A 72,089-nucleotide genomic window follows, 5' to 3' on the forward strand; every position below is an offset into this window, starting at 1 on the left:
TTGTAAATCTTAAACAAAACATGCTCACAAATTGTATTTGCTCATATAACAATCAATACAACATAAATATAATTCTAAGACACCCCCTACCTCAATTTGAGATGAAAATCTCAAAAGCTATCAAAACGAAACGGCTCCGAATCCGACGAAACTCCTAAGTTTTGTCGGGGACAACACGATCTATATGAATCTCCAAGAAGCCCCATGAAAATCCAAACTTGGCCTAAATCCCAAACTCAAAATTTGGTCAGAAATGGTTTCTAATAAGGGGTAATGGTAGAGCACGACGAGGCGAGCAACAAATGCAAAGGCCGAAGGATTTTCACTTAGGAAAAGTAGGTTAAAGGAGGAGAGAGAAGATGGCAGCTCCATGGGAATCCATGGCTGCCTTTGGTCGTGCAAGGAGAGGAGGAAGAAGAAGAAAATCTGATTTTTCTTCTTTAAGGCACCTATTTATAGTAAATCACAAAAAGTGCACCGAAAGGACCCCGCCAAGTCCGAAAAAGGAGATTTTGAGCAAACACACTCAAACGGAAAAACTCTGTGAACAAAAAAGATTTAAAATGAGAAAATATGAATAATGGAAGAAACAGCATTGAAAACTGAGTCCCGAACAGAAAGTTATGCCCCGAACAAGTTCGACGGCAACCGGGTCCAGAAACTCTGAGACTGGAGAAAAACGACCAAAACGGAATTCTATGAATTTACAAGTCAACAAAAAGTGAAAATGAATCATGTACGAGGATCCAAGCTCCAGATGAGACATTTTGCAATAACTTTCATTAATTGCACAATGGCCCCTACAAAAAGGGTTAACTGCGAAACTGCCCCAGAATAAAAATACCTTCCAAAAGATATTTTCTTAGATGGCCCTGAAATAAAATATCTTCAAAAGATATTTATGAAAAACACCCCAAGAAATGAAATTAATTCCAAAGATTTATGCATCCATGCCCCTATGGGCACCGGGAGCAACCAGAGTACTTTCTTGCTAAAGTAAAGATACGTATTTCGTGGAAACCACTCACGATAAGGATACGTGAAGTCAAAAACAAACTCCGAGCACAAGAAGTGAGGTTGTCCCAAAAACTGACAAACGGAGATAAGACGAAATAGGGAAAATGACATAATAGGAAAAAGACGAAATAGCGCATAGTGTCCAAAAACGAAAACTGCGAAAATGACTCGGTCCTCAAAAGAAGTTGTCAATTCACATGAAAGAGTCTCAGAAACCAATTATGAGTACTCGAGATGACACTAAGCGGCGAAAAACCATCCACAGAAAAGAAAAGACAACGGAAAAAATTTATCCGCAAAATTTGAGGAAAAAAGGAAAAGGAAGAAAATGACCGGGTCATTACAACTTGTATCTTTGGTTGTGTACCTAAACCCTAGTTAGTATACTTACGCATTGTATGTTTGGTTTGTGCAATCGGACTTCATTATGTATACTTGTATCGTATATGCTTGTCTTATGCGTAATTCATTTAGCTTAGTATACTTATGTCTATATACTTGATTTATGAGTTTTCCATGTTAATTGTACGTTTGTATATACATGCTTAGACAATGCATAACTTGTTTACCATGATTTAGGGTACTTGAGCATGTATGCTTATATGTCGTGTATCATGTTTTAATACAGTTTTATGTACTTGAGCATGTATACTTGTATGTCGTTGTTCATTCCAATTGCATGAGTAACTTAGGATGCTCCCTGAGTCTCACTCTGATATAGACGTTAGGTGGCATGAGCCCCTTTAACATGTCTCACCTTAGGGTAATATAATTGTAAAATGCTAGGTCAATGCATGCTCATCTCCTACGAGTAGATTTATGTTACTCACCCACGTAGTGGAGACATTTTTCAGGTACAAGGACCTTGATTCAGGATGCACACTATGCCATGGAAGTTTCATAGACTTGAAGTATCATTTTCATGAAAATGTTGGCATGAAATCTAAATTGTAGCTTTGTATATCAAAAGTTGTATTCTTTGATTCCATCTATGTAATGTGTACATAAGTACACTCTTTTCAATGTATCTAACGTGTATAAGATGAGGCCGGAGGCTAATGACATGTATCATGTAATCTATGCACTTTTGCTTTTATGGTTCATTATGGAAATATTGGAAAATGCTAAGTCATTGTCTCATAACTTTTGCATTGGGTGTGGGAATTTCATTCTGTTTCTTTCGTAGGGTTTCTATGATCATGTATGAGGTGTAGCTAAGGGCCAAACACCATTTTGTTCTAGGTTTTGCATTTTAGTTCCATTTATTGCATTTTTAGGCATTTTTGGCCGTTGAGAGGTCATATTTTGCATTAGGGTCATTTTGAGGCCGCGGACCATTGGAACGCATCCTAAATGTCTTTTATGTTTACGTGCATATCCACATTGCATAAGACTCTTGAGTTTTAACTTTGGAATTATTTTTGAGCGATTTTATAAGTTTTTATGCAAAAAATATGCATTGGGGTATCATTTGAGGTTCCTTTTCGTTTAGACTCGTTTTGGATGCTTGTTTGAGTCCATAGGATGTTTTAAAACTTATTCAGATCATGTAGAATGCTTGTAGAACCCTAGGATTGGCCCAAGCACCATTTCCACACATTGTAGCAGTTTTTCATAGCTGCAATAGATGTGTCGGTCGGCTGGTAAAGCTCCATCAGCTGACTGACAAAGCCCTCGAGACATTCCAGTAGCCTTTTTAGGATTTTTGGTGTTTCGGTCGACTGACCATGGGGGTTCAGCCTACTGACAATGGGGTTTCGGCCGGCTGATGATGCACTTTCGGTCGACCGACCCTCTCTGGGACTTTCCCTTTCCAGTTTCTCTTGGTTCATTTCTTTTCGAGTTAGCATTCTTGCTTCACTTGTTGGCTCAACTGTGTTCCGTGGCTTCATGGGGAGTCACTTTGGTGCCTTAGGGATGACGTATATCTCTTGAGGCCATTTTGCTTCTTTTGCTTCCACATTTCGGATCCGTTATCGGGTTATCTTTTGATTCATCACAGAACACACTAGGTTTAAAAATCCAGGGTCGTCACAATACTAGGGATGGATTAGTTCTGATACTAAGTCCTACCTAAAATGGATTAAGGTGTGGAATAACCATAGAGGTTAATTCCAACTCCTATTAGTGTCAGGTCAGTAAATAACTGAATGGCATAACTTAGTTTTCTGGGATGGATCGTAATACATATATCAAGCCACTACAACAGTTGGATGATATTTTGTATTTGAATGGACATGGACTTTATATACTTATTATATGGCGCCATGGTATGAGCTTGAGTCTCAGGATCATGGTTAGAGCGTGTATATCGCCTAGGATGGATAACTGGACATAGGTGTTGTTCCCTGGTAGGTCTAGGTACACATGACCACGTAATGTGCGATTTGCATGGTATCTCTACTCAGGCTGAGACAGACCTATTGGACTAGTGAGCGTCCTATAGTGTGTAATATATACATATATGGACTACTCTAGATATTGTTGAGTCTATCTAGGATGTATCTGCGTATCAGATTCCTGTTTGGATCGTAGTAGATCAGGACTTGCATGTGGGCCTGACCCACTCTTTTATTTTTTAGGTGCTCGTCAATTCCAGGATTAGAGCTTGGTCATGCAGAGCAGATACAGACTTCTATTCCACCGACTACGTAGGACTGCTTACTTTTTAGCTTTGGATCGTATTTCAGTTATTTCATTTACAGCTGGGATTTTTATTAGGGGTCTACTAGATGGATTACCGAGTTGTTAATTAATTGGAGGTTTTAGAGTTTGGATTTTAATAATTATATTTTGAGGATTTTCATTAGAATTTAATTCAGATATTTTTATTTATTTCTTATTATTTCATCTTGTATTCTGTGTTCATTAAAATATTAATTGTTTGATATTTCCCTCGGGTTTGGGCCTGGGCCTAATCAACCCGTGTCTCGGATCCGAGGGGTATCACAATCTCCACCCTCCACATGTCATCATCTGTAATACCCCTAGTTTTAAAAAGGATAAAATTGGAATTTAATTATTTTCATTTCATTTTTATGTGACTAGTTGCTTAGGTGTTTAATTGTTTTCTTTCATTATTTGATTTAATTGTGTAATTTAATTGGTTATTTGATTTAATTGAATTGGTTTATTTGGTAAGTTGATTTAAATGATGTAGTTTTAATTCTTTGATTTATTATTTTAATTTAATTATTTGTTTTCTTTTCTTTATTTAAGATTAGGGTTTTATTGGGACGTCATATAGGTATCTGTTATATATGTATATGATTATGATTTTATCGGCTGACTCTAGTTTGATTAGGGTTTCTGTCTTAGCTCTAGTTTAATTAGGGTTTTCTAAGTGCCTATATATATACGTGTATGAGTTTTTACTGAGGGTTGGGAGAACCTTATTCACGGCACAGTGGAAATAAAACAGAACAAAAAGAGAGTTGAGAGAACAGAGGAAATCATAAGAGCTACCAAGGAGAAGAATAGAGAGGATCAAGGGAGGGTTGTGGTGGATTAAGTCAAACCCATAGGAGGCTTGAAGGAAGTTAGCAGTTGCCGGAAACTTAGAGACGACGCCGAGATTTCATTACTGAAATCACAGGCAAGTTCTTCTCTTCCTCCTTCCCTCTGGCTTGTGTTCTGTGCACCTAGATAATCTCTAGGGTTTAATTAATTTTTAAATCGAAACTTACATGCTTGCTATATAATATATTGATGATATTTACGTGTTAAATTTGATTATGGTATAATGCGTGCAAGCTTGTTTCAAGCCTTGATCAGTTTTCTATTTTAAGCATGTTATGTTGTTAAGCAATTTTAGTCTCTGTAATTGCCTTTAACCTCTGTAAATAAATCATGGGGATGTTACTATGATGATATAAGATCTTTAGGTTCAGGGGTAAAGAGGAACAGAGGGGTTAGAATGGAATGGACGTTACAAGTTAGCTTAAGTTTCGTACTGTAAACATGCTGGTTTAATGGCTAAATCTAACCTCTGTAATTGGTCCCAGTTATTGTAAACAACCTTGGGGGATGCTTCTAGACTCAATTAAGACTCCTAAGATTAGTTTTAGAACCCAGCAGAGTGGTAGGAATTGATCAGAGAGGGAGCAAACGGACTAAAACGGAGCAGAACGGGGACGAAGGCTCTCAAAGGAGGTGAGAGCCGGCTCCATGGATGTGGGAGCCGGCTCCCACAACAAGTAGAGCCGGCTCTAAGGACTCCTAGAGCTGGCTCTCCCACAACAAGTAGAGCCGGCTCTAAGGACTCCTAGAGCTGGCTCTAGGCTAAAAGAGCCTGCTCCCAAAATTTAGAGCAGGCTCCATCTTCAATTTTTGTTTTTTTTTGTTATTTTTTTTTAGTTTTCTGCGTACTGTTAACACTGTTGGAGCATGGAGACTATTTGAGTGAATCTGGAACTTTACAGAGGGATTAAGGAATGAATTTTGAGTGTTATTAAGACCCTAAATTGATTAAAGTTTAATTCTAAATTAACGGAACAAATCGTATAAAATTTATGCACATTGCATACGGTTAATGGATGGATGATGATTTAAATGCTTAAGCTTATTTTTTGGATTTTCCAGTGGGATCTATTATGTTGGAAAATTGTTCTAAATGCATTATAGGGTCATTGAAGTATTGTAGTTGATCTATACATGCTTTGGAGGCTAATTGTTGAAGTATTAAATCCTTTATGCAACTATATGGATTAATGCTTGGTTTAAAATTGCTAAAGCATTAATCAATCTTCTGCAGTTATTTTAGCAATGTATCGGACTATGATATGATTATAGAATTTATTTAAATACATGGTAGAGTCATTGATATATTAAATTGGATCTATACATGCTCTGGATATTAGTTGTTGATTTATTAAAGCATTTCTGACAACTATATGGTTAAGTGCTCGGATATAAATTGCTGAAATTTTAAACATATTTCTGCAATGATTTGGATATTGGTTTTAGACTGTAAATTACTAGTCCATTATTTATGTTTTGTAATTTACATGGATATGGAGGATTGTATGCACCGGTATGGGACGGTGACATACTGGGGACGGTTTAGCTCAAAACGCATAAACCTAACCTAATGGATTAATGGAATGGATTGAAAGATATTGAATCCTAATTGTGACTAAGTCAGATCAACTATAACTAAGTTGGATGACTTCCTGGATTAATGGATGGTAGTTAAGTCATATCAACCGAATAAGTTGAGTGACTAACTAGTTGGTTTATTGTAGTCAGTTTAATAAATATTTGAACTACATACCCTGGATATGGACGGACTTTATATATATGATTATGGTACCACGAGATGAGCTTGAGCCTCAGACTCGTTGGTTAGGGTGCGTATATGCAGTGGATGCGTAGCTGGCTATAGTAGGTTGAGGTGTACCCTGTTAGGTCTAGGTACTCATGCCCACCTTTGGGTGCGTTTTCGCATGTTGCTTTCTATTCAGGTTGAGACCCCTACTGTAGTCCAGTGAATGTCCCTTAGTGTGGATATATATATATGTATGGACTAGATAGCTATTGTTGAGATATCTAGGGTGTATCTGCGTATCGAGTCACTGTTTGGATTGTAGTTAGAGAAGAATTTGCATGTGGGCCTGACCCACTCTTATTTTTACAGGTGTTTGTTAGTTCCAGACTTGGAGTTGGATCATGCTGAGCAGATACAGTTATTCACTCCACCGATGACCAGGGTTTTATTTCATATTTTAGACTTGGGTTTGGTTTCCAATCTTTTGAGTTCAGTGAGATATATTAGGGGTCCACTAGATGGATTCCCGAGTTGTAATAGAAATGGAGAAGTAGGATGTATCAGAATCATTCTTTGTTAATTAAATTTTATTCTGAGGTTTTTGGATTATTATTCTAGTTTCTTTTCAGCAATTTATTTATTCTTGTTTTCTTATTTGTATTCTGTGTTCGACTATTGCTAATTGATTTGATATCCTCGGGTTATCGAGCGTGGGCCTGGCTAACCCGCATCCGGAAATTCGGGGGTATCACATCATCCAAGGCATCAAAGTGTTTTCACACAAATGTCAACAAGTGGACCAATAAGAGTGTGACACTTGTCACACTTTTTTAAAAATTACAAAAAGGTCCTTTTTGAAAATATCTTCCAAATTAAATTACAAAATGATTCCTAAGATGAAAAATAATTACTTAAAGTAATTACACAAATGACCCCAAAAGAAAAAAAAAATTCCAAAGAAGTGTGCATCCACACCCCTAAGGAAGAAAGTACACAACTAGCATACTTTTCTACAAAAGTAAAAATACACATAGTATGGAATTTAAATATCATGGGTGCATGCAAAACCGGAATCAAATCCGAACACGAAAAGTGAGGTTGCGCCAACAAAGTGGCAAACGGGAAAAAGAGGAAAAGTGAATAATGTCACAAAAGTGAAAATGTAAAAATGACTCGGTCCTTAAAGGAAGTCGTCAATCCAAAGAAAAGAGTCTCAGAAATCATCCCCGAGCACTCAAGATGACACTGAGTGATGAGAAACCGAACTCAGAAAAGAAAAGATTGACGGAAAAAAATATACGTAAAAATCTGAGAAAAGAAAAGGAAGGGAAATGACCGAGTCATTACAACAAGTCTTTCCCAAGACTAGCTCAAACCTAACGTGGAATCTTAATGCCGCATAAAACAAACAATGATGTAATGGATAGTTCCAACATTAGCCATTACAAGACATCAACAAGAGTATACCTCTTAAGACGCCGATGAGTTCGATAGGAACCCTACAAGATCCTATCGAAACCCAAACACGAAATCCCAAGTCTTCCATGACAAGGGAGAGTTATTAATTACACCAATGCAATTAATTACACAAAACCACACACACCCCAACCTTAGCTCGTAAGAGCTGTCCAAGGCAAGACAATAAGAATCCTAGGTCAACGCACCTATCAAATCCCTAACCATCGCTCTAAGAAAAGGAGACACGATGACCTCGACGTTGAGGCTCACGAAAACAAACCCACCAATCCCCAAGGAAGGATTCGAGTCAATCCTGACTCGTCATCCCATGACACTAGAAACAAGACCCCAATGATGTCATCACATCAAGGTCACCACGAAACCCTAAGAGAAAGGATACCAACACCTCAGACACTCCCCGACCACGTTGTGAAACCCTGAAGGAAAGGAAATAAAATGGTGCCTCCCTGTCCCACGTCTCATTCCACCTGACAAAGACCGCGACTCTACGCTACATGAGCCTTACTCGCATCAACCGTCAGACTAAGGTCTCAAAACACCCAAACCAACAAAACAGATAAGAAGGTTCTCGTCGTGGGTTACAGAATGAATTTCTCCTACCCAAGGAAAAAACTCAGCAAAAAAAAAATACGTCCAAGGGATACGACAGACCCTAAGAGACAATGCCTTAGCATCAGTCTCAACCAACCAAGCTACAACAACATACAATGCCAAAACAAGACATAAAAATAGCATGCAACGTAGTAACGGACTACATACTTACACAAGTAGTAAAAATCACATAAGGTATGTCAGTGTATGCAGAGAAGGACATAAAGCATGATGATATGCTGCATACAATCATGTTAAGATGAACAAGTACATATAGCACGCTAAAGTAGACAAACATATACAACATGCTAAGCAAACAAGCGTAAATAACATGCTAAGACAGACAAGCATATACAGTATGCTAAGGAAGACAAGTACATACAACATGCTAAAACAAACAAGTATATACAATGTACTCAGGTAAACAAGCACATACAACATGTTAGGGCAGTTAAAGTAAGCTTCTAAACATACGTCCACATAAGCACGTAAATATGCGATCACATCCAACATGTTATCAAGAAACAAATAAACACATAGAGCATGTCAACATAAGCATGATATGCACCCAAAACCCGTCGTCCTTAGGTTTTCGAACCTAGGAGCTCTGATACCACCTGTGACGACCTTAGATTTTACAAACCCAGTGCGTCCTGTGATGACCCGAAACAGATCCAAAATGCAGAAGCAAAATATAAACAAGTCTCTAGAGATGTACGTCATCCCTAAGACATAAGAATGGTCTTCCGATAAGTCTCGTGACTCAGTGGAAGTAAGACCGGAGTTAAGGTTTCAAAACCCTCCAAAGAATGGACCAAGAACAAAATGGTCATTCCAAACTAAAATGTGTGCCACCGTGCATACCATTGGATAGACAACGAAAAATTAACAAAGTTAGACTCAAGTATCACTTGATTAGGAGTCCAAATGACAAATATATCGAATTTCAAAATTTTGAAACAAAAACCAAAAAAAAAATGGAAAGGGGTGCGATTGGTCGCCCGTTTGGGTGACCGGTTGCCCAGCACCCTAGGAGCACTCCCACGAGCACCCCATGACAAGTGGCGACTGATCACCAAGTGGGCGACCAGTCGCTCAAAAGCTAACTTGCTGGTGAATAGTATTTTCAGCCCAATGCACCAGAAATACCATCTTGAAATGCAATTTTGAGGCCTTAAATGACATTTTTTTGTAAAAACACAAAGAAGAAACCCCCCTTAAAATCATGATTTCTAGCTAACTATGTCAAGACCGAAATTTATTTTTTAAATTAAAATTTCCAAAATGCCCCTAAACCAGATTTTGTAAATAAAATGTAAAATGAGTCCAAATGAGGCTCATTTCACCAAAGATGAGGTTTTGCCCAAAAACGATCATGCACGCACATGTAATATACCTATTAGGACCCGTTATAATGATCCACAGCTTCAAACCCTCAAACAAATTGCCTTAATCTCTGACCCAACATCTCTCTGTTTGCATTCCACTCACCAAATCGTGCACCTTGTGATACCCCCTAATTTTGGAACAAGGGTTGATCAAATCTGCACACAAAATTAAGGAATATCAAAATAATTAAAGTATTTTAAACAAGAATAGAGTACAAAAAGAAAATAAAAATAATAAATAACTCGCTGAAGGAAAATCTATTAAATAATAAATCCATTAATAATTTTTCAATAGTTATAACTTGGGAATCCCGTAATTCAAGGACCCTAAAAACATTATCCAGTAATCCAATCAACTATAAAAAATAAGTCTATCATCCTACTTTGAAATAAACTGAAAGAATAGATAAGTCCTCCAGCTGCGGATCCTCAACCTTGAGACTTAGACCTTTAGTAACCTAAAAGATAAAAATAAGTGGGTCAAACCCACGAGCAAGTTCTCTCTACCAGACCTCTAAAAACCAATAAAAAGATCATCTCTGACCAAAATCAATCCTAATAAAGTCTTTTATCTTTAGTATATAATGATACACATATATATAAATAATTATATATAATACAATAGTCACATCTATTACGAGGTTCATAAATTCTAAAACCATTAACAATAATTAAATAATAAACATACCTAGACCAATCCACCATTTCTTTTAGAGAAATATTCATTAACCTCAATCACATCCTAGACAGTTAATTAATCATTTAAACAATAGAATACAATTAAATAAATATTATATTTAATCCAAAACCCAATAATAATTTAATTATTTAAATCATATAGCCAATATCTAGGCTTTGACAAATCATCCATGTCTCCACCAATATTATTTTATTAATATACATAAAATAATACACTAACCTGTAAATACTAGATTATTCTAATTTAAGAATATCTAATCCTAATCCAACCTATACATACAATAACCTTAGATGAAATTTTAATCATCTAACACATAACAATTTAATTACGCTTTGGCAAATCAACATTGCCATTATAAATAAATTTATTTATATGTTGGCAATTCAACCATGCCACCTTTAAGTATATTTATTTTATACATTGGCAATTCAACCATGCCTCCACAAGTGTATATATATATATATATATATATTTATACTTTTAAACTAGCAACTCATTCATACTTCTTATGTATGTATTTTATTCATACAAATACTTAAGCAATATATTTACACCTATGGCAACTCATCCATGCCTACAATTCAACCACATACCAAATCTTAAAAGTTAATTTATTAACCAAACAATTCTTATATAGGCAAATTAACTTATCAACAAAACAACTCATCCATGCATATCATATGCATATAATTAATTTAATAACCAACCCATCCAGATATTCCAAATAAGACTAATAATATTAATCATCTTAAATAATATATACATATAAACATATATTATTTAATATGTATATATATGTGTGTATGTGGGTGTGTGTGTGTGTAACACCTTCCTTAATAATCCTTGATTATTTAAAATCATATATACATATATATCAATAATTTTATATATATATATATATATATATATATACGTCCATTCATACAACTCATAAATTAATTAAAACAGATACACATATATAAATAAATATGCATATATATATATACCTCCTTCCATCACTAATATATTAATTTAATTTTTCTTTTATGCAAATTAAATGCTACCAAATATTGTCATAAATGGTTTCCCATAAATACTCCATCTCGATTTAAATAATTTTCCGACACCGTCTTACTAAAACGTAAATATTTCCTAGCAGGATGGGACTCTGATAATGAAATTGGTACCATTGGAAAGAGAACGAAAAATCCTTAAATTTGAGGTCAAGAATGACCCAATTTCGATTTAACATGATTGAGTTATGACCGTTTAAATTTCAAGTAACAAAACAGGCAGAATAATATGCTGAGCTTAATCGCTACTGTAAGCGCAACTGCACCGGATTAATGTGATATTCCCGAATTTCCGAATGCGGGTTGGCCAGACCCACGCTGAATACCTGAGGATATCAAAAACAATTCGGTAATAAACGAACACAGAGAACAAATATGATAAAACAAATTAAAAATAAAATGCTGAAAGGAAACTAAAATAATAATCCAATAATTAATCCTCTTGTGGACTTGAAGGATTTAATTTTTGTAAATGTTGGCTTGAAATGCCACTTGTAGCCTTACTTGTCAAAATGTGTATTTTTTTATTCTAAACATGTAATGTGTACATGAGTACACTCTTTACTATGTATTTGACATGTATATTGATTTAACTTCATAGTTTGTTTACGGAATATATGAAATTTCAAGGATTGAACACAACTTGTAAATGGCATGCCATGAGGCCTTAAAGCCATCCTTCTCTTAATCTTTTTTGTTGATTAAAATCACTCTTAAGTAGGTTGCACACCCTTAAAAATGATTAATTAGGTTCATCCATGCTTTCCTTGCCTTGTTTCCGCATTTTGAGGTTTCCAGTCCACGCCACTGCTGCATTTAGCAGGCCCCCATAGAATTTTGGCGGGCGCCCACGGTAATCTGCCACATTTGGCGGGCCCCTGCAGCTTTTTGGTGGGCGCCCACCGTGATCTGCTCTTGCTCCAGTTACTTTCCTTCAAAGGGTCATATCTCACTCGTTATAACTCCGAATTGATCTGTTCTTGAGTCTAAACTGACCGCGTCGAAATAAGCTTTCCAATGGTATCAATTAGAGCTTCAGATTCCATTTGTAACTCAAGTTATTCAAGTTTTAGTGAGATAGGGTCAGGGTATCTCTAAACCAGAGAATACCATTTGTTCTTATTTTCATTTCTTTTCCGTCCGGACTCCGAATCAGGTGATTCTTGAGTCTAAATTTATTAATTTTTCGTTGACTTTCCAATGGTACTAGTTTCAGTTTCAGATTCATCTCCTAGGTCAAAATATCCTTGTTTTATTGAGAGGGTGTCGGATTTGGTTTGAACCGGGATAGGGTTCATCTGGGATTTTTCTTCCTTTGGCCTTGGGACTTCATGTGAAGTTACCAAAGGATGTTTTAGGATGTTTTAGATCTAATTTGACTTGTTGAAAGTTAAATTCCTTCCTCTTAGGGTAAAATGACCATTTTACCCCTGGCTCTTCTCTTGTGGGGTTTTGATGTCTTTCTCTTCATTTTGTTTCCGTTGAGCCTCGAAACTCTTTAAGAGTCCATTATTGTGCCCTAGGGATGACGTACATCTCTAAGGACTTGTCTTTGTTTTGTTTCCACACTTTATTCACTCGAATTCCGTGGCTTCATAGGGAGTCATCGTGGTCCCTTAGGGATGGCATACATCTCTTGAGGCCATTTTGCTTCTTTTGCTTCCGCATCTTAGATTCGGTTTGGGTCATCACTGGACATACTGGGTTGAAAAATCCAGGGTCGTCACAATTATTGTTATTGACGAGAAAAACTCATTATTTCCATATCTCTTTAGACAATGCCTTATTTATATATGAAAAAATTTCCGATTTTGTTTAGCCTTTCTAAAATCACCTAGTATAGACCACTCCGTTGGGGAACTAATATTATTGATTTTATATTGAGTGTATAACGTTATTAATGCTCCAACAAAAAAACAAATACTAAATATATTAACATTATAAGCTTAGACTCTTTAAATCATGCGTGGGGCCTTATTTTTAAAGATCTAACTATAATGAACATTTAATAAATATATTTTTATGAGATAAACATTCTTGTAATCTAGACTCTTTAAATCATGCATGGGGCCTTATTTTTAAAGATCTAATCACAATGGTTATAATAACGAAGGCCATGGGGTAATGTATAAAAATCCTCTCTCCTAATCAATTTTTAATTATTTATAATTAGGGTTTTCAATTCATGATATAGTACATGCAAAACGTCTTGATTTTAATCCAATTAAATTTAGAAAATATCTGAACTTTTAAATGAGTCACTAATATTTAATTTGAGGCACACTTTAAAAATAATTTACAAAAATAATTTTTCGTTTCCCAATAAGTGCCCTCTAATTAATTATTAATCAAATCCAATTAATTTTCACAATTTAATTAATATAAATCAAGTTATTTAGATAAAAATCATGGATACGATGCATGAACAATAATAATTAGCAATTAATTATTCCATGCATTTCATACATCAATAATAACAAACAAAAGCAAATAAAATGGCCAATGGAATCAAATTTTGACATTTAAATACTCTTCTTATTGTACAGGCGTCCGCCAACGGCTTGTAAACACCTATAGGAAGCTAGTACGCGCCTGGAGAAGCAAAACAGTGCTTTGGACACGCCCGAAGGGACTTGCACGCCCTGGTACGGGCCTGGAGAAGCTGCAGCACTTCCCCACGCGCTGGCACTCCCTCGGGGAGCGTGTAGCGCGTCCCCACGCTCTAGGGGGGTCTTCATACGCGTGGCACGCGCCGCCATGCGCTGGTCAACCTTGGGTCAAAGCCTGGCGCATGCTCCTCACGCGCCAGTTGGAAAAGGCACATCTTTTTGTGCTGCACTGGATCGTCGGCCCTGATCCAACGGTTCTAGATCCGGGCGCACATTATTAAGGTGTACTGTACTGCACCACACCGGATCCGGTAGCCCTCCTCCGGCGCCACCCTCACCGCCGGCGATGCTCCGACCACCGGAATTCTGTCGGAAATTGCAAAAAATTTTGAAAAAATTAAATAAAGCCCAAAAAATTCTAAAAAATTCCATAAAATTCCAGGGACCTTATTTAATTCTCTTGGACCTTCTTGAAGCTTCATAGTACCCATTGATGAAGATTACATGACTTTGAAATTATTTATACATATAAAATACAATGAAAAATAATTAAATTACATCATTGAACTTTCTAATGGCTAAATCAAAGCCTTAATTACATTCATCCAAAGATAAAATTACATTAAACCTATAAGCTTCATCCATAGCCCAAAAATACATCATCATCCATTCACAATTATACATACATCAACATCATGTATCAATATATATCAACATACATCAATAAATATATATATATATATATATATATATATATATATATAAATTTGGATCCATGAATGATGATTTTCATAAAAGCATGATCTCTAGTAATGAATTAAATCATGCTCTGATACCATTGTTGGGAAACGTGCAAGTTTTAAAAACTTTTTTTGAGGGATTTTCATACATAGATCATGATTCATAATATAAAAACAAGTTTTATGCAAAAATAAAATATGATGAATCATTCAATTAATAAATTGAATACTTATATCAAAGGTTTGAGCAAACATTTAAATCTTTCATCTAAAGTGAATGTTCTCACTTATTGTAGATCACTTAGTAAGATCATTTCTCCTTCTTCTTGATAGTAATCTTCCATTTAGGAATCACCAATATACCTTGATGAATGACCTTAGAGGCAAGGCTTGTAGTAACCTCCTTTAGAAGAGAAAGCAAACCCTAAAACTAAAGAGAGAAAATATATTTCTTTGTCTCTCAAAAGTTTCACCTAAAATATACATGGACCCATGTATATATAGGCAAAATAAAGATAAGAAAAGTAAACAATAAATCATTCTCAATCTCTAATTCACATATCTCAATTCTAATGGGACTCCAATATCAATTTGGGCTATGGGTAAGAATCCTTTGGGCTTACTATTTTCTTGACTACTATAAATTAATAATTTGTCTGGTCCATTAAACCATAGACCCAATTCAATTAATTCATAAATTAATTTCTACTTCACTAAAAGAAATTAATTGCACTCCAATTAAATAGTAATAACCTTTAAGTCAATGTTGTACTTTGACCCCTCTATGTATAATTATTTATCGGATTATAAAGTCATCAATCCGATAACATAATTAATATAATTATTTTGTTACCTTTGATTATTTCCGGTTTGATCACAATAAAATATTTGTTTAACAAAAATAATAATTTACTAAATAAATATATAGAAAACATTTTGTCTAAAACATACGAAGACCTTTGAATTTAATTTGTGATCAACCATAATCAATGCAAAATAAATACAAATAGCACTGATACAAATATTGAGAATATAACCCTCTAACTATTAATTACATAACTACCCAAAGTGCCGATCTATGGATCCCAAAGTATCCGCCAAACAAATCAAAGTAATTATTAATTAATAAAAGAGTCTATACTTCTCTCATGCTTGAGAATCAAATGCCATGACAGTGATAGGGAGCAATTGCATACGACGACTCTCGCAATATATCTCAACGTAATGCGGATCCAGTTCAAGTCTTAGTTAATAATGGGTCCATCCATAATTACCGACTATGAATAATTTATGATTACTATTTATATTCATGTATTGATCGTCATCACATACATATATAAATATCTCTTGTAATCAAGTAGATACTATCAATTCCATAATGAATCGATACATAATACATTGAATTCACCAATTATATAAATCATAAATATTTCAGATATGTCAGGAACATATGTCACTATAATCTAAATAGGAATTTGCTATGTCAGGGCATATAAATCCCAACACATTCGTCATTGGGTGAGTAAGATAAACGATTTTAGCAAAGGAGGATGATTTCTTAAGTATGAAGTAAAGATGGTCGTCAAGTACGAAACGGGCCACCGTGGAGTTGCCACGGAATGAATTGTGTTATCGAGGTTGGTGTGGGATGAGTTCGTGTGTGTGTTTGGGTTGGAAGTAGGAAGGGACATTGCATTGAATCATTTGTATAATTCTAAAGTATATGTATGTTTCATTATTGTAATATTTCCCTTAATGAGTATGATCCCTGTAATCACCCGGTCATTTCCTTCCTTTCCTTTTTCCTCAGAATTTTACGGATGAATTTTTTTCGTTGAAATTTCTTTTCTTAGTTCAGTTTCTCGTCATTTAGTGTTGTCTCAAGTGCTCAGAAATGGTTTCTGAGACTCTTTCCTTTGAATTGACAACTTTCTTTAAGGACCGAGTCATTTTCACATTTTTCGTTTTTCGACACAATTCACTTTTCATCATTTTCCCTATTTTGTCTTTTCCCCATTTGTCACTTTGTTGGCATAACCTCACTTTTTGTATTCAGAGTTGGTTTTTGACTTCATGAATCTTCATTCTAAGTCCTTTTCATGAAATACGTATCTTTATTTTTGTAGGAAAGTACTCTGGTTGCTCCCGATGTTCATAGGGGCATGGATGCATAGTTCTTTAGAAATATTTTTGTTTCTTGAGGCATTTTTTGTAAATATCTTTTGAAGATATTTTATTTCAGGAGTTTTTAAGAAAATATTTTTGGAAGATATTTTCATTTTGGGTCTTTAGTGTAGTTTTCACTTTTTGGAGGGGCCATTGTGCAATTAATGAAAGTTATTGCAAAAATGCCTCGTTTTGAACCTGGATCCTCGCATGAGATTCATTTTCACTTTTCGTCGAGTCTTGTACTCTTAGAATTGCCTTCTGGTCATTTTTCCCCAATTTCAGGGTTTCTGGCCTCGGTTACCGCCGAATTTGTTCGGGGCATATCTTCCTGTTCGGGACTCAGTTTTTGACGTCGTTTCTTCCGTTATTCATATTTTCTCATCTTGGTTCTTTTTCATTCATGAAATTTTGTCGTTTGAGCGTGTTTGCTCAAATTTCACTTTTCCGGACCTGGCGAGGCCCTTTAGGGGCACTTTTAGGGTTTTCCTATAAATAGAATGTCTTAAAGTGAAAAGTCACTTTTCCCATCATCTTCCTCCCTCTTTGGCCGGTAGCCATGGGAGCTCCTTGGGCTGCCACCTTTTCTTCTTCTCCTCCACTTAATTTCCTTGGTAGAAAGTCTTCGGCCATAACGTTTATCGTAGGCCTTGTCATGCTCTACCTTTTCCCCTTATTAGAACCCATTTTTGGCCAAATTTTGAGTTCGGGTTTGAAGTCAAGTTGTGATTTTGATAGGGCTTCCTTGAGATTCTTGTTCATCGTGTTGTCCCCGACAAAACCCCGAAGTATCATAGAATTCGGAGCACTTTTCTTTTAGTGGGGATTTGAGATTTTCATCTCAAATTGAGGTAGGGGATGTCTTAGATTTATATTTATGTTATATTGGTTGTTATATAATTATTTACAACTTGTAAGCATGCCTTTGTTCAAGTTTTAGAATTTAATTTAATTAATTTATATATTTAAGATTTAATTCATATGGTTGTATATAACTTGGAATTAAATTGTGGCATGCTAGTAAATAGGCCTTGATATGTTTATCAACATATATTAAATTGGGAGCATTTGAATAAGAATTGCAAATTTTATTTTATATTTATCTTTTGTAAAAGATTAATTCACATAGTTAAAACAAGGATGAAATCAACTTATAATGTGATATTAAAGTAGGCCTTGGTGAGTTCTTTAACATATGTTAATTTGAGGATATTTGGAGCTGTTTAAAAATCTAGAGAAAATTAATTAATTAGCTTAATTAATTTTTTTTTAAGTGTTGTAGTCACTTAAATTGATTTTGGGTAGAATATATGTGAAAACCATGTTATGTCCTTTTATATATATTAATTTGAGCTTTTTTGGAATTTATTTGAAATATAGAGACTTTTCATGTTAGGGTGATGATCTCATGAAATGTAGTGCAATAAATTACCTTGTGAGTATATTACTAATTAGATGTAGAATTAGTACTTGGGGTATCGTAAAATGGTAATTGGACTTAGCATGGTATGTGATATCATTGTCTTGAATAGCTTGTTTAAATATATCTTGTGTAGATATATAGCTTGTTAGAATATCACAATTATTTACCTTGAAAGCTTGTTGCTAAATTGAAGCTTATTTAGTACTTGTGGCTTAGGAGGGTAATGTGGTTCAATTGTTGTAAAATATTCTTACTTTGTGTATAAATTGCATATTGAGGACATGGCATGTCATATGCTATATAGACTTGAATTCTAGGACATGGTTTGCATGGATTCAACCTTACTTGTACATGGAATGTGGTAACTTGCATTTGATTTTGTATAAGTTTTGAACTTATTGATTTTGGAAAGTTTGTGAGTACATAATTTATGTGATGGCTAGGGTTTGGCTCTAGTACATGGACAAGTGTCATCTAAGTCAGGTGGTACCTTGTGGGTCGTAATTACCCGAAAATACTTGTTTGGTCTAGCGACCACATGTCCTAGTCTTTCCACTATTTGATTTCGTATTTAATTTTAAGTTATTAATCATGGATTACTTGTAATTTGAGAATTGATGCTTGCTTTGGATATTTGAATCCTATATAGCATATTTGAACTTGTATACTTGCTCTGTGAGTTTAAATTTCATTTAGTATACTTGTGCCGTGTATACTTGTCTTATGTGTATTTTGTTTAGCTTAGTATACTTGTGTTTGTATACTTGATTTATGAGTACTCTATATATGTTGAACACTTATGTATGTGTGTTAGATATTGCTTATCTTGTTTAACATGATTTAAGGTACTTTAACATGTATGTTTGTATGTCGTGTATTATGTTTTAATACGGTTTAATGTACTTGAGCATGTGTACTTGTATGCCGTAACTCATTTCGATTGCATGAGTAGCTTAGGATGATTCCCGAGTCTCACTTGACATAGACGTTAGGTGGCATGAGCCCCTTTAACATGTTTCACCTTAAGGTGATAGAGTTGTAAAATGCTAGGTCGATGCATTCTCATCTCCTACGAGTAGCTTTATGTTACTCACCCACGTAGTAGGGACATTTTTCAAGTACAGGGACCTTGATTTGGGATGCATACTATGCCATGGAAGTTTCGTAGACTTAAAGTATCATTTTCATGAAAATGTTGGCATGAAATCCTATTTGTAGCTTTGTATGTCAAAACTTGTATATTTTATTCTAATCATGTAATATGTACATAAGTACACTCTTTTCAATATATTTGACATGTATAAGATGAGGTCATAGGCCAATGACATCTAATTTGTATCCTATGTCACTTTTGACGTCACGAAATATTATGAAAATATTGAAAAATGGCAAGTCATTGACTCACCATGTTTGCATCGGGTGTGGGAATTCCATTTTTATTCTTTCATAGGGTCTCATTAATCATGCATGAAGTGTGGCCAAAGGCCAAACGGTAATTTGAAACCATTTTATAATTTTAAGTTTTAAAATTCCCTTTTCATGTGCATTTTCGCCTTTTTTGGCCGTCGGGGGGTTGAATTTTGTATCGGCCATTTTTGAAAGCCATGGACCATTCCCGCGCGCTTAAAAACACTAAATACGTTTGCGTGCATAATCGTGTTAGCCTAGAATTGCATTTAGGGTCAAATGAACACTTGGTGCAAAGTTACATTTTCCTTGTTTTTGGCCTAGACTGATCAGGGGTGTTCTGGGCATTTCACAGTGTAGTTTTTTCATTTTCTTCTGCGCTACCGGGTAGAAAATGTGATTTCAGGGAGGGTTTCTTCTTCATGTTTTTCTAGAAAATGTCGTTAAAGGCCCCGTTTTCGCTCTCTGTTCTGGCAAATTTCAAAAGAAAAACATGTATAAGCTTTTTGTTTTAACCCTCTTGCTCTAAACTGATCTAGGGGCATTTCGGGAATTTTATTTGAAAAATAAATTCCGGTCTTAACATGGTCACATAGAAAATGAGATTTTAGGAGGGGTTTCTTCACAACATTTTTCCAGAAAATGTCGTCTCGGACCCGAAAACCCCGCGTCAAATCTGATTTCCTGTACGCACCTGCACTATTTGAAAAAGTCTATTGTAAGGGCATTTTGGGGATTTCATGTCAAAAATAAATGTTTCTTTCGACTTGGTCAGCTTGAAAAAATTATTTTGAGCAGGGTTTCTTCTTCGTGTTTTTCCAGCAAAAGTCGTTTAGTGCCTCAAAACGGTACACGATTTCAGCATTTTGCCCATGTTACTATTCATTGTTGTCAAAACACTATTCACGGCCGCGGCGACGTCAAAACTTTGTTTTGACTTTTCTCTTCCATCCGGACTCCGAATCAAGTGATTCTTGAGTCTAACTTGATTAATTTTTCGCTGTCGTCCTAGTGGTGTGATCGGTAGCACCCGATTTTATATTTTCAGAAATGACTATTTTGCCCCTGGGGCTTATTTGTTATATTTCCAATCTTTTGTTTCTGCGTCAGTTCTCATTAAATTCTACGACTTCATGGAAGGTCATCAAAGTGTCTTAGAGATGTGTTGTGCATTGAGAGACCGTTGTCTTATTTTCTTGCTTCCGCATCTAGATCCGTTATCGGGTCAATCTTCAATTCATCACAGGACACACTGGCTTGAAAAACCAGGGCCGTCACAATCCCGTTTTCTTGATTCCCTTCATTGGGGTGTGGCTTACGGAATTATAAGAAGTGTACTTTAAGTTTTCTTTACTAAGCCGTCGTGCTCATCCCATTATTAACATTTTTTCAGGAATTGATAAAGAAGTAAAGGAGGATCCACAAACTCGCCTTTAGACCATGTATTTGTGCATATTTTGATGTATATGATGAATTGTATTTCAATGATCTAATTTGAACTTATTTTGAAGTATACAATGATATAATTGAATTCATTAGGTAGTATGAAGGATGTTTTGTCATGTATTCACATGAATAAAGGCTTAATTCGTTAATTTCCTTTAATTGAACACGTTTAAATTGTGTGATGTAAATTATTGACCTAGGCACCTCCATGTAGTCATTATTCATGTATTTGGGGAAGTTATAACATAAGATTTAACCTTATGAAGGTCCATTTAGCTCATTCGAAGTTTCAAGTAGTCAAATCGACTATTTCCGAGTTATTCGCATTCATTTGGGTGCATTTGGACACCCCACTATCATCCCTAACCATAGGAACTAACTTTAGGGAGCTAATTTTACGGTTCACCAGAGAGCCGAGCGCTCGCACCTCTATTTTTCTATTGGTCTTTTTTGGAACCCGATTTTGTAACAGTAATAACTTACTCATTTTAAATTCAAATAAGGTCATTCTTGAGCCCAAATTGAAGCATTTTTCACCAGCTTTTCAATAGTACCAATCTCATTCTCAGATTCCAATCCTACCAAGAGATATTCATTTTTTAGAGAGACAATATCGAGAAATCGTTCAAACCAAGAATGCGTATTTGTGGGAAACCAAGTCTATAGCCCTTAGAATCTCTTGGAAGGTTATATAATGATTAAAATGAATTGAACTACTTCATTAGACTTGTTCAAAGTCAATTTATCCTTCTCCCTTACATGAGATGACCATTTTACCCCTAATATGGCCTCGGGTCCGGACAAAGACCCGGATTCGTTTTCTTTGCCCATTCATGATTCGAATCCTCCGGATTCAAGTCGTTACAACTCAAGAGCTTGAAGTGCAAGTGATCCACATCTATTATTGGAAAAATCACACGGTTATGTTCTATTGCATAGAATTGAAGGCTCGGAATGGAAGTTGGAAAAAATTTTGGTTCAATTTTCTATGACTTTGAACTAAAACTTTTCTCAAATTCCACCTATTCCAATTCTAAGGCTCCAATTTCATCCAATTTCATGCAGTGGAACATAGGTCAACAATTTTTCGTCAATTATTTCATTTTTTATTATTCTTTTAGTAATGTTTTAATCTCAAAGATGCTTTAGTAATATTATATTCTAGATTTTTATATTTGCAGGTAGGGTTTTAGTAGGGCTTTTTATGATTATTGAATATTGAATTGTGCTGATTAGAGATACATCTTTCCATTTTTTCTTCTCCTCTTCCCCTACTTCTTGCTCTTCTCTTCTCCTCTTCTCATTCTCTCTATCAAATCAGAATCAAAGCAGCCCTAACCATCCCGCATCACTTTGTTCTAAAATTCACTCATCAACCACAAAACAAATGGATTAGGTTAAAAGAAATGCCACATTCATCAACAGACCTTCAAAATTACCACGAGAGAAAGATATAGACAAATAAAGTTTAGAATTTTATTCAACCCAATTAATGTCCAAATCCTTTAATTTCATGAGCCACTTCTGTGTATCTTGAGAGACATAAGGTTTCAATGGTGTTTTCTCTTCATCACCAGATGCCACATAATCATTTTTCTTATCATTGGCAAACTTTGCCTGCCTGTTAGGGTGCCTCACCTTAAGCGATAGAAGGCGAGAAACTTCATGTAGGCCCCCCCATTTCTCCAATGCACGTGCAATGTCGTAGCGACCTGTAAAGAGGAAAATGAAAAAGAAAAGGAATAATGTCAAACCATTCACTTTGTACCTCCAATTGTACTTCTTCAAGTTTATCAGAGGACACACACCAAAAGCTCCATTTTGCTTTTGAGCTCATATGGATTTTTAATATTATTACTCCAGGAAGGCCAAATATGAGGTTAAGGACATTGCCTACAACTTCGTTTAAATTTACTCTACACTTTGGTTTTTAATTCCCAATCGACTTGCACAAAATTCTGCAGACCTGCTTTTGAGTGGTTAGCAAAAAGTGTTGACATAAAAGCATGGTTTAGATTTTTGTGTTTTGCTAATGGAAGATTGCAAATCATTCGGTATAGTGACATAATAGTTTGGAGGATCCCCCAGCTGTTAATTTAATAAGCAAGAAAAAGCCAATGCAAATGATGCTGCCTAAAGTGAATATACAGAAAGCATTACTACAATAAAAATAGATGGAAAATTATTTTATGCACCTGCACGCTCAAAAGATTTTCGACTGGGCATATACGAAGGGTCCATTCCCCAGCTCCTTTGGAACCTACTTATCTGCAACATAGAGAGGACCACTTATAAAAACATCACCATAGTTAAGTTCAGAATAAATTATAATCACAAAATAGCACTTCTTTGGATATTAACTAGACTTTTAATTAAAGGCGTATGCACTTGGATTTCCTTTTATCATTAGGCCACAAGCAATTTATTCTTGACAAATGGTTGTTTTGAAATGTATGATGAAATGAAGAGTTCATACATAAACTAGAATGATGTACTTCAGCTTACCTCTTCTTGCAAATTTTCAAGATTATCCCAATAACCCTTTGGTTTGCGGTGTTTATAAGCAAGGGAAAGATTCATCAATGACGCGATTCTTCTAAATCCGCCCATGCGTGTGATTGCCTTCTCAATATCTACTCTTCCATGGTTTCGAAGTTGCTTTCTCATGGGCATAAACCCTTCCTGCCCATATTCTGAAATAAAGGTCAGGAGTTCAGCTTTAAGAATTTCAATATCTCTCCGCAAGCCTGGCACCCTGGGTCTTCGTTTGGATGAATGTGGACCATTGCAATCAGAAATCTTCACAGCTGGCCAACTACAATCAGCATATCTGTCATTATTAGTCAAAGCATTTTTCTCCTCCGAATATAACCCAAGATCGCTTGTTTCCATACACTTTTCTGCTTCTCTTTTTTCAATATAATCCCGAATTGCACATAAGTTTGATGGGAGATCTTCATATATGACCTAAGGAACAAAGAGTTCAGCATTAACAAAGTAATTCAAAGCCTGCCAAAAAAAAAAAGAAAAAAAGAAAAAAAAAAAAAAAAAAAAACAGAGTTAGAATCTACAGCTAATCTATGCACAAGTGACAAATATTTTCTTAGTGGGCATACTGTCATTCTGCTCTCTTTAGCAATGAATAAACAAAATGAAAGTAAGGAGAGAGCAAGAGAGGGAAATTTAAATGAAAAATCCTCATAAGAGAGTAAAAAATCATGGAACCTTGCCAGACCAAGAACAATCCACTATACACAAAGAGATGTAGAACCAGGTCACAATTCAGTGGTCGGACTCTTATCTAATCTCTAACTAAGTAGAATACCAAATCTTCAGCCTTCAAAGATCTCTACATCATTCTTTTGATCTGTCTACAACTTTCGATTCCATGAACATGCTCCTCAATTGATTGTTCTTCTTCTCTGTACTCTGTTGTATCAGTTGATTGTAGCAAAATTGATTTCTTAGCATCCTTGATGTGTATTAAATCACCCAAGTATAAAGTACGTGGTTGCTAGATAGAATATATGAAGAACATAGCCGACCGTAGAAATATATAAAAACCCCAAAACTTACTCTTGATGTTTTTGGGTTCAAGTGTCTCAATCAATCGAGCCTCTCTAAATAATCCTCCAGCGATCGATGAGCATATTGAAATTCTGCCAATCAATCAACAGTATTCTCAATCAATTGAATCTTTCTGGATTCTGGTTCTAAGTCTAATTTCCATAAAAACTCATTTCTGTCTTAGTTTTGGAAACCCAATTTACTTTAAAATATTTTCAAAGCATGTTTAGCCCTAACCCATTATTAAAATAGGCTACCCTAAGGTCAATCTAAGTTCATTACCTATAACCTATCCAACTTCCAAGTGATTGAACATCCATCTTCCTTTTATTCTGTGTTTGACTTGTCTTCAACTGATGTTCGTTGATCAACTCAACGGCACTCTGACACTCAATACAAGTATGTTTCGATGAGTATTATGCCAAGACATGACTATATATCCTAACATAGTGAATAAATATACCTTCGATAACCAGACACTTTACTCTATAGAGCCATTAAGAGAGATCCTCCAACGGTACAGCCTTTAAATTTATTAACAATTTAACATATTCTCCAAATATCAACATAAAAAATAGACTACCACATAGAGTGCAAATCTCAAAGTGTAGGTCTACAATATAAAAAATGCTACGAACCTCTTCCATGATAGCTTCAGAAAGGAAGGAATTCTTGTGCATTCTTGATTCTACTGTGTACTTCAATAGTGTATGATGATTCCCAAGTTGCTCCAGAAGCCATTTTCCCTGAAATGAGTCAAAGTCCCCTTCAACTTGTTTGAAACTAATCTCCTGTTCAACATGTTCACACAAATCTAGGACAACTCGTGCATGGAGCACCATATACAATAGGCCCTTGCATCCTTCCTGAAAATTTGATAAAAATATAAGCTCCTCTAAGTTTTAACAGGATCCACTGTCTTAAGAGTGGAGTATGGCTCACAGTTTAGCTTCAATGGGATATAGTGAATTGAATCATTTTCAGTATATTATACTATTGTAAGGAAATTAATACACACACAAGAAAAAATAAGAAAATGGTATGAATTTTCATGAAAAAGGATACGGAAAAAAAGAAAAGTTGTTCATTGTTATTATACTTCGCTAGTAACATATTGACCCAAAATTAGACGAGTCCAGGAACATCAACGAGTAGGTGAGGCTTTCATACCAGATGAGATGGTCAGGAACTCTACTGGCAATATATTGAACTTGAAAAGTTACTATTTTGACCAGAATGAAGTTGTACCAGAGGAAGCTTTCTTTGTCCAGTTTAACTTTGACTAGAATCGAATTGCACCAGTGGAGCTTTTCCTTGCAACCAGTTCAATATCGAACAGAATCAACTTTCACCAGTGGAGCTTTTTCTTACACTGGTACAAGCTTGACAGAAAATCCCGATTCCTCAATGATTTGAATTCACGCTGGACTCTTAACTAGAGGATAGATTATGACAACAATAAATACAGGACTTTAGTGTGAAAAAATTGCAGAAAAGGGAGTGTACACCTAGGTATCCAAAAACCCTAATTTTTTATGAATTTAAAAGATTTCTTAATTCTTAAGTAGGAAATTCATTAGATACCCTTTATGAATAATTTTGATTTAGTGAGAGCAAGGAGCTTCATTGTGATTGTTCAAAATCAACTGAAAATGCATATTTCAAATCATTCTACTTGAAGTTGACATTGGAGGATTAAATGAGAAGAGGGAGGATTGTTCATTGAGCAATCATGTTCAACAGTCAGCAGCTTGTTTGGGAGATTGTAGTAGTGAATCTGAAGTCTTCAACAACTGGGCTCTTGTGAGTATGAGCATAGTTCGTGTAACTTTTCTTCGATGTAGTGGATTGCATTGCTCTGGACAATGGTCTAGTCGTTTTTCCTTGTTGAGGTTTTCCACATAAAAATTTGGTGTTTTCTTTCCTTACTTGCTTTACTCTATTTTGTGGTTGGATTGTTGAGCAATTTATTTAATTTAAAGTTTTAAATAAACCTAAAATATAATTATTCGTGAAAAGAAGCTAGTTGACCTGTTGACACTCCTCTAGGTGAATAAGAAATCGGACTATATCAACTATCCACTTTTGCAGAGTGAAACTCCCGAATTTGAATGAATATTAAGAAATAAAAAAGTAGGACAGTGGGTCAATTTTGTGTTTCAGAAGAGCCTATGAGCCGTATAAAGTTGATGGTCCTCTAACTGGTGAATGAATTTCAACCTTTGGTTGGGCGAGTCCCCAAGTAGTTGCACCAATTTCTGCTCTAATGCAAACTTTATTCTTTTCTTCCTCATTGCTTCTTTACGAAAAACCCTATTAATTTTAATTGTATTTGTTATGACAAACGCAACAAACCCAAGATAAAATCAAGAATCACGACAAAAAAGTGAACACACCACACAAAGAATACAGATTTATACGTGGTTCGGCAACAGCCTATGTCCATGGTTGGGATCCGACAAAAGTTTTCACTATGTATAAAATCGGAGGTTACAAGTTTTCAGCCCCACTCTGTTTCTGTACGAATTTCAGTCTCTCTCTCTTTCCCACTCCAAACCTTATGAAGTGAAACCTGACATCAATGTGCTTGGTCCTCTCATGGAACATCTGATTTTTAATCATATGTGTGGCACTCTAACTGTCGCAAAACACAGTAAAATCATCCTGCTGCAAGCCCAAATCACCGACCAAGCCTCTCAACCATATAACTTTCTTCAATGCATCTCTAGCTACCATGTACTCAACCTCAGTAGTAGACAACGCAACTACGGGCTGCAAAGTCGCCTTCCAACTGATCACACTCCCACAAAGAGTGACGACATACCCTGTCAAGGACCTCTTCTATCAAGATCTCCAACAAGATCCGAATCAACATATCCAGCAACACTCCCACACGTCACTACCTCTACCATAGACTAACCTAACATCTGCAGTACCTCGCAAGTATCGTATATCCACTTCACAGCTTACCAATGGACCTTGCCAGGTCTATCCATGTATCAGTTCACTACACTAACTGCATGTGAAATGTCTGGCCTAGTGCACACCATAGCATACATAAAGCTACCAACTTCACTAAAATAAGAAACACGATACCTGTGCTCCACCTCCTCCTCGGTATGTGGTGACAATCGTGCTGAAAATCTAAAATGGACAGCCAATGGAGTATTCACTGGCTTTGATGCCTGCATACTGAAGCGTTCCAGTACCTTCTCAATGTATTTCTTCTGTGACAAATACAATCTGCCCTCTCCTCTGTCCCTATGAATTTCCATACCCAATAACCTCTTTGCAACACCAAGATCCTTCATCTCAAATTCACCACTAAACCGAGCCTTCAACATGTTGATTTCAGACATGTTCTTGCAAGCTATCAACATGTCATCAACATACAGCAACAAATATAAATACGAACCATCTGAGAGCTTTCTGTGATACACACAACTGTCAAATGTACTCCTACAGTAGCCATTCCCAAACATAAAGGTGTCAAATTGCTTGTACCACTATCCAGGAGACTGTTTTAGCCCATACAAGGACCTCTTCAATAGGCAAACATGATCTTCCTTTCCCAGAATCTCAAACCCCTCAGGCTGATGCATATAAATCTGCTCTTCCAACTCACCATGCAACAAAGCAGTCTTGACATCAAGTTGCTCAAGCTCCAAGTCATGCAGAGCAACCACAGCAAGTAACACCCAGATTGAGCTATGTTTCGCCACAGGAGAAAACACTTCATTGAAATCCACCCCTTCTCTCTGTGTATAGCCCTTCACCACCAAGCGTGCCTTTCCCTCTGTGTATAGCCCTTCACCACCAAGCGTGCCTTGTACCTCGCATCTTCCACCCCTAGAATTCCTTCCTTCCTTCTTAAAGACCTATTTACAGCCCCCAATCGCCCTTAGGCTTCTTAACTAGCTCCCAAGTCTGGTTCTTATGAAGAGACTCAATCTCCTCACTCGTGGCAACAGACCACGGTGCTGACTCTCCACCTGTGATGGCCTCATGATAAGTACACGGCTCATCAATATCCTCTACCACACTAAGTGCATAAGCAACCGAATCAGCATGTGAAAACCCATACTTCTCAGGTGGCCTAATATCCCTCTTAGGCCTGTCTCTAGCCACACTATACTGTTATAACTGTGCATCTCCCTCGGCCCGAAACTGCACCTGCTTGTGAGTCGATCGAACAGGACTATCCTCTAACTGAACCTCTACAATTCTCCACCTGCTCACTGACACCCTGAGCTTTCCTTGAATCAACTACCTCCTTATGGGGAGTAAACATTGCAGACTCATGAAAGGTCACATCCCTGCTAACAAGTATCTTCTTTCCTAAAGCCTCTGGGTACCATAATTTGTATCCCTTGACCCCAGGCTAGTAACCAAGAAATATCCATTTCTTAGCCCTCAGTTCAAGCTTCCCCTCATTCACATGAGCATGTGCCAGATACCCAAATATTCTTAGATTACTATAACTAGTAGGAGAATTATACCATACCTCCTCTAGAGTCTTACAGTCGATGGAGACCGGTTCACCAAGTAACTAGTTGTAGAAACAGCTTCAGTCCAAAACGCTTTGTCTAACCTTGCATTGGACAGCATACCCTGTGCCCTCTCCAATAGTGTTCTGTTCATCCGTTCTGCAACTCCATTCTGCTGCAGAGTCTTCCTCACTGTGTGGTGTCTCATAATCCAGTGAGTCTTGTAGAACTCATTAAATTCTCCATCACAAAATTCCAAGCCATTGTCTGTCCTCAAGCGATCGACCTGTTTTCCTATCTGCTTCTCAACCAAGGTCTTCCACTGCTTGAATGTAACAAAAGCCTCATTCTTGTGCTTCATAATATAACCCAAACTTTCTGAGAAAAGTCATCAATCAGCGTCATCATATATCTACCACCACCATATGAAATAACCTGAGAGGGAGATCAGAATGAATATAATCCACCGCACCCTTGGTTCTATGAATTCCTATACTAAACTTCACTCTACACTGCTTCCCAAAGACACAATTCTCACAAAAATCCAGTTTCCCATTTTTCTGACCACCAAGTAAACCCTGCTTACTCAACATCCATCCCCCTCTCACTCATATGCCTAAGCCGCATATGCCACAATCTGGTAGTATCTGAATCCGGATCTGAGGATGATACAACAATTGAACCTGTGATTGTGTTACCCTACAAAGCATATAAACCATGCTTCATTAGTCCTTTCATCACCACAAGAGCACCATTGAAAACCCGAATGACTCTACCTCCAACCTTATAAGTTCACCCGATGGAATCCAGCGTACCCAGGGAAATCAAATTCTTTCTCAGTTCTGGTACATGCCTAACATCAGTCAGTGCCCTCACTATGCCGTCATATATCTTGATTCGAACTGTACCGATACTTATAACTTTACATGCCGCATCATTCCCCATCAGAACTTCCCCTCCATCAATAGAACGATAAGAGGTAAACCAGTCCCTGTTTGGACAAGCATGAAACTAGCAACCTGACTCAAGAATCCACTCATCGCAAGAGCTGCCAACTAAAATTGTGAGAACATTACCACCATCTGAATCATTACCCTCTGCAACAGCCACACTTTCAACTTCGGAAGATTTTACCTTTCCCTTCTTACGCTCTCGACAATCCTTTTTGAAGTGCCCTTCCTTGTGACAAATGAAGCATCTTAATACCTTCGTTTTGTTCTTAGACTTAGAACGACCTTTACTGCCAGACCCTCTCTTCTGATTTGTTCTCCCTTTAACAAATAACCCCTCTATCGAACTTTTTGTATTGCCCTCAAACGCCCTTTTCTGCAACTCCTTAGAATTCCAAGTTGCCTTCACGCCTTCCATGGACAAAGCAGTTCTGCTATACATCATTGTATCGACAAAGGTCTCATATGAGGGCGGTGGAGAACACAATAGAATAATAGCCTGATCTTCATCCTCTATCTTAACATCGATATTATTCAAGATGGTCAATAATAGCCTGATCTTCATCAATACTATTTACCTCATCAAGATGGTCTTTTAGAGACGAACCTTCGTGCATCTAAAGAGTGAACAACTGCTTCTTTAGATACAAGTGATTCGCAAGATATTTTGTCATATACCGGGACTCTAACTTCTGCCACAACCCATCCGCCGTGGTCTCTCCAACAACTTCTCGCAGAACCTCGTTACTCGAGCACAACAAAATCGTACTATGTGCTTTCTCCATAACCTCATCTTTGTCCTTGATCTTTTCTGGCAGTACATCATTCCCCTTCAACGCCTTGGATAACCCTTGTTGAACCAACGAAGCCTGCATCCTAACCCGCCATAGGTTGAAATCATTTCTGTCGTTAAATTTCTCGATTTCCAGAAACTTGGACAACATCCCTACTTTGAACCGAAAGCTCTAATACCAGTTTGCTATGACAAACGCAACAAACCCAAGATAAAATCAAGTATCGTGACAGAAAAGTAAACAAATCACACAAAGATTTATACGTGGTTCGGCAATAGCCTACGTCCACGGTTGGGATCCGGCGAAAGTTTGCACTATATGTAAAATCAGAGATTATAAGTTTTCAACTCCTCACTCTGTTTTTGTACGAATTTCAAAGTCTCTCTCTTTCCCACTCCAAATCTTAAGCACCCTTATATATCGGGTTACAAGAGACTAATTAGGGTCCACAACCCATGAGCAAAAAACTGGTCAAAAATTTTCCTCTAACGGGTCGTCAGGTCATAAGCTGGTCGTAACGCGACCTGGCACCAAATTCGGGCCACAACATCACAGTATTTGAGCTGCATTATTTTGCGCATTTGATAAGTACAAGTAGGCCAATTAGGTATGAAACATATATAGTAAGTTCCATGAGAGAAGGGAAAAGGTTCCTAATAAGTAATTTAATTTTTTTCATAATTAATTAATAAGAACTGTTTCAGTTCACAGTATAACAGAAATCCTACTTTACCTGAAGAATGCAAACTTTGTTGTTTTCTCGTGATATAATCTTACTGATGGCTAGATTTGGAACTATCCTGAAAAATTAGATTGATAAGGAAACAAGATCAGAAAGATAATCAAAACTTGATGGGAAAGCATGCAAGGCGCATATGGAACATAAATTTCCAAAATTTTCTAATTCAGGGATCAAAGTAATCGAATGAAGTGTATAATGAAACTGAAATCAGAGCCTTCCTCTCAGTTATAATTTTCTTTGATTTTTTAATTATTTCATATTCTTTCATAATGAGTAATATACAGGATTCATCCAAGATCCAAATTCATGCCAAAATACAAAGTTTTCAAGGATCATATTAGCAAGAAGGCTTAGATATCATTAAGATAGCTGAAAATAACATAGGAGGGAACACAAATATGAACATGAAAAGCAAAAATACTTGATAAAATTCAAAAACTATCAAGGGAACAGTATAATAAAGCAGGACTGATTAGTGGAAATAATGTAAAGAGAGAAAACCCTACATGGGAATAAACTTCATAAGCACAGGATGGCCCTTTATAGTTTTATCTGTTATTTCCCCCCCCCCCCCCCCCCCCCCCCCCGCCAAACAAAACAAAAAAAAAACAAAGCATTTTGTTAATAATTTGGACCAAACTTTCTGAGTCTTCAGCATTACACATCTACATAAGTCTTAAAACTTTATATAAATGCTTTATTTTCATTCTGGAACATACTGATCACGTTTTTGTCCTCCTGGGACAACTTCACATTTTGGTCCTCTCTTACCCAGGAGGACCAAAAATGAACTTCAATTTGAGGCTTGAATAAAACAAATGGACTTAGATATATTATTTTTAATTCTATTCTAGTCATTTCTTGAGCTTTCAGTCGAGTATTTAGGTACCAGTCTTCTCCAATTATTCACCTCATTACAGGTTTCATATGGTATAAATATGGGTAACAGACTATTCAAAATATAACACAAACAAAAAAACTACCAATAAATAAATACTGGTGCTTAATAAGTTTACAAATGCTGCATCAATTGGTATCAAACCTATAACTAGCTTTCCTTTTGAAAAAAACCTGTGAATAGCTTGTTCTGATGGTTAACTACGAAAAAAAGGGCAATCGTTCAAGCAGCAAAGATTGTGGTTTATAACTATAATGTCCTAATTCTTTCTCAACTATTCCCATTTCCCAAAATAATATTTTAAATGATACAATTATCCACACATTACATGTTATGTATGCTTTTTATCAACTGCTTCAATAGTAGAAGATGAAAAGAAAAACTTGACTTGATTTGATTCTGCTTGATATAATGCAAGGTTTTTCTATTGAGTATAATCCACTTTCTTGTTTTTCCTTTTCCCCTCTTTTTTTCTCTTTTTCAGTGTATGAGGTATTAAAGCAAATTTATTTAAAGGTAAGAATGACCCATACTGGAATATACTCCTATGATTTAGTATCTCTCTTTTACTAGGAATCACTATTTTATTCTATCGCTAATCCTTTCTCTTTGTAGACACCTAAAGTAATGAATGACAACTTAATAGAACATAGCAGCTCTGATATGTCTTCCCAGACTGCTATTGTGGAATGGTACTGGATCTAGTAACATGACCAGCAACTTTGATAGAGCACAGATTCCAATTTCTGAAGTTGCAGAATAATAACATATTATTTCAGTCCTCTCAACAGTCATTCTCAAAGATTAAAGTTCCATGAAATGGAAGCATATTTTGCTTACTCAGGAAGACGCTCATAAGCAGTCAAAACATTCCACACTTCACGAACAGGAGCTTTCACTGTTATGCAAGCAACAACACAGCGATGGACACCTCCATTTTCCTTCAGCCCAAAACCATTTTATCAGCGAGACTGCCAAACAAAAGTTTCTCTCCCTAGAAAAGGAAAACAAGGGAGAATAGTCTAGAATTAATTAATTACCAATAGGCCATCAAATCTACGAAGATGAACTTCATCCACCATGCAAGGCCTATCAAGTTTGCAAACTTTCCCGAATACACCCCAGTTACTGTTCAACTCACCAGAAGAAGGGGGCAATGGGCCAAAATTAGAGCCAGCATAACTCTCCATGATCCCACCAAGAGTAAGATTATCCTTCTCTGACAAAGAATTATCATTGTCTATGCTAGCGGAAGTAGTGAAAGCCATGGATGTTGTACCCAAGGAACTTTCAGTCATTGATATATTCTGATTCCCTTGAAAATTTCTTTCAGCTCTACAAGCCAATGCTTGAAGATTCACGGGAAGATCTGATCTGATAATCCTCTCCAAGAATATGGCTGGGAAGTTGAACCTAGGTATCACATTAACTTCATATGATAAAGTTGTCATTGACAACCTGCATAATATAGTAACAAATAGAGAGAATTAGGAATGTTAAAAATGGGTTTAAGTGACAGTAGACACATATTAATAATTGACATTAGACAAGTAGATACATAAAGACACAGAGAATAATAAATTGATAATATAATGAAGGGAAGTTATTGTCCTGCAACTATATATAATCATCTTGGCTTTATTCATAATGGATAGTGTGGAGCCAGATAAATACTGTACAACAAGGCCCAACTCCGCGGATCCAACTTCATGGTAAGTTGGCAGGGGTATTTTGGTAATTTACACACCTGTTATGTTGCCCTAATGTGAGGGTATTTATTTATTTTGAACTCTCTGTATCTTGTGCCGTTTTGATCATCATAATGAAACCCCTGCATCCCTTGGACGTGCCCTATTTTTGGGTGAACCAAGTAAAAATATGTGTGTTCTTGTTGTGTGTTTTTGATCTCTTTTATGTGTTTTCTGTTTAATTTCGCAACAATTCAAACATATGAAAATGATACTGCTGGATCCTTAAAGGAAAAAATTGAGTTTCTCAAATTTTAACACTCTTTTGAGGATTTTTGGCTCATCAGGTTGTGGAAGTTTTATAGTTAATGGAAACAAAAACAGAATCTTATAAATTTGAGTATTTTCACTTCAAGATCATTATAGTATAAGATTCCCTTTCAAATCCTCTGCAAATGTCATTCAATGGGTAATTCCTCCCATACCAGATTAAGGCATGGAGCCAACCAAGTTTTAGCTTGTGGTAAGTTCAGCTTACGATAAAGATTAGTCAACCAGTAAAGATAGATGCATGCTGATCATTGAACATAGTGAAGGCGGCATAAACATAGAAACCATTTGTGTTTATTTATTATAAGAAAGTAAAAAAGTCAATTTTTACCTTCAGATTCGCAATGGAGCTACATTCTCATTATTTCATGATCCATGGTTTAATAGATGACTTTTCTTCAAGCATTTTAATCAAGAAGATTAGTGACTGATTTCCCTAGAAATTCTAAACTTGCTGTCTTGTCGGTGAATGACAGTTGGGATTCCTCATTCTTGGCCTTCTGCAGTGCACAATCTGTTTCTTAATCAAAGGACTACTAATGTAGATAGAATTGTGTGGAAATATGGTAACTTCACTTTCAAGTCCGTATGGGGAACAGGCTCCACAAGTGAACTGGTTTAGCAGGCCTAGGAATGCTTTCACAGCTTGTCTAATTATGCATGATGGTCTACCTTCATTCGCTAATCTCAAGAGAAGGGGTATTAAACTTGCTTCTATATGTTATCTCCGTTGTGAAGGTGATGACCATACTGAGCATCTGTTTTGGGAATGCTCATTTGCACAGAGCTTATGGAAATGGTTTTTCAGAATTTTTAATTGGGAGGGGTTTGATTGGCTGAATTCTTTCCAGGACCTTAACGGCTGGTTCATTAATTACAGTGCTTCTTTGAATTTGAAAGTGAAAGTAACAAGAAATATATTTAATGCTATTCTGTGGCAGATTTGGAGGGAGAAGAACTTGATATTACATCAAGGCAGGCATAGGGATGTTGATGCAATTGCTAGAGAGATCTTTGCTGATTGCCTTCAGTTTCTAGGTTTATGTCTTGAAGATTTTCATGTAATTTTTTGATGAGGTAATTTTTTGCTGGCTGCACTTCATGTAGCTGGTTTATTTGTACCTATGTTTTTTGTTAAGAAGACTTTCTTCTCTTTTCAATGTATTCTTTGTACATATTTATTTAATAAAATAACCATATTCAGGAAGGAAAAAAAAATGTAAATTTTGGCGATTTGAATTGGGCTAGAATTTCGGGGTAACTAGGATTCCTGCAAGAGGAAGATCCCTTTCCAGTAAGGAGGGTAGTCCCTCCTCCCAACTGCTGCAGGGAGCCACTACAATCCCTTCTGGTTCTCCCCCAACGCTGCATGGTGAAACCCTTTTGACAATGCAACAAAATCTTGTTTTTGAACTTGAGTTTCTATGAGAACTGCATATGGCAAAACAAGGCGATCGTCGTTAAAGAGGATGTAAAGGAATATGTTGACTACTGAAGGATACTACTCCTCAACAAGTGTAAGGTTATCTCTGAGCCTGTGAAAAGAGAAGGTTGGTCTGAGCCTGAGAAAAGGACCAGTGTATAGGTTTCTTCTCTACCTGGTAAAGAGAAGTGAGATAGTGAGACTTGGGAATCCTCGGGAGGCTCCCTTGGAAGCAAGGACATTGGCAGGTGCCAAACCTTGTAAATCGTTGTGTCTTGTGTTTGCAATTTCTATCCCTTGAACTCCTTATTTGTTGTCTTCTTGCAAACCATTGTTCCGTGCCTTGTTTGATTTCTGGTCTGTTTGCACACCAAAGACCAATCTGTTTGTCGAGCAAGCATACTTAGATTTCCATCTTCGTACTCTGTTTAGCGCTAGAAAACAGAATACCCAAATCCACCCTTACCTATCCCAAAAACAGCCCTTAGTCAACCTCTGTTTTTGTGTAGCTAGCCTTAAGCCACAGCCTGATTAGTCCCAAGCTTCACAAAAAGCTTTTGATCTTGCCTAAAAACTATTCACCCTCCGCCGCCGCCTCCTCCTCCTCTAGAGTCATTGTCTCGGCAACAGCCACATGCATGTTAGAAACCCTGTTGAACATAACATGGACCAAGGGATAATGTCCTTGAGGCATTTTAAAGCAAATGGCGCTTGCTCTAGAATGGTGATTCTACAAAATTGGAAGTCCTCATAAAATTTTGTAAAGAGTTCATTTAAAAACCCCTAAAATGATGGCTCGCATGTAATGAAATACATCCAAATAAGACATTACCAAAAGAAAAAGATTTGTGTTAAAAGACATATAAAACACAACTGAACACCATTTTTCTGCTGGGAGTTCAACTGCCTCTTAAGTAGGCGTATAAATGGATCAGATTTGGACTGGATATGGCTTGATCCAATCCGATTCTGATACAATTATTTTCTGATCTGATCCGATAAACCAGACGAATTATTTATGAATGAGTTCATATCCGATTTTTTTATTAATTGGATATCGGGTCTGATAGCTAGATCCGTTAAGGGTGTGATTTTTTGTTCAAAATATTTAATGTCAAAAGAGAGAGACAAACAATGGTTAGTTAAAAGAAAAGAGAGAGAAACCAGAGAAGACAACTAAAAAATGAACAAAATAAAAATAACAGAAGAAGAAAATCATATATTATAGGGTGTCAGATCAGACGGGATCGCCCATATTCCGTATCCGATTTATATAGCTAATGGATTATTGGAGTTGGATCTCTAACGGGGTATCAGGTTAAATGTTTCAATCCATATATGAGTTATCGGATTGGATTCGGATCAAAGCCCAGTCTATTGACAGGTCTACTCTTCAGCAAACACCCTTATTTTTATCACGTGGTATACTTGGAACAATTTCAGCAGCACCATGGAAATTCTTTTTCATTCTTCTCGAGTGTTTGTTTGTTACCATGTTGATGATAATCCAAAACATATTGGATTTAAATAAAAATATATACATCAAATGTTCACGAGACAAGAATTATAAGAAATTTTCAATCATACAGGTTGTTCAGGGCAGTATTTTTCCATCCAATTTCATATAAGTCCATATATTAATGAATATTATATATATATATATATATATATATATATATATATATATATATATATATATATAAAGGATGGATTTAGTGCTCTAGAAGTACAGTAGTAAATAACTTAGATATACAGCACTTCTGGAACTAAAACATGTAAAAGAGAAAAAAAGGGAGAGATAGAGAGCACATACAGGACAATTAACTCAACAATCATAGTTAAACATGTTATTCAAACAGAGATCATGGTATCTACCTTTTGCAAGTTTTCAAAGACCATTTTCCTTCAAACTTCTTAAAATCCCCATCAACCATCGAAAAACGGAGTTCACGATCATTAGCCTGAATTAGGAGCAATCTTTTAGAGTGACAATGAACATATGCATAACTAAAAACACTCAATTTTAAATATATGCAGCAGAGAGTTGGGAAATGTATTTAAAACTACATAAGATGTTACAAATATATTAACTAAGGCATCAAACAGACTAAGAAAGGTGAACCTTGTTCCTACACACATAATGGAAATCAATTTAAATTTTCGAATTACGTAGTTTAGGTGAAGGAGTACAGGAGACCTTGAATTTATCACTGGAGATAAAGATCAATTTTCAAAAAAAAAATGGTAGCGGCAAGAAGAAAAGAAAGAAGAATGAGAACCAACCATAATTGGGACCCTTAAATATCATAAGACAAAGGGAACTGGAACAATAGGTAGTCATTAATGATTAGACAAAGGAAAAGAACAACAATTGGCTTTATTCATCTTTCTAAAGACATATAAGGAAAGGTGGACTTTTTTTGGGGATAGAGGGAGTATTTGAGATTAAGATGGTTACCAAATTAGGGAATTCTTGAAGATCCAACACAACATGTGCTTCTATGTGCCAATATAGTGCCTGTTGCAAGCCTCTTTGCTCCAACCATATTCGCCCAGGATGCGGACATGGAATTGTCCCACTGAAAATCAAGTGTGCAGTACATTGAGTTAACAACAATAATAACATCATTATCACAAACATACACTAGTGGGAAAATTGAATTAAAAAATCATAATAGAAGTCCCTACTATACTGAAAAACCAAGTAAATGGGGAAGAGGAATGGCTGGCATATATACAAAATAATATGCATATATATATATATATATATATATATATATATATATATATATATAATAGTTAATCAGCCTCTTTCAACTAATGAAGTAGTTAGAAGCTCACTACTTCACCACATTGTTATATAACCTTCAAATTGAGAAAACTGTCTCACATAGTAAAGTACAGGCTTCTTCTAGTCCAAATGGAATTTTCAATCTTCACAAAAAAGAATATTCAAAATAAACCATCTAAAAGTTAGGAGAATAATCTACTAAGAGAGAATCAAATTTCATGCTCTCCAAAAAAACTCTGTTCTAAGCACTACATTTTCTGGTTTCTGGAAATCAATGGAAGAGAAAAATATATATGAACTTGCAAAGGAAAAAAGGAACAAATTATGTGGAAGTCCAAAATACTATGTGCACATCCATTCGAAGGTGATTCTTTTCTACAACCCCACAAGTGGAAGTCCCAAAAAAGAGATCACGTGTTTTCTACTAAATATTTGTATTTTTTTTGCCATAAACGCACTCCACTCCACTTCTTTATAAATACATCCACGTTGAATGTGAAATTATTGAGAATGAAGTATACGGGGCATTTATATCCATGAGTTCAAGAAAAAAATAAAAAAATAAAAAAAATGAGTGCATTTAAAAAATAAATAAATAAGCGCAGCACATTTATCATTTCATATTGCCAAATGCCTATTTAAGTACCCATTTTATCATCTAAATGGTCCAATTAAACCAATATGTTGCAAAACATGACTACAAATTCGACCCTCTTGAGAATAAAAATGTTGACAACTTGACAAACTATATATATATATATATGGTATAGAAGAGATTCAATTTTTATGAATTTACCTGGAAACAAGATTGGGGATGAAATCGGCTAGCCTCTCGTAGTCGGTGAGAGCATCCCAAACCGAGTCAATGTTGGCATTAACCAAAATTTGGGCCTTAATTCTTCGTTCCCGCCACGATATCACTTCAACCTCGCAACGGACCTTTTTCTCTTCTTCTTCGTCGTCGGCATATTCGTTTTTGGCTCTGTGTCGGTTACCATAAGCAAAATGACTTGTAGGGTTCCATTTGGGTCTGTCAGTGGAAGCGCAGACAAGGCAATTGTTGCGCAGAGAGAGGTTAGACTCTGAAAAACATAGATATCTAGGGTTTGTTGATGTTGATTTGAAGGTGAAGTCTAAAGAGAGTGATACAGAGCGCAGGTGTGAAGCCTTGCAGGTTATCATGGATAGAGAGAGTGTGTCTCTGTGTGGTGACGGAGTGTTCAGTTGAGTGGAGATTTTGAGTAGTTTGCTTTTATCTGTTGGAGACCGTTAATTCCTCACCACGAGTGTGTGTGTGGTGTTGCTTTTGTCCCCGTGCTAACTCGGAACTGCGTCGTTCAACTGCCTCCAGAGGGGTATTTTAGTTTTTTTCCTCCCTCCATTTCAATATAATTGTTTACTTCGTAAACTTGTAACTCACATCAAAATTACACGAGTAGTTTACGAAATGGATAATTCTATTGGGACGAAGCAGAAGTAGTATTTCGGTAAACCGGATTGGCGAATAAAAATTGAAAAACTCCAGTTTCTTTGGTTAGAAAGGGCCAGGTTCGAATGCAGCTTAACCCAGTTTAACCCTAATACTAAACAATGGAAAGCACATTCAAAATAAAGCAGGTTCAAATGTCCAAAGTCCATTTTAACCAATCATGCGTGAATAATAATTGTTCTCCAATAAATAAATATAATCAAACCAGCAGTGCTAAATTAGGACTACATCACAACCTTAGCAAAACGTTTAGCCAAGCAAGATTGTAGTGAAATTTTTTGTAATGATTCGGTCATTTTCCTTCCTTTTCATTATCTCAAATTTTACGAATTTTCTTTTTCCGTTAATTTTTCCTTTCGAATTCGGGTTTTTGTCACTTTGTGTTGTTTCAAGTACTTGGAAATAGTTTTTGAGACTATTTCTTTTGGATTAACAACGTCCTTGTGAGGACCGCGTCATTTTCACACTTTCTTTTTTCGGCATTTTCGTTTTTCGTCTTTTTCCCATTTTCATTTTCTTTCGCATAACCTCACTTTTTGTATTCGGATTTGGTTTCAGCTTTGCATGCATCCATGATATTTTATTTCCATAATATGTGTATTTTTACTTTTGTAGAAAAGTATGTTAATTGCTTACTTTTTCGTAAAGGGCATAGATGTATAGTTTTTTCGGAAACATTTTTTATTTTTGAGATTTTAATGTAATTAAAGAAAGTAATTATTATTCAATTTAATTTAGAAGATATTTTGAAAAATGACATTTTTGTAATTTTAAAAAAGTGTGACAAGTGTCACACTCTCATTGGTTCACACTTGGGAGCCTTGGATGATGACATGTTAAGGGTGAGGATTCACCCACTTGTTGACCTAGGATAGCTGCACTTGTTGGCTTGGATGACTGACAAGTGTAGGCTTAAGATAAAGCCTAGGATGGATGCTTAAGATCGTGACAAGTGCAGGCTCCAAATTTTGTCTTACATTTTTGTGTGTGTGTGTGTGTGTGTGTGTGGAGAGAGGGGGGGGGGGGGGGGTGTTAGTGGAACTTTGTTTCTTCCTCACAAAACCTCTTAGCCATCATTGAAAGAAAGTTTAACATAGGCTTAAAACCTTAGTTTTGGTTCCCTTCTACTCACCTTTGACCTAAAAACTTAGAATACAAAAGCTTCCCCTCATCTTCCTCTACAAAACCCTTGAAGGAATTCTTGGAATTCCTTTACTTCCATTGGATTCAAGAGGAACAATCCTCTTATAAGGTAGGGGATGTTTATAGCCTTGCAATCTTGATGTCTTAATTGTTTTTGAGGTTTATATAAATTGTATGCATGTCTTTGTATATAATCTAGAATTTTATTTAATTATTCTTTGTGAGAAATCAAATTCACATAGTTGTATCTAGTGTGAAATTAACTTAAGACATGATATTAAATTAAACCTTCACTTGTTCTTTAATATATATTAATTTGAGAATATTTAGATGAGTTTTGAAATCTAGAGATTTTAATTAAACGTATTAATTAAAATCTATTTAATGGTTCCATTGATTTAATTAGGTATTTAACTTGATATATGTAACGATCTTGACTTGTTCTTTAGCATATATTAATTTGGAATCATTTAGAATTGTTTTAAAATCTAGAGATCTAATTATTTTAATTTAATTAAATTCTATTTAATTGTTCTAATGATCTAATTAAGTTTTTGATTTGATATATAAATTGACCATGATATGAATTTTGACATATAATTTTTTGAAGTCATTTGAAGTTGATTTAAATTCTAGATAAATTAATTAATTAGTTTAATTAATTTTTATTTAAGTGTTTCATTCATTTAAATAAATATTTGACTTGATATATGTAATGATCATGATGTGATCTTTGACATAAATTAATTAGGGATTATTTGGATGAGATTTGAAATATAGGAAAATTAATTATTTTATGTCATTAATTTCCATTTTGTTGTATTAATGATTTAATCATGTATTTGATGTTGCTTGCATGTTTAAATCATGATTTTGGTCTTGTTGTATAATCATGTGATTATGATTTGAAAGCATGTTTAGTATATATTTATATGTTGTATAACATGTTGTAGTAAATTATTTCATTTGCTAACTTTTTAAATTTTAGAGATTTTGTTATTGTGCTGATGAAATCTTGTGTAATTATAATGAAATTACTTTTAAGGCTTATTATTAGATTGTTGTATCCCTAATAATTGTAGCTTGCATGATAGTAACTTGGTTTAATTAATCTTTAGAAATTCAAAGCATATGTAGCTTGTGAATAGAGGTTATTTGATTTAATAACTTGTTAATTCCTAGAAATGTACCTTGTTGTATACTACTATATTTACCTTAGAAGCTTGTTGCTAAGTTGTAGAATATTTAATACTTGTTCCTCACTTGATGGTAATTTGATTTAGTTGAATTATAATGTCACTATAGCGTGTAACGAATCGCACATTGAAGATTCGATATGGTGTATGCCATTGTAAACTTGAAACCTTAGGACATGGTTTGTGTGGTTTCACCCTACTTGTGCATGGAAGGTGATCTACACATTATTTGATTTTGTATAAGTTTTGGGTTCATTTGTTGATTTTGGAAAGCTTATAAGGACATATATTATATGATGGCTAGGGTTTGGCTCTAGTACGGGAGATATGAGTTCTCCCTTTGTCATAGAGTGCGCACTAGGTAGTACATTATGTGTCGTAATTACCCGGAATAACTTACACATGTGCACATTAGGTAGTATTTTGTGGGTCGTAATTACTTAGAATAATTTGTTTGGTCATAAGACTACATGTTCTAGTCTTTCCACTACATGATTTCGCATTCAATTCCAAGTTGTTAATTATTGATTACTTGTAACCTGTAATTTGGTGTATGTGTTTTCAATTTCAATTAGTATACTTGTACTTGTATACTTGCTTTACGTTTATTTAAATCCCATTTAGTATACTCGCACTTTGTATACTTACTTCGTGTGTATTTAAATCCTATTTAGTATACTTGCACTTTGTATACTTACTTCGCGTATATTTAAATTCCATTTAGTATACTTGTACCTTGTATACTCACCTTATGTGTTTTTCAACTCCGTTTAGTATACTTGTACCTTGTATACGTGTTCGGTATATTTAAATTTCATTTAGCATACTCATACCTTGTATGCTTATATCTTGCGTATTTTGTTTCAATCGCGTATGTAGCTTAGGATGATCCCTTAGTCTTACCTTGGATATAGACGTTAGGTGGCATGAACCCCATGGATTGTTTTTTTTATCAACTTGCAAAACTTGTAAAACTTTAGGTTATACGCATGTTCATTCCCTACGAGTAATGTAAGTTACTCACCCCGTTGAATGTGATTTGTTTCAGGTAAGGAAATGTGGTTTTGGGATGCACAACATCCTTAGGTTGTCTTATTGATTTGGAGTACTTTTAAAATATTTTTGCTCACATGCAAGTGTTAGCATATTTAAGTTTTACGTATAAAGTTGTAATACTTAGCGAGGTTCATTATGTCATTTATGCCTTATGTTATGTAAAGTATACTTAGAAACACTCTTTAGGACATATTTAATATGTATGAAATGAGGTTAAGGGCCATTTACTTTTAAGTTGTCTTCTAAGTACTTTTGGTTTCATGTATAATTAAATAAAAATGAAGAAATTGGATGCTTTAGCATGTCATTTTCATTTTTGGATGTGTAAAGTATGCACAAGCACACCCTTTAGGTCACTTTATATATCAATAAAGTCTGATCAAGGACCAAACAGTCTTTTGAATGCATCTATGTATGTTGGTTTTAAGTTTTTCCTTTAAAAGTCATTTTAGGTAAATTTGAGTTTTGATATGTCGTATTTTGCATTGGGCATATTTGGGGGTTGTGGACCATTTATGCGCACTTCAAAACACTTATTACGTTTGTGTGCACAATCGTTTTAGCACATAACTTCATATTCAACCAAATGAAATTTGTTTTATCATTGTTAAATATGAGTAAATGATATTTATCATGCTTTTATCATATTTATTGTTCTAGATTCGAACTGTTACAGTTTATAATTGTGGTGCTATTGTTTGATATAGCTATGATGAAATTTATACATGTATGTGATGGAATCATTGAAGTAGCTAATAAGTTAGGCTCCATAAAATTCTATGCCATTGTTAGATATGGTTTTAGTGATTTGATGTGTAGGTGGGCTGGCTGATAAGTCAGGTCACTCTACTTAAGCCATTGTTAGATATGGCTTTGCTTATTGATGATTATTTTTATATTTATGTATGAGCCATGATACGAGCTTGAGGTCTCGGAATCAATGGTTAAGATTAAGGCGTATATTGCTGAAAAGATGAGTAGCTGAATATAGGAGATGTGTGTGCCCTGGTAGAGGGGGACTCTTGACCACCTAGTATTCGATTTTTCTTGAGATACCCACTACACGGTTGAGACTGACCTATATGTCAGTAAGCGTCTTAGTGTGTGTGTGTGTGTGTGTGTGTGTGTGTGTGTGTGTGTGTGTGTATCGACTATGTATCTATTGTATGAGTTTAGCCAGGAATGTATTAATTATCAGTTCTCTAATTGGGTCGTAGTAGAGGGGGCTTGCTCGTGGGTCTACCCCCCACTTTATTTTTTAGGTTCACGTCAGTTCCAGACTTAGAGTTCATTCATGCTTATCAGATACATCCTTATTCATTCTTCCGGATTTGACGACGTAGAATATTATCTTAGTTTATTTCATGTTCAAACTTAGATATTATTTATTTTAGTTTATAGGATTTATTTAGGGGTCCAAGATATACGAATTCCCTAGTTTTACTTTGGAGGTTTATGGTTTATTAGATTTGTTTGAAGTATTGGTATAAGATGATTTAATAATTATTTATTATTTAGTTTTCTTTTCAGTGTTATTATTTATTTATTCTTTTTATCCATTTGTATTATGTGTTTGTTTATTATTAATTGTTTGATATCCCCTAGTTTGGGGCGATGACTTAATCAACCCACATCTCCGAAATTGGGAGGTTTCACAAATCACCCCGGCTACTAAAGAACGCAATGAAAGGAAACTCGCCCCTAAATGGGAATGGCCTTATAGAGTGGTATAGATGAGAAGACAAGGAACCTACTGGTTGACGACCTCAGGTGGAGAACAATTTAGTCACCCATGGAATGCTGAGCACTTCAAAAAGTACTACCAATAATATTATGAAGGCTTAATAGTGGTGGCAGCCATTAGCTTTAGAAGGTCATTACATAGTTTTGTGTCGTTGCATAGTTTCATGGTAATGCATAGTATCGTGTTTAGTGATAGTCATTAGCCTCAACATTGTTAAGCTCATATTCCCTTTAAGATTTATTGTTAACTCATGGTTGATTTCTCAATAAAGTTCTTTTAGTCTCACCATCTTCTAATATCAATTTTTTAAAAATATAAATTTGTAGTTTTATTTATTATTTATTATAATAATAAAAAGTGCCCTATATTTCAAAGGTCCGAGCTGAATGAAACCTGTAAGAATCATCCTCGCACTATATTGATAAAAAGTGTCATGTATTATAAGGGCACAGGCTGAATGAAGCCCATAAGAATCATCCTCGTACTAAAAAGGGTTGATAAAAGAGTGCCCTTTATAAGGATTCGGGCTAATAATTATTAAATTGCCTCGTATTATAAAGGCTCGGTTGAGTGATGTAATAGCCATCGTCCCTATATTACAAGGGATTGATATCTTAAAGTGCCATGTGTTATGAGGGCCATAACGAAATAAAATTCCTAATCGTGATGATGCGTGCTGCAAACAAAGCCATACCTAAAATCTTTTATCATTAAAGGATATAGTACATAACTGAAACAACATAGTCTGTCACATATACAAAAAAGAAAGGCATAGTCCCTAAAAAGATAAAGCAACATGAAAATAAAATAGATAAATGTCATGTAGCATCCACTGGGCTGCTCCGGGATCTGTTAGGTCCTTAGACTCTTCCTGAATCTGATATTGCTTTAGATCCATTTTAGGGTAAGTAATGGAAAGTTGACACCGAAACTCTTTAAAGCCGTCAATGTACCACCCATAAGAAATCTCGTTGAAATCTGTAAAGGACTTAAACTCTTCTACAACTTTTAACCTCTCCACTGTTATCTTGTTAGACACTTCTCTCGTCAACTTTTCCATCTCTGACGTGAAATTGGACATTTCCCCTTGCCAAGCAGCTTCAACATCTTAATGACTCTTCTTCGCGCCTTCAAGTTGCATGGAAGGACATCCCTTTTCTTCCTTAAGAAGGGTAGCCTGAGGGATCAAGTCCATGGCGTGCACCGCACTCTAAATAGAGGATAAAGTTGCAACGTGAAATGTAAAAAAGATAAAATGAGGGGCGAGTTGAGACAATAGCTAGTAAAAAAGGAAGACAAAAATTTCCTCACCCGTTTGATGTCATACACTAGTAACCCAAGGCTCCAGTCATCATAGTGAGTGTATATCTGGGGTTATCTACAACAAACGCCTCAGGATGATGATGAATTACCAACTTCGACACCACCGAAGGGACCCCTCCTGGTTCACGTCGTTCAAATCTTCCTATCCCAATGGAGACGAAGAAGAGGCCCCAAGGGTCAAGTTCTCTTGTGATGACCGTGTCATCTTTTCTTTTTTTCAGCATTTTTTTTTTCTTTTCTTTTATTTCCTTTCTTGTTACCTTAGGGTTTTGAGAACCCAATGTAAAGTTTTGGTATCCGTGATTGGCTCCCGACACTCCATGCATCAATGTTAGTGTATTTCATCCTCATGGTATGATTCATTTATATAGTAACGCATACTTGTCCATTTTCATTTTCATTTTTATCGGGGTATATGTGCTAACTTTCTTTGGAGACATTTTCATTCTTGGGGTCCTTTGTGCGATTATCTTTTGGAGATATTTTGATTTGGGGCATTAGTGCGATTAACTTTTTAGATATTTCTAAAGGGACTTTTGTTCAATTTTGGGAAAGTTGTGCAAGGTGTCTTGGTATAATTGGGTCAAGCGTTGGCACTTGATTGGGGCATGTAGGGGAGTTAGATGATGACAAGTGGAAGACTCTCTCTTTCTTTCTCTCTTCTTCTTCACGATCTCCCTCTCTGTCTCTCCATATATCTCACGTGAACCAACCTCTCTACAGATATAATACATACATATATATATATATAGGCAGCTAACCCTAATCCTAATCCTACTATACGTATGTCTGGCTTATTGAATAAGAAAAGGAAAATAAAATATACTACTACTACTACTACTAATAATAATAATAATAATAACACACACACACACACACACACATATATATACACATGCATCACTATATATATAGAACTAATACACTCATGGGCCATAATCCTTACCCATCTAGGATTCCATTCCAAATAGTGCATGAGACCTATTTGGTTGGTCCACTACTACTAACCCAAATCCATCTATTAAATAAAATTAAATTAAAATAAAACCAACAATTAAACATTTAAGCTAACACATTATTACAAACAAATACACACATTTAAATCACATAATTCACAATAATCAAACAATCACATAAACGCATAGCCACAAAATCAAATAAAATGCAAATAAAATAATTAAACAAATCCTCTGAAAATTAAGGGTGTTACAGGTAGTGTCACATAGTTTGAATAGGAATTCTTGATAATGAGTTGCATAAATCATCGTTGTACTAACAGGTATCATCGCTACCGCACTCACAGAGATCATCACCTTCACACTCAAGGAGATCATCATCCCCGTATTCGGAGGAATGATTGTCCTCACCACCTACGAAACTCTCATAGTGACACTCAAAAGGGTAGTGTAATGACCCAGTCATTTTCATTCCTTTCCTATTTCCCAAATTTTGCTGATATTTTTTTTTCGTTGATTTTTCCTTTCTGAGTTCAGGTTTTGTCAACTTGAGTTGTTTCAAGTACTTAGGAATATTTTTTGAGACTCTTTCATTTGGATTGACAACGTCTTTGTGAGGGTCGCGTCATTTCCACACTTTCATTTTTTCGGCATTTTTCTTTTTTATTTGTTTTTTGTCTTTTTCCCGATTTCATTTTTCTTCGCGTAACCTCACTTTTTGTGCTCGGATTTGATTCTGATTTTGCATGCATCCATGATATTTAAATTTCAAGATATTTGTACTTTTACTTTTGTAGAAAAGCATGCTTGTTGCTTACTTTTACGTTAAGGGTATGAAGACATAATTTATTAGAAACATTTTTGATTTTTGGGGTTTTAGTATAATTAAATTTTGTAATTATTTTTTGTCTTAGGGACCATTTTGCAATTTAATTTGGAAGATATTTTCAAGAAGGACCTTTTTGCAATTTTTAAAAAGTGTGAATAGTGTCACACCTCCATTTGTTCACTTGTTGCTATCTCATTGGTTCACACTTGGGAGCCTTCGATGATGACATGTGAAGGGTGAGGATTCACCCACTTGTTGACCTAAGATAAATACACTTGTTGGCTTGGATGGTTGATAAGTGTAGGATTAATATTAAGCCTAGGATGGATGTTTGGATTAGTGACAAGTGTAGGCTCCAAAATTAGTCTTGCATTAGTGTATGTGAATGGTGGTGTAAGAACACATAGTCAGTGGAGAAATACACTAAAATTAGTTTAGGTATTTTCATTTTATTTTTATTTCATCTCTGTCCTCTCAAACCCTAACCTAGCCACCACTGAAGGAAAGCTTAACCTAGGCTTAAAACCTTGGTTTTGATCTCCTTCCACTTATCTTTGACCTTAAAGCTTAGAATACAAAAACTTTGCCTCACCTTCCTCTACAAAACCCTTAAAGGAATTCTTGAAATTCCATTGCTTCCATTGGATTCAAAAGGAACAATCCTTTTGTGAGGTAGGAGAAAATTAAGGTTTATAATTCATGTACTTTAATGTTTTTGTATCTTAGAACAATTTGAAAGTATGCCTTTAACATAATTATAAAAATTGTTGGTAGTAGTACCTTGTATGAAATTAAGTAAAAACATGATATTGTTAAAGGCCATGATTTGATCTATAGCTTATATTATTTTAAAGTCATTTAGAGTTGTTTTGAAATCTAGAGAAATTAATTAAATAATTTAATTAATTTTTATTCATATGTTCTTTTGATTTAAATTAAGTTTTGACTTGATATATGTAATGGCCATGATATGTTCTTTAGCATATATTAAATTGAACATATTTGGAGTTGTTTTAAAATCTAGAGATTTAATTATTTTATTTTAATTAAATTCTATTTAATAGTTTCACTTATTTTATTATGTTTTTGACATAATATTAAATTAAGCCTTGACATGTTCTTTGACATATATTAATTTGAGAATATTTGGATGAGTTTTGAAAACTTCATTTAATTATTTTCTTTGTATGAAATTTAATTCACATAGTTGTATTTAGTGTGGAATTGACTTGTAACATGATATTAAATTAGGCCTTGGTATGTTCATTAACATATATTAATTTGAAAATATTTGGATGAGTTTTGAAATCTAGAGATTCTAATTAAATGAATTAATTAAAATCTATTTAATGGTTCCATTGATTTAATTATGTTTTTAACTTGATATATGTAACGCCCTTGACTTGTTCCTTAACATATATTAATTTGGAATCATTTGAAGTTGATTTAAGATCTAGAGAAATTAATTAACTAGTTTAATTAATTTTTATTTAAGTGTTCTATTTATTTAAATGAATATTTGACTTGATATATGTAATGACCATGCTATAATCTTTGATATATATTAATTAGAGAATATTTGGATGAGATTTGAAATCTAGAGAAATTAATTATTTTATTTTTATTGCATTGATGATTTAATCAAGTATTTGACGTTGATTATATGTTTAAATCATGATTTTAGACTTGTATTATATTCATGAGATCATGTTTTCAATATTGAATAATAATGTCATTATAGCGTATAACGAATCGCACATTGAAGATTTGACATTGTATATATTTGCATGGGTAACGAATCACACATTAAAGATCCGACATGGTTTATGCCATTATAGACTTGAATCCTTAGGACATGGTTTGTGTGGTTTCACCCTACTTGTGCTTGGTAGGTAGTTTCATGCATTGTACTTGAATATATGTCATGAACTTGTTGTTTTTAGAAAGATTGTAAGGACTTGAATATATGTTATGGCTAAGGTTCGACTCTAGTATGGGAGATAAGAGTTTTCCCTATAATATTAAGTGCGTACTAGGTAGTATCTTGTGGGTCGTAATTACCCGAAATCACTTGCTTGGTTATGAGACCGTATGTCCTAGTCTTTCCACTACTTGATTTCGCATTCAATTTCAAGTTTTTAATCATTGATTACTTGTAACTTGTAATTTGGTGTGTACATTTTCAATTTCATTTAGTGTACGTGCGCTTTGTATACTCGCTTCGTGCATTTAAATCTCATATAGTATACTTGTGCTTGTATACTTGCTTTACGTATATTTAAATTCCATTTAGTATACTTGCACTTTGTATACTTGCTTCGTGTATTTAAATCTCATATAGTATACTTGTGCTTGTATACTTGCTTTATGTGTATTTAAATTCCATTTAGTATACTTGCACTTTGTATACTTGCTCCGTGTGTATTTAAATTCCATTTAGTGTACTTATACCTTGTATGCTCACTTTATGTGTTTTTCAACTCCGTTTAGTATACTTGTACCTTGTATACTTGTTTCGGTATATTTAAAATTTCATTTAGCATTTTGTACCTAGTATGCTTACAAGTTGCGTATTTCATTTTCAATTGCATGAATATTGTGATTTATGCTAGAAATGCTCTAAGGTAGCTTAGGATACTCCTAAAGTCTCACATTGAACATAAACATTAGGTGGCATGAATCACGTGAATTGATCTAAATCAATCTAATAAACTTGTAAAACGTTAAGTTATTTGCATATTCATCTTCCTACGAGTAACTTTGGTTGCTCACCCTCATTGTTGGGATATTTTTCAGGTACGGAGATCATATTTTGGGATACACAATATCCCTTGGTTGTCTTGTAAATTTGAAGTACTTCATTCATGTACTTGTTAGCATGAAAAGTGTTGTTTTTGGTTTTATATGTCAAAACATGTATATTCAGTTTTAATTATATAATGTGCACATAAGTGCATCTTTTAGAATGTATTTGATATGTATGTAACGTGGCCAAAGCCCGTTTACTTTTAAGTTGCTTCTTTTTAAGTATTTTAAGTTCCATGTTTAATTATTGAAAAATAGGAAAATATGAAGTTTTAAGTTGTCATTTTCAATTCGGATGTTACAAAGTATGCCCAAGCACACTCATTAGGACTCTTTTAATATATTTGAGGTGTAGCCAATGGTCAAACGCCTTTTCATTTGCATCTATGCATTTTGGTTTCAAAATTTGTTTTTAGAAGTCATTTTAGGCAAATTTTAGGTTTGATAGGTCGTATTTTGCATCAGATATATTTGGGGGTCACGGACCATTCCCGCACGTCTTAAAACACTAATTATGTTTGCGTGCACAATCGTTTTAGCATACAACTTCACATTCGGCCATTTGAACACTTGATGCAAATTCCACTTTTACGTTTTTTTGTCAAAATTGAGCATAAGAACATTTTGAGGATTTCACATCAAAATTAAAATTTTCTTTTGACATAGTTAGCTAGAAAACCTGATTTTAAGGGAGGGTTCTTCTTTGAGTTTTTCCAAAAACAATCATTAAAGGGTCCAAAATTGCTCTCTGTTCAGGAAAAATCAGCAAAATCAGCTGCTGTCATCCAAGCCTTAGCCGCGTGCGCACGGGCGCGCACGCACGCAAAGGGGCTACCTTGGTGCCCCATGGCCGCATCAACTTCCAAATTTGTTTTTGACCGTTCTTCTTCGTACGGATTCCGAATCAAGTGATTTTTGAGTCTAACTTTATTAATTTCTCGTCGTCTATCCAATGGTGCACTCGTTAGCACCCGAATCTTTCTGGAAATTATCATTTTCCCCTAATGCTAAACTTGTCCGTATTTAAAACGTCACTTCCACTTTGTTTTTTTTTGGGTTCATTGACTTCATAGGAAGTCATGCTAGTGTCTTGAGGATGATGTACATCTTTCAAAACGTTCTTTCCGTGTGAAAAGACCATTTTGCCATTGGGGCCATACTTGGTCTATTTTTAACTATAACTTCCGTTTTTATCCTCGTTAAGTTCCGTGACCTCATGGAAGGTCACTTTGGCGTTTTAGAGACGTATTCCATCTCTAGAGACTTGGTTTCTATATCCGCTTCAGCATTTGGGATCCGTTATCCGGTCAAACTTTGCGCACTTGCTTGATCACGACCTATGAAGCACCGATACGTGGGAATAGATGGTCGTACCGGTGTCGGACACGTGTCCGACACGGACACGAGTGTCTGAGGCTTTGACACGTGTCTGAGGCTTTGACACGTGTCTGACACCTCTGTAGAGGTGTTTTATTTTTTTATCATATTTTTCATGCCGGACACTGCGAAGGACACGCCGGTGACACGCATAAGACACGGGATTCACGCCGGTGACATGCATAGGACACGGGATTCAAATTTTTGTAAAAATAAATAAATAAATAGAGAGATATATACACAGGCTAAAAGAGTGCAGCTCGATTGGGATCTTCCTGAATTTATCCGGCCGCAGCCGAAGCCATCGAACTGATTGATCGGCGAGATAGTTTTGGATCAGATCTACTTCGTTCCCCTTCGCACACCGGACTTTGATGGTGTCTATTCTACTCTCAGAGTTTAATCAACTTGAACACTTTGTTCTTGGATCTCTCTCTAGGAAATGGTCGGCAGGATGATGCTTCGGATCTACTCTGTGGCTTTCTCTCTCACACACTAGATTGTGGTGGCGTACACAAGTGTGTTAGTTCACTAACTTTTGATTCTCTATACAATTAGGGTTAAGTTGCTAATTGCATGTAAGCTTTGTCTTAGTGAATGGGCTTGGGCTTAATGATGCTTGGACTATATTTTGGGACTAAAAGTTGTGTTTATTAAATAATAGGCCTAAAAGTTGTGTTTATTAAATATAAATTAGAAATTGAGTAAAAATAAAAAATATATATATTATAATGAAGAAAATATATATTATAATAAAAATATATATTATAATATATATATATATATATATATATATATGTATATATATTATTTTATTGTCATATCCTTGTGTGTCCAGTTTTTTTAAAATTTGTCTTATCATTATATCCACATCGTATCATATCTGTATTCTATATCTGTGTCTGTGCTTCAAAGACCTTTATAATGAAGAAAAAGAGTGTTTGTGCGCGACGATTGAGCTTTCACTTTGAACTTGTGATTTGAAATTCAAGGTTTAATGTTTAGATACACATGCAAGGTCTATTTATGCTAGTTTAAGAAGTGCTCACTCACGCCAGTGATATGCATAACAACTGAGGTCAGTATATGGCGTGTGCGAAGGTTTATGTTGTTTCAAGGTAATGCGAATCCACTGATGTTTCCGCTGACGGCTCTCTGTTGTAGAGGTTTCTCTTCGTTGTGGCGGCTCTCTGTTTCATCAGAGTTTTTCGAGTTCGGTGATGTTTCCGCTAATGGGGTTTCTCCATGGCTTGTGGCGAAACAGTCCTAATTTTGGTGAGGGCTTCACGATCTATACTTTTGATCCCGGTATTGGCGCCGTGTCGTTGGTGATATGGTTTTTAGTGGTTTGTTCTCTTTTTTTTCGTCTCTGCACTATGGGTTCGTCGTTACGGTGTCTATCTCTCTTCCTCTTTGCAGCAGGCAATTGACGGTGGGGATGCCGACCAGTAGATTGGCTACCACCTAGTCGATGGTTCTTTTGTTTCGATTGCTGGATCGCGTGTTTTGGCCGGAGGCAACCCTCTTGGCACTTTTGTGTCGCTCTTCCACTTTGCTTCAGGCTTGGTGTTCGGTTGGGTTTCCATGGGTCCCTCTGTGGTGGGTTTTCTCCTGTTTCTGTGTTGGGCCTTCCGTCTCCTTCCCAACGGCATAAACACTTCCAGTCTTGCAGTTCCTCTGATCTGGAGTTTACCGATCCCCTTTCGGTTTGTTCTTGGCCCTGTTATCACTTTCGGGATTTCTTTTGGCCATGACAGTGTCTGTTGTTTCAGGTGCTTTCCGTTGATGGTGGTGTTTTCCGATGAGTACGTCTTGCTGACGTCGTTCTATAGGCGTACGGTTTATGCTGGATGTGTTGTGGTGGGTCCGGGAGAAACTTCTGGTTCTTGTGGTTGGGGCTTTTTTTCATGGGTTTGTTTGACTGGGCTTCGGTCTAATCCCAGTTCTGGTTCTTGTGGTTGGGGCTCTTTTTTCATGGGTGTCTTGTAATGTGGACTGTTTTCTTTTTGCTTTGCTTGCTTGTACTTTTGCTTCTTTGTAATAATATGTAAGTCTTTGCTTGTCGAAAAAAAAAAAAAAAAAGGTAATGCGAATCCTGACTTATGATTTACTTTCCCACTTTTTGGGCAGTTTGCCAAATAAGTAAATTCCTATCTTACTTTTTGTGTCATTACAGATTCAGCTCCACTCTTTCTTTAAATTATAATATACATATACATGAATACATACATATATATATACACACACACACATATATTGGCCAAACCAGTGTCTATGAAGGGACTATCTTTGAAATTCAACTTCGACAAAGAATCGAAGTCCCCACCTACCTTGTTCCCTAATTAGGCACATCTCCCAATGGGTTCTTAAACAAAATACATATAAAATGAAAAATGAGTTTTCTTTTTTTTTTTTTTTTAAAAAAAAAGAAAAAGAAAATTTCATAGAATCAACGTTCATGGTGGATGTCGGTCTTGTTCAATTGTTGGGTGCAAAGCCTAACAAGTGAAAAATAAAAATAATAAAAAACGACGTTTATAGTGGACGTTGGTTTAGTTTAACTATTGGGCTATATATATATATATATGAATAAATGTTACATGTATATACATATATGTACATCTTTAGTGCTTTTGCCAAGAATAGTTCCCAATTGGCGGGTGTTATCATTACAGTCAACTCTAGGTTCAGTCCTAGGCCTTTGGAATTGATGGTCACATCTGCACCGACTTCTCCGAATTTTGACTCTCTAAAAATATTACATCAACTTTATTAAAAGTTATGTCAGCAATTCTAAAGTCACATCCGCTCTTTAGAAACATGCACTTCATCAAACTCTCTGAATTTTCGCTCTAAAAAAAAAAAAAAATTAAAAATTAAAATTAATTTTTTTTTTTTTTTAACTTTTCCTAAGCGACTATATTTCTAACGGCTATATTTTTAACGGCTATGAGAATAAGTAGATTAATTTGTAATTTTAATTATTTTTTTACAAAAAGTTAAAAAAAAAATTATGGTCATTAAAACACTATTTGTGTTGGCCAAACAGTGCCTTAATGGTCAAATGCATTAAGCAAAAAAATAAAAATAAAAAAACAAATTTTAAGGGGAAAAAACAAAAAAAAAATAAGCTTTTTGAATTTATTTTTGGCCAAAATAATTTTTTTTTTCGACAAACAGTGCCTAAACAATATATTTTTTATTTAATGAATTTTATTTTATTTTATTTTTTAAAAAAAGTGCTCAAAATAACCTATTTTTAGGTTTTTTTTTTGAAAAATAATTTGCCAAGGCATTGTTTGGCCACTGTTCTATGAGTAGAAGAATAAAACAAAGACAAGCAACCAAAAATGACACCATTTTGCAACAAAAAAAAAAAAAAAAAAATTCAGCGATCGCAGATTAGCTCGTTGAATACCGCGAGCCGGCCTGTGAGTAAAACTGGACCCTACCATTTTTGGCTAGGCCGCTACACGCCTAAGGCCATCTGCACCAGCCTCTCTGGATTTTGGCTCTCTAAAAACGCCACATCAGCTTTTCCAAGAGCCACATCAGCAATTCTGTGACGGCCCTAGTTTTTAGGCTAGTGCGTCCTATGATAGACCGAACGTAGATCCGATAATGAATCCAGAATGTGGAAGCAAAAAGGTAAAACAATGGTTTCTAGAGATACTACCCATCATTCAGACACCCATGTGATCCTCAATGAAGTTACAAAACCCAAAGAAAATAAATGCGGAAACAACGCCTCAAAGACGGATAAGAATGAACCTAGGGGCAAAATGGTCTTTTAAGACTGAAATGGGTGTCACCGTGCACACCATTACAAAGAAAACAAAAAAATAACAAAGATAGACTCAAGAATGACTTGATTCGGAGTCCGGACGAAGAAGATATCAAGTTTTGAAGTCAAGGAAAGAAAAACCCCCTCCCGATTCAAACCAATTCCTAACACTACCTCACTAAAACTTGAATATCTTGAGTTATAAATGGAATCTGAAACTCTAATTGGTACCATTGGAAAGCTTATTTTGACGCGATCAGTTTAGACTGAAGAATGGACCAATTCGGAGTTGAAACAAAGAAGTTATGAGAGTTCAAAGTTGGAAGATAAAAGCTGAACCCACAAACAATTTCTGGAAGACTTGAACTGGTTCAGCCTTCTTGAACCTGTTCAACATGGATAGTATGCCCATTCTGGACCCAAAGCTTCATCTTGAACCAGTTCAATCCACCCTGAACCGGTTCAACCCACCCGTATTGCAGAAAATAGCAGAAATAGTAAAAAAAATGCAAAAAATGAGTTTGAAATGGGATTTATATGACCAAGATGATGTTTTCTTGAAAAATTCTGTGAAGAAACCCCTCCCTAAAATCACATTTTCTACATGACCATGTCAAAAATGGAATTAATTTGTCAAGGTAAAATTCCTAAAATGCCCTTGCATCAGATTTGTAAATAAGATGTCAAAAGGTGTCCAAATGAGGTTCATTTCATGAAATGGTGTGAATTGTGCCTAAGTGAGCATGCACACAAATGTACTATATCTATTTAGACATGCGACAATGGTTCACAGCCTCCGAAAACACTCAATGCAAAAAGTGACCTACCAAACCTCCATTTCAGAATAATTTGTCTGAAAACATAAAGTATAGACTAAGAGCATATGCAAAATTTGGAAAAGTGTTTGGCCATTGGCCACACCTCGAATAAAATAGATAGACCTCAAAAGAAAGCCGTAACCTTATAAATACCTCCTGATGCAAAGATAATTGATGAACGTTGAAAAATGCGCATTGAAAGCCCTTAAGCTTGAGTATTCTAGGACCTTTATCTATCTTATTTTCCCATTTTAGACTACTTTCGTGTTATTTCCTTTTTTAGATCAATAAAGTTAAAACGAGCTAAAAATGGTTTCTTAAGGCCTTTTTGGAGTCAAACTAAGTCTTTGTGGGAATTTGGAGCAAAAGGAGGCTGATTTGGAGCAAAAGGAGGCTGATGCTGAAAAACTGCCAAGTGAGATAGATCTGAGAAAAGTCTGATAGATCTGAGAAAAGTCTGATCGATCGAACAAACTCTTATCAATCGAAGAAAAGTCTGATCGATCGAAAATGTGCTGGCAGTGAGCTGTCTAATTCCCGAGGGCGCTGATTTCCACCTACCACATAGTACGGGATTATGTATTTTTGGGGCTATATTTCTGACTTAATGACTAAGAAAAAGACCTTGTATTTAAAGGGAAATGAATAATTTTGTAATATATCTTTTTGTCTTCAATTTTGTATATTGTAATTTTATTTTTTCTCTTTAAAAAGTTAGAGATTAGGGTTAGAAGAGAGGAGGGAAGTGGAGGCACATCTCAAGAAGACATATCTAGATCCACATACTCTCTATCTCTAGAGCTTCAAAGACGAAGAAGAAGAAGATGGAGCCATGTTTGGAACTTGCCCTTGAGGGTTCCAAGATCACATTTACCTCCTCCATGATTAGCTAGACTTCTCTTTGGGGCTTGGATGAGCCCCAAGTTTGTAATCTAAACCTCTATCTTTTTCATACTTTTTGGGGAGTAATATCTTGTGATTAATGTTCTAGCCTTGTGAATTTAATGAATCTTGGTATATTTTTATGATTTCTATGGTTTAATTCTGCCTGCTAATTCTCTAGTTTATTTACATGTCTATGTGCGATTAAATTGGGAATTATGTCTCACATGATTCAAATGGTTTAATTCTTTTTATTGATTCTCTTTGTGATTACATGTTGTCTTATGTGTGATTATTTGGGAATTAATCTCTTTACTAGTTTTTCTATATTAATTGCATATCTATGTGGGTTGATTGAGAATCTAGTGATGGCTAGACATGGATTTTATTAGATGGGTTTGTCAATTAATTTGATGGATTATTCTTATGCTTGATGAGTTGTTCTACAATTTAGTTCATATTTGTAGGTAGGTAGACAATCTATACTTAAGTTGATATTCCATGGCTTATTATTGCAAATTCTATGATTCTCTAGATTGATGTGTGTTACAATTGTGACTAATTTGATGGGTCATGCTTAGAATTGATGGGTTGTTATACACTTAGTTTATTTGTTGGTTAGGTAGACAACACATTATTGAATTTGATGGTCCAATCTTAATATTGCAATTGGTAGTCGCATTTTGTTCACAAGAATGTTTTCCCCAAATTAGTTGAAAGTGTGTGGTTTGGTGAACAAGCTTGGTGGCAATTCCAATAGACCCCAAGACCTCATTTTTCATCTCTTAAATCCCTAACTTAACTTAGTTTATTTTAATTGCATTTTAATTAATTGAATTTTAGTGTAATCAAACAATCAATCTCTCCTTTGCAATCTTATGATCCACTAGAGTCAAAGTTAAATTCCAACACGTACAATCCATTGGGACGATCCCTACTCACTCTTGCTACGTTAGTCGTAGTGGTTTTTATAAATTTAAACTTGACCTAAAAGGCTTTTCTTGAACCGCACATTCACTACATTATTTTGGCATATACAAGCGGCCTCGTCAATGATACTTAAAAGCCTAGGTTTTACAATTTTCCCCTTTAAAAACAATTTTCCACAAATAATGCATAAAGGTGAATCCAAACGTAAATTGGCCCTTGGCCACATATCACACATACACAATAAGTATCAAAAGGTGCACTTAAGTACACATTACATAGTTTGAACACTAAATACATGTTTTGTCAAAATAAACCAAAATGGAGCAAGATATGCTTACAAGTGCATATTCTAATATAACAAAAACACTCCAAGTAGTCAAGCAAGCCTAGGGGCGTTGTGCATCCCACAATACCATTTCTTTATCTGTTAACTTCGGAGTGAGTAAACAAGTTTACTCGTAGGGAATGAGCATGCATAAGTTCAACTTATTACAAAGTTTACAATTCAATATAATTTGATCCATGCTATTAAAATGACATTAGAACTTTCAACATAGCATAATGAGATGCAATTTCACAAAGTTATCAACTTGGAAATTTAAGTGCGAAATCATACCAAAGTGGATACTTGGATATCGCCCAAACTAAAACCGTACTATTAGGATCACTTTAGGGCTATTAACCTGTGCGCATTATAGTGTAGGGAGCTCTCTGTGATACCCCCGGATTTCCGGATGCGGGTTGGCCAGGCCCACGCCCGATTACCCGAGGATATCAAACAATTAGCAATAATCGAACACAGAATACAAATAAGAAAAACAAGAATAAATAAATTGCTGAAAAGAAAACTAGAATAATAATCCAAAACCTCAGAATAAAATTTAATTAACAAAGAATGATTCTGATACATCCTACTTCTCCATTTCTATTATAACTCGGGAATCCATCTAGTGGACCCCTAAAATATCTCACTGAACTCAAAAGATTAGAAATGAAACCCAAGTCTAAAATATGAAATAAAACCCTGGTCATCGGTGGAGTGAATAACTGTATCTGCTCAGCACGATCCAGCTCCAAGTCTGGAACTAACAAACACCTGTAAAAATAAGAGTGGGTCAGGCCCACATGCAAATTCTTCTCTAACTACAATCCAAACAGTGACTCGATATGCAGATACACCCTACATATCTCAACAATAGCTATCTAGTCCATACATATAGATATATCCACACTAAGGGACATTCACTGGACTACAGTAGGGGTCTCAACCTGAATAGAAGGCAACATGCAAAAACGCACCCAAAGGTGGGCATGAGTACCTAGACCTAACAGGGTACACCTCAACCTATTATAGCCAGCTACGCATCCACTGCATATACGCACCCTAACCAACGAGTCTGAGGCTCAAGCTCATCTCGTGGTACCATAAACATATATATATAAAGTCCGTCCCAAAACCAGGGTATGTAGTTCAAATATTTATTGAACTGACATACAATAAATAAGCTAGTTAGTCTATCAACTTATTCAGTTGATATGACTTAACTATCATCCATTAATCTAGGAAGCCACTCAACTTAGTTGCAGTTGATTTGACTTAACACAATTAGGATTCAATATTTTTAAATCCATTCCTTTAATCCATTAGGTTAGGTTTAGGCGTTTTGAGCTAAACCGTCCCCTAGTATGTCACCGTCCCATACCGGTGCATACAATCCTCCATATCCATGTAATTGACAGAATATATTTATTCAGCAATTTAAATCCAAAACCATGCAAAAATTACAGACTATCAATAATAGTACAGCAATTTAATAACTAAAACCAAAAGCCAGGTAATTGCAAAATAGTTTATACAACATTACAGCAATTACAGTTCAAAACCATAATCCAATTACTTGTGTGATAATATCTAAGATCCCACAATTAACATCCAAACCATGTAAATTACAACCTATAAATAACAGTATAGCAATTTACAATCCAAAACCATCCCAAATAATTACAGAAGACTATTTATAGTTTCAGCAATTTAAATCCAAGAGTTAAACCATGTATTTGCAGGAAACGGTTTAAAGGTTCAACAACTAGCATCCATAGCATGCGTAAATCACATCTAATATATCAATGACTCTATCATGCATTAAAAATAAGTTTTTAAATCACATTATAGTCCCATAAATTGCTAGATTAATTTAGGCAACTTAATTTTCTCCATCAGGTAACCGCGTGCTAAGTTGCATACTGATATTCTGTTTAATCGGTTAGCACAGAGCCCCAATCAGCTACAAGTCCAATTGGTTATTAAAATACTTCACCATGCATATAAAATAAGTTTAAATAACTTACTAAATCTCATAACAATTGCTGAAATTTAATTAAGCAATTTATTTCTCTTCCATCCGTTAACAGCATAGAAAATTCCTTAATTTTATACTGTTTGTCCCATTGACTTAGAGGTCAACTTTAATCAACTTAAGGTCTTAATTACACCCAAAATAAATTTCTTAATACCTCTGTGTAGACCCAGACCCATCCAAACAGTTCCCATGCTCCAACAGTTGCAAACAGATCGTAAAAAAAAAAATTCAGAAAATCACTATTTGAAAGAACCTACTCTAAATTCCAAGAGCAGGCTCTTTTTTTCCAAGAGTAGGCTCTTTTTGAGCCTGGAGCTGGCTCTATGGACTTTAGAGCCGGCTCAATGAGTGTGGGAGCCGGCTCCCACTTCCATGGAGCCGGCTCTCACCTCCTTTGAGAGCTTCCAGTCCCCGTTTGCTCCGTCCTCGTCCTTCTGCTTCTTCTCCGGCCTATGTCCACCCTTCAGTTGATTTCTAAAACTTATCCTAAGGTCTTATTAATACCAAAACAGACTCCCAATGGTTTTAGAACAACAATTTGAAGTCAAATACAGAGATTTAACTAAGCAATTTACTAGCATGCTTAAAGAGCAAAACTGGAACAGACAAGAATGAATTTATTTCAGACCAATTTCTCAGACAACAGATAATGAAATTTGACATATAATAATCATGCAAGATCCATTTAAGACTCAACAAATTCCCTAGAGTCTAAAATTACAACCGGACTAACAAGCTTTTCCAACAAAACTGAAAACAGATGTGTACGAATTCTGTAATAGATTCGATTACAACCCAAACAGATTATCAATATAACATACAATTAACATGTAAGTTTTAGTTTATAATTTATTTAACCCTAGAGACTACCTAGGTGCACAGAACACAAGTTAAAGGGAAGGAGAAAGTAGAAGAACTTGCCTGTAACTTTGGTCTCAAAACTGTGTTGTCGTCTTCCTAATTTCCGGCAACCACTGACCACCTTCAAGCCTCCTATGGTTTTGGTTTAATCCACCACAACTCTCCCTTGGCCCTCTCTGTTCTCTTTCCAAGTTTTGTTCTATTTTGCTCTCGTTCAATTCTCTCCAAACTCTTTGTATTTTCACTGTGTCGTGAATAGGGTTATCAAACCCTAGGGACGTATAAGTTATATATTTATAACTAACTCCAAATTCTAAGTCAATAAAAACCCTAAACGTAAATCCTAAGTAATTATGTCGGCAAGCCCATAAAAATACTAAAACCCTAAAAGATAATTCATACACTTAATTTAATTAAACAGTTACGTCCATGTAAGAAAATAATTAATAATACAATTAAAGTAAGCATAGCAACCAAAAATACAATTAATTTAATTAAAATATACTTAACCAAATAAGGCAATTCAAAGTACAAAACTAACAATTTAAAACAAATAAACCAATTAAACATTTAAGCAACTAGTCACATAAAAATGCAATAAAGATAATTGAAAGTCCAATTTTATCCTTTTTAAAACTAGGGCTATTACACTCTCTATCTCCCGTACTGAACCAAGTCCTAGCCAAATCAAGTTCTTGATGATATCGTAAGTTTCCAAAATCAACACATTGAGTAACAAGTCATGACATGTGTATAAAACACAATAAAGCTCCATGAATTACATGACTAAATCATTATATCAATAAGATAGAAATTAAATAGACTAACTAGTTAATTTCTCTAGATTACAAGAGTTGTTCAAACGGTTCTAATTTAATATATAACAAGGAGTAACTCATGGCCATGTCATAGATCAAGTCTAAAATGGATTATAAGCATGGTACAATTAAGTAGAATTAAAATCAACTTAAATTAATTAATTCTCTAGATTGAAAAGCTCATTTAAATCATGCCAAATTAATATACAACATGGTTCAAATCATGGTCATGCCATAAATCAAGTCCTAAGTGAGATATATACAAGTTATAATCAATCATTAACTTCTTAAATTGGTACTAGACATGCATACAATTTATAAATCACTACAAAAGCAATTAATCTACTTAGATAATAAACTAGAACACCCCTTACCTCAATGGAGAATTGTATCTCTATAATCCAAAGTAATCAAGCTTAAAATGGAAAACCAAATTAGGGTTTTGTAGAGGAGAGTGAGAGGAATCAAAAGTATTCCAAGCTCAAAGGTTTAGGGTGAGTGGAAGGAGGCCAAAATGAAGCTTAAAGCTCTAAACTAAGCTTTGTTTTAATGGTGGCTAGGTTAGGGCTTGAGAGGAAAGTGATAAAATGAATTAAAGACACAAACCCTAAACTAAATGTGGTGGGATTCTCCACTCACCAGGTGCCCTTGCACTACATCTCTCACACACACTTGCAAGACTAATTATGAGTCCTACACTTGTCATTCATCTAAGGCTCCTTCCTAGGCTTAATCCTAAGCCTACATTTGTCATTCATCTAAGGCAACAAGTGCTCCAATCCTAGGCCAACAAATGAGTGAATCTCCACCCTCAATGTGTCAAGAGATTAAGCCTCCAAGTGGTTCCACCACAAGATCAACAAGTGGCGCCATGAAAGTGTGACACTTGTCACATTTTCCAAAAATTGAAAAAAGATCTTTTTTGAAAATATCTTCCAAAATAAATTACAAAATGGTCCCTAAGACGAAAAATAATTACTGTATTTAATTGCACCAAAAACCCCACAAGTTATGAATATTACCAAAAGTTATGCATCTATACTCTTTACAAGGAAAGTAAGCAACTAGCATGCTTTCTTACAAAAGTGAGAATGTGGATATCACAGAAATTAAATATCATGGATGTATGCAAAGCCAGAATCAAATCCAAACACAAAAAGTGAGGTTATGCAAGAAAAAATAAAAAATAAGAAAAGGACGAAATAAGGAAAAAGACGAAAAAAAGAAATTACCAAAAAAAGAAAAGGAGAAGAATGACTGGGTCATTACAACCTACCCTCCTTAAAAGGGATTTCGTCCCCAAAATCATGTCATACCTGAAAGAGAGAACAAATAGGGATACCGAGAGCGAACCTCCTGTTCGAGCTCCCAGGTAGCCTCCTCAATGCCATGGTGTCTCCACAAGACCTTGACCAATGGAATGGTCTTAGTCCGCAAGACCTGTTCCCTTGAGTTAAGAATCTGGACTGAACCTTCCTCATAGGTCACGTCTTCAACAACAACCACATCAGTCCATTGCAGAACATGCGATGTATTCGGCTCGTACTTCCTCAGCATAGAAACATGAAAGATGTCGTGAACCCTATCCAAGTCTAGCGGCAATGCCAAACGCTAAGCAACTTCACCGACGCGCTCCAAAATCTCAAATGGTCCTATAAAACTAGGATATAACTTACCCGTCTATCGAAATCTCAGAAGTCTCTTTCGTAGAGAAATCTTGAGAAAGACATGGTCCCCTACCTCAAAAGACAATGATCGTCTCCTCCTGTCAGCGTAACTCTTCTGTCTGCTCTGTGCGGTAGCCAATTGCTGCCGAATCAACTTGATTTTCTGTGTAGTTTAAATAACAATGTCGAGACCCAAGGCAACGGTATCACCGACCTCGATCCAATAAACTAGAGATCTGCAAAGCCTGCCATACAATGCCTCAAAAGGTGCCATTCCAATACTGGTCTGGTAACTGTTGTTGTAGGCAAACTCAACCAAGGGTAACTAGTCTTCCCAACTACCCCCGAAATCTAAGATACAAGCCCGTAACATATCCTCCAATATCTGAATGGTGCACTTCGACTGACCATCAGTCTGAGGATGGAATGTCGTACTGAAATGGAGCCCCGTATCAAGCGCCTCCTGAAAACTCTGCCAAAAGTGAGACATGAACCGCGGATCCTTATCCAAAACAATGGATACAGGAACCCCGTGAAGCCTGATGATCTGCCTCACATACAGTCCCTCTGCACTGTCTGTCACTGCTATGGGCAAGAAGTGAGTCGTCTTAGTCAACCTGTCAACTATGACCCAAACAACATCATTCCCTGCCTTAGACCTCAGAAGTCCCATTACGAAATCCATAGTGATATGCTTCAATTTCCACTCAGTTACTGGTAATGATTGCAACAATACTGCCGGTCGCTGATGCTTTGCCTTCACTTGCTGACAAGTAAGGCATCGAGCCACAAACTGTGAGACATCCCCGTTTCATGCCCTGCCACCAAAATTGTCGCCGCAGATTGTGATATATCTTCGTACCACCAGGATGAACTGTGAGCCGAGAGTGGTGAAAATCCCGAAGAACGTCTTCACGACAAGACAAAGGAACGAACATTATCCCTCTGTACGTGAGACCCGCGTCTGAATGTAAGGTCCAACCCTCTACATTCCCGCCGCCTGAAATCCGAACATGGATGGCCTTCATCTCCCCATCCTCCAACTGTGCCTCAATAACTCTGCCAACAAGAGCCGGTTGAGCCATAAGGCTAAACAAAATAGCCGATGAAACATCCTCATAAGACTGTAAACCAAGGTCTGCAAGCTCTTCTATCATCTTCCATCTATAAACGAAAATGCTAGCAAGAGTCCCCCGTGACTTCCTACTCAATGCATCGACCACTATATTGGCCTTACCCAGATGGTACTGTAATTCAAAGTCGTAATCCTCCATGAACTCAAACCATCTGCGCTGTCTCAAGTTCAAATCCTTTTGAGAAAAGAGGTATTTGAGACTCTTGTGATCGGAGAAAACTTCAAACTTTTCCTCATACAAATAGTGTCTCTACCCCTTCACGGCAAAGATAACTGTTGCCAACTCCAAATCATGTGTAGGGTAGTTCAACTCATGAGTCTTCAACTATCGAGACCCATAACCAACCACCCGTTCTGTCTACATTAAGACACAACCCAAACCTTCTCGTGAAGTATCACAAAAGATCACATAACCCAAACCACGTTCAAGAATGATCAAAACTGGAGCCAATGTCAACCTAACCTTCAACTCCTGAAAAGCAAACTCATAGGCCTCGTTCCATACGAACTTGACCCACTTGTAGGTAAGTCGAGTCATAGGTGCCGCTAAATGAGAGAAATCCCGAACGAATCTCCGGTAGTAGCCGACTAGGCCAAGGAAACTCCGAATCTCAAACACTGTCTTCAGACGCTCCCAATCCATCACCGATTCAATCTTTGACGGATCCACTACAACACCGCCCCTTGACACAACATGTCCAAGGAACTTTACTTCTGGTAACCAAAATTCGCATTTCTCTAACTTGGCCTATAACCGATTATCTAAGGATCTGCAACACTGTCCTCAAATGATACTCATGTTCCTCCACCGAAGTTGAGTATACGAGAATTTCATTAATGAAATCGTAACGAACTGGTCAAGATAGTCACTGAATATATGGTTTATCAAGTCCATAAAAGTTACTGGAGCATTGGTCAAACCAAATGGCATCACCAGAAACTCATAATGGCCATACCGTGTGTGGAAAGCAATCTTGGATATATCCTCATCCTTAACCCTCAATTGGTAGTAACCCGATCTCAAATAAATCTTCGAAAAACAAGTGGCTCCTTTCAACTGATCAAACAAGTCATCAATTCTAGGCAAGGGATACATGTTCTTGATCATAGCGTGGTTCAGCTTGCGATAATCGATACAAAGTCTTAAAGACCTATCCTTCTTCTTTGCAAAAAGAACCGGTGCTCCCCATGGTGAAGCACTAGGACGAATAAAGCCTTTAGCTTTTAAATTATCCAATTGAGCTTTCAACTCATCAAACTCTGCCGGTGCCATATGGTACAGTGCCATACAAATAGGTGCAATACCGGAAATGACATCAATGGCAAAAATAACTTCCCAAAGAGGAGGAAGCTCTATCAACTCCTCTGGAAAGACATCCAAAAACTCGTCTACAACTGCCAAAAAAACACGGCCCAAGTTACTGCCCTCCTCAGCTAAGAGACTGACCAAGTAAGACCTATGGCGACTCAGTCACCGATGCTGAAAATCATCGTCAAGTGGGAATCGCTCCGATCTCCCACGAAGTGAAAACAATCTCCCTTGGGAGTGCAAACAGACACTCGCCTGCAAAAGCAATCGATCATGGCACGAAAGAATGACAATTAGTCCATCCCGAGAATGACGTCAAAGCCTGCCATGTCAAAAATGACGAAATCGAACTCTAAAGTCCACCCAGCTATCTCGATAGTGCAATCCTAACAAATACGGTCTAAAAACATTGGACCCCAACTGGTGTGTCAACAAAAAGGAAACTATGCCGATGTGTGACTTCCAGACCCAAAGAATGTACAAATGAAGCAGGTATGAATAAATGTGATGCACCCGTGTCAACAAGAACTCTAGCCCAAGAACTGAAGACTGGAAAGATACCTAGAACCATAGAAGTCCCAGCGGAGGTATCGGCCAGTGGCAATGCGTAAGCTCATCCCTGAGCTCCTAACTGCTGAGAACTGCCCTGATGGCCCGACTGATGTCCAGAAGCAATAGGCATAAAACCTCTACCCAGATAAGAACCAACTGGCGGTGCCATTGGCTGTGGCGTTGGAGGCACCCTAAAACGTGACTGCACAACTGCCAACTGTGCCTGTGTGGCTTGTGAACCTACGCCACTCTATGCCCTACTCCGTAAATGAGGGAAATCCTTCCTCATATGACCAGGCTGCTTGTAATAGTTGCAAGTCCCCTGAAACCCCTTCATCGAAGCTGTAGGCTTACTAGCCTGTGATTGACTGGTCTGTGGCTGAAGCTGTGGGCAGCGAGGTTTGATATGCCCTGGCTGCTAACACTGATGACAAATCATTCCACGGGCTGACCCCGAAGATGCTGGAACTGCAGATGCAGACCGAGCCAGTTGTGACTGTCCTTAAGTACGTGAACTGTCCCCAGCCTTAGTCTTTTTCCACTGACCCCCAATAGATACCGATGGAGCCTCTCCACGTGGTTGCTTATACGAACCCTTGATTCTGTGCTGATCTCGGTCCTCTGCCTTAACCATCATAGCCCTCTGGACCACCTCCCCGTAGGTCCTCAAATCCAATACTGAAATCCATGGCCTAATATCAAGATGTAACCCATCTTGAAACTTCCTTACCCTGAGCTCATCGGTAGCTACTATCTCCGGTGCATAGCGGGAAAGAAAAGTGAAGCGTGTCTCACACTCAATAACACTCATTATGCTCTGATAGAGACTTGTGAATTGCACTCTCATATCTTGCCTCATAGCCCTCAGAAAGAAGCGGTCAAAGAACAATGTCTTGAAATCCTCCCAAGTTATCACCTCCATATCGTGGATATTGGTCATAGACCTCCACCAGATATCAGCATCTCCCATGAACATAGAAGCTGTCAAGGAGATCCTTAATCGATCTGTAGGTACTGCCATGCTATCGAGCTTGCATACCATGAGATCAAGCCATGCCTCTGAAGCAAGCGGATCCATACTCCCTGCAAATTGGTCGATCTTAACCCGCTTTAACTTCATGAAGTAATCCAATGCCTCATTAGCAACTGGTGCCGGTACCGGAATTTGCATCCCTGCAATATGCTGACAAAACATTTGCTGAATGGACTTTGACATTCCCAGAGCCACTCCTTGTGTAATCTATTCCTCATAAGTCGGAGCTCGTGGCGGATTAGGACTCATGCCACGAAATGGAATCCTAGGCCTTCCCAGACCCATCATAAACTCGGTATCGTCAACTTGCTACTCAGTGCCCTGACGCGAAGACTCTCCATGCGTGACAACCTTGATGCTAAACATACGCAAGGAAAGAGGTCAACAATAACACAAGCTATTATGATCGAATGCAACCCACACTATGAAAGCATGAAACACGAAGCAAGACAAGGTATGCAATATACGGTTATGCTAAAGCAGTAAAAGAAAGCTCTTTTAATCAGTTAACCACTTAAGCAAATAAGTATATATGTCAAACAAGGATGCTTTTTAAACATATAAGTATATGAGCACAGAGACATGTCATAAAATCGAGCGCGTTACCAAGAAATGTGTAAACATGTTACAATGCTAAAACATGTTATCAAAGGCATGCGAATATATCAAAGTACATCAACAAAAGCATGATATGGACCCAAAACCCATCGTCCTAAGGTTTTCAAACCTAGGAGCTCTAATACCACCTGTGACGGCCCTGGTTTTTACGCCAGTGCGTCCTATGATAGACCGAACGTAAATCCGATAATGAATCCAAAATGTGGAAGCAAAAGGTAAAATAATGGTCTCTAGAGATACTACCCATCATTCAGACACTAATATGACCCTCAATGAATTCACAAAACCCAAAGAAAATAAATGCGGAAACGACGCCTCAAAGATGGATAAGAATGAACCTAGGGGCAAAATGGTCTTTTAAGACTAAAATGGGTGCCACCGTGTACACCATTACAAAGACAACAAAAAAAATAACAAAGATAGACTCAAGAATGACTTGATTCGGAGTCCAGACGAAGAAGATATCAAGTCTTGAAGTCAAGAAAAGAAAAACTCTCTCCCGGTTCAAACCAATTCCTAACACTACCTCACTAAAACTTGAATATCTTGAGCTACAAATGGAATCTGAAGCTCTAATTGGTACAATTGGAAATATTATTTCGATGCGGTCAGTTTAGACTCAAGAACGGACTAATTCGGAGTTGAAACAAAGACGTTATGAGAGTTCAAAGTTGGAAGACCAAAGCTGAATCCGTAAACAATTTATAGAAGACTTGAACCGGTTCATCCTTCTTGAACCGGTTCAACATGGACAGTACGCCCATGCTGGACCCAAAGCTTCATCTTGAACTGATTCAGCCCACCCTGAACTGGTTCAACCCACCAAGATTGCAGAAAATAGCAGAAACAGTAAAAAAAAATGCAGAAAATGAGTTTGAAATGGGATTTCCGTGACCAAGACGATCTATTTAGACATGCGACAATGGTTCACGGCCTCCGAAAACACTCGATGCAAAAAGTGACCTACCAAACCTCCATTTCACAAGAATTTGTTTGAAAACATAAAGTATGGAGACTAAGAGCATATGCAAAATTTGGAAAAGTGTTTGGCCCTTGGCCACACCTTAAATAAAATAGATAGACCTCAAAAGAAAGCTGTAACCTTATAAATACCACCCGATGCAAAGATGATACTTAAAAGCCTAGGTTTTACAATTTTCCCCTTTAAAAGCAATTTTCCACGAATAATGCATAAAGATGAATCCAAATGTAAATTGTCCCTTGGCCACATATTACACATACACAATAAGTATCAAAAGGTGCACTTAAGTGCACATTACATAGTTTAAATACTAAATACATGTTTTGTCAAAATAAACCAAAATGGAGCAAGATATGCTTACAAGTGCATATTTTAATATAACAAAAACACTCCAAGTAGTCAAGCAAGCCTAGGGTGTTGTGTATCCCACAACCGTTTCTTTACCTGAAAAACACTCGGTAATTTCGGGGTGAGTATACAAGTTTACTCGTAGGGAATGAGCATTCATAAGTTCAACTTATTACAAAGTTTACAATTCAATATAATTTGATCCATGCTATTAAAATGACACAAGAACTTTCAACATAGCACAATGAGATACAATTTCACAAAGTTATTAACTTGGAAATTTAAGTGCGAAATCAAACCAAAGTGGATACTTGGATATCGCCCGGACTAAAATCGTACTCTTGGGATCACTTTAAGGCTATTAACCCATGGGTACCTTCCCCTCGTGCGCACTATAGTGTAGGAAGCTCTTTTTCTCCCGTACTAGAACCAAGTCCTAGCCAAATCAAGTTCTTGATGATATCCCAAGTTTCCAAAGTCAACACGTTGAGCAACAAGTCATGACATGTAAATAAAACACAATAAAGCTCCATGAATTACATGGCTAAATCATTATATCAATAAGATAGAAATTAAATAGACTAACTAGTTAATTTCTCTAGATTACAAGAGCTGTTTAAACGGTTCCAATTTAATATATAACAAGGAGTAACTCATAGTCATGCCATATATCAAGTCTAAAATGGATTACAAGTATGGTACAGTTAAGTAGAATTAAAATCAACTTAAATTAATTAATTCTCTAGATTTAAAAGCTCATTTAAATCATGCCAAATTAATATACAACAAGATTCAAATCATGGTCATGCCATAAATCAAGTCCAAAGTGAGATATATACAAGTTACAATTAATCACTAACTTCTCAAATTGGTACTAGACATGCATACAATTTATAAATCAATACAAAAATAATTAATCTACTTAGATAATAAACTAGAACACCCCCTCCTCAATAGAGAATTGTATCTCTATAATCCAAAGTAACCAAGCTTAAAATGGAAAACCAAACTAGGGTTTTGTAGAGGAGAGTGAAAGGAATCAAAAGTATTCCAAGCTCAAAGGTCTAGGGTGAGTGGAAGGAGACCAAAATGAAGCTTAAAGCTCTGAACTAAGCTTTGC

At 36.1% G+C, this 72,089-nt stretch overlaps 2 protein-coding genes across 3 annotated transcripts; one reads left to right on the top strand and one right to left on the bottom strand.

Moving 5' to 3' along the window:
• Positions 1-22,738: 22,738 nt before the first annotated feature.
• On the bottom strand, positions 22,739-40,192 carry LOC132267351 (uncharacterized). 2 transcript variants are annotated; one of them, XM_059768516.1, is made up of 10 exons: positions 39,751-40,192; positions 38,622-38,742; positions 38,039-38,124; positions 33,763-34,180; positions 33,563-33,663; positions 31,816-31,882; positions 25,490-25,597; positions 23,790-24,251; positions 23,480-23,552; positions 22,739-22,996 (listed from the first exon to the last, which is right to left on the bottom strand). In XM_059768516.1, exons 1-10 carry the CDS (start codon positions 40,134-40,136, stop codon positions 22,761-22,763), a joined length of 2,058 nt encoding a protein of 685 aa, XP_059624499.1. In that variant the 5' UTR covers positions 40,137-40,192; the 3' UTR covers positions 22,739-22,760. The 2 variants fall into 2 exon arrangements, with proteins under 2 accessions (XP_059624499.1, XP_059624498.1); XM_059768515.1 differs by having other exon boundaries at positions 25,490-25,717.
• Positions 40,193-53,746: 13,554 nt separating this feature from the next.
• Positions 53,747-54,959, top strand: LOC132267698 (uncharacterized). Its single transcript, XM_059768811.1, has 2 exons — positions 53,747-54,578; positions 54,645-54,959. The coding sequence occupies exons 1-2, from the start codon at positions 54,457-54,459 to the stop codon at positions 54,859-54,861; spliced, it is 339 nt and encodes a 112-aa protein (XP_059624794.1). The 5' UTR covers positions 53,747-54,456; the 3' UTR covers positions 54,862-54,959.
• Positions 54,960-72,089: the final 17,130 nt, after the last annotated feature.

The sequence above is a fragment of the Cornus florida genome, unplaced genomic scaffold, assembly GCF_030987335.1.
Source record: "Cornus florida cultivar Cherokee Brave unplaced genomic scaffold, ASM3098733v1 CherokeeBrave_3.0.0_Hap2_Chr07, whole genome shotgun sequence".
NCBI lineage: Eukaryota > Viridiplantae > Streptophyta > Magnoliopsida > Cornales > Cornaceae > Cornus > Cornus florida.

Coding starts and splice junctions, on each gene's coding strand:
- LOC132267351 (XM_059768515.1), bottom strand. CDS start 40,136: ATGATAACCTGCAAGGCTTCACACCTGCGCTCTGTATCACTCTCTTTA. Junction 34,181..38,038: donor TCTTTGAAAACTTGCAAAAG/GTAGATACCATG, acceptor TATATTATGCAG/GTTGTCAATGACAACTTTAT. Junction 22,997..23,479: donor AAAATCTTTTGAGCGTGCAG/GTGCATAAAATA, acceptor TCCTCTTTACAG/GTCGCTACGACATTGCACGT.
- LOC132267698 (XM_059768811.1), top strand. CDS start 54,457: ATGGGTCCCTCTGTGGTGGGTTTTCTCCTGTTTCTGTGTTGGGCCTTC. Junction 54,579..54,644: donor AGTTTACCGATCCCCTTTCG/GTTTGTTCTTGG, acceptor CTGTTGTTTCAG/GTGCTTTCCGTTGATGGTGG.